The sequence below is a fragment of the Nansenia antarctica genome, assembly GCF_963989245.1.
Source record: "Nansenia antarctica genome assembly, chromosome: 3".
Lineage (NCBI taxonomy): Eukaryota > Metazoa > Chordata > Actinopteri > Argentiniformes > Microstomatidae > Nansenia > Nansenia antarctica.
This window is the reverse complement of record NC_137688.1, coordinates 24056726-24128814: the sequence shown is the minus strand read 5'-3', so window position 1 is coordinate 24128814 and position 72089 is coordinate 24056726. Positions and strand designations below refer to the sequence as shown.

At 45.8% G+C, this 72089-nt stretch overlaps 4 protein-coding genes across 4 annotated transcripts in view; 1 reads left to right on the top strand and 3 right to left on the bottom strand.

Moving 5' to 3' along the window:
• The window catches only part of LOC308153043 (storkhead-box protein 2-like), a gene marked incomplete at both ends in the record, with an annotated part of 54888 nt that extends 44465 nt beyond the window's left edge, over positions 1-10423 (bottom strand). The window contains one exon of the mRNA XM_080526131.1: positions 10096-10423. Coding sequence (XP_080382257.1) covers positions 10096-10423 — 328 coding nt within the window. The remainder of the gene's footprint in view (positions 1-10095) is intronic.
• Positions 10424-15136: 4713 nt separating this feature from the next.
• On the top strand, positions 15137-19477 carry LOC308152484 ((E3-independent) E2 ubiquitin-conjugating enzyme UBE2O-like; the record flags this gene model as incomplete). The annotated part of the gene is made up of 1 exon (XM_080525475.1): positions 15137-19477. One exon carries the CDS (start codon positions 15137-15139, stop codon positions 19475-19477), a length of 4341 nt encoding a protein of 1446 aa, XP_080381601.1.
• Positions 19478-33705: 14228 nt separating this feature from the next.
• On the bottom strand, positions 33706-53798 carry LOC308153915 (solute carrier family 22 member 4-like; the record flags this gene model as incomplete). Its single annotated transcript, XM_080527099.1, has 5 exons — positions 33706-33877; positions 34160-34298; positions 52433-52587; positions 52885-52988; positions 53427-53798. The coding sequence occupies 5 exons, from the start codon at positions 53796-53798 to the stop codon at positions 33706-33708; spliced, it is 942 nt and encodes a 313-aa protein (XP_080383225.1).
• A 3805-nt stretch (positions 53799-57603) lies between these two features.
• On the bottom strand, positions 57604-61994 carry LOC308153913 (solute carrier family 22 member 4-like; the record flags this gene model as incomplete). Its single annotated transcript, XM_080527097.1, has 10 exons — positions 57604-57655; positions 58031-58166; positions 58339-58521; positions 58701-58915; positions 59103-59200; positions 59484-59625; positions 60071-60242; positions 60688-60842; positions 61441-61544; positions 61635-61994. The coding sequence occupies 10 exons, from the start codon at positions 61992-61994 to the stop codon at positions 57604-57606; spliced, it is 1617 nt and encodes a 538-aa protein (XP_080383223.1).
• Positions 61995-72089: the final 10095 nt, after the last annotated feature.

The window sequence follows — 72089 nt, the reverse complement described above, 5'->3', positions numbered from 1 at the left end:
ACGATGGCCGTCTGTGTGTTTGGCTGTTGTAAGGATCAAAGTGATGACTGACTGTCTGATATTTCTACCAGCCTACCAAGCAGTCTACTCTTCACAGTTCATTGGCACTGGCCACTGGCCCAGAGACAAAACATTGCCATGATTTCAGACAAAAATATGTTTTCTTGCTGCAGACACACATCTTCATCAGATTTAGGAGTCCCTGACTGGCTGTAAGTCTCCCAGATGGTGGGGAAGTGGCCATGTTGGACAGAACAGTGAGGTTTGGAGCTCAACAACCATGCTATTTGGAGCATTGGGGTGACTTTTTTGGATAGAGGGTACAGTCACAGAGAATTTAAAATAACAGAACAGAGTTTTATGGAAATGTGGTATAGACATGTGCAAAAGCTTAAAATGAAGATTTATCGTTTTCTAATGAGGCCTGATTCTAGAAATGAGGCATGATATAGGAATACATTTGGTAATTAACCAGTTGACATATTGAAATGTTTAGAGTTGACAAAGTCCAAGGCAATCCACCACACACATGTGGAAATGTCTGAAACAGTCAATCCCTGCAAGCACATTGGCAACGAGTGTCCGGTACACTACGCAATTGCTCTCCAATCAACTAAAATAACACTTGAACCTATGCTATGAACCTGTGTATTGTGTGTGTGTGTGTGTGTGTGTGTGTGTATGTGTGTGTATGTGTGTGTGTGTATGTGTTCCCCCAAAATCAAAGTTGACCTAAACCAGATTTCATTCAAAGGCACACCCCACCTAAAGCACAAGGGTCAGCTGAAAGACCACCACCGTCATCGTCATCATTATCATCATCCTCATCACCACTACCATATGTGTGAGCGGTGGGATGGAGGCGTTTCAAGAACAAAAGCACTAAGTTAATGAAAACCTGATGATTCCTTCCTCACCCTAGTGTCAGTTGACGGAGACAGACGCTGTTCTGGTACCAGAGTTGAGCCCTGCCGAATGGCTTGAATTAAGAGCAGGCTGTGGCTTGATGGAGCACGATAACTATTGGCCATCTTCCAATAACAACTCAACGTGTTGCCAGAGATGTTAGAACTTGAGTCACAGACCACGGCCGTATGTATGGTTAAAACGTTTAGATTGGTTACATATAAACACTATAACATTTGGCGATTGAAAAGCAAAACCCCCCAAAAAACTGTATTCCATTTCAATTCCTCATCTGTAGGATTCTCTGGTCAGATCAGCTCAGCAGCGGGAGTGAGCTGTATACATCCCAGGATTATGCCATTTGAATCTGAAAGCTTTTTGTAGGGCAACAGTTGGACGGGGCTGTATTCTAATCTAAGTAAATGCAAGCAAATTTAGGATTCCCGGCTGCAAAAGACGGGAGAGAAAAAAAAGAGTGACATGGGAGCAAGTAACAATAAGACTGACACAACCGGCGGGACATCACACATCTCACACATCTCAATCTGGTGCGTCATCGTGGAAGCGTAACAGGAGACCAGTGTTTGGAGCCATTCACCATGGAGGTCACATGGGCCTGTCCAGTGTCCAAACGCAAACGACCAGTTGCCAAGACTCCGTCATCAGCTTCCTACTCTCAGACTGTCCCAGAGGTCCCGGAAGCATGGCACTGCTGTGTATTGTGAAGCATGGCACTGGTGTGTATTGTGAAGCATGGCACTGCTGCGTATTGTGAAGCATGGCACTGGTGCGTATTGTGAAGCATGGCACTGGTGCGTATTGTGAAGCATGGCACTGCTGTGTATTGTGAAGCATGGCACTGGTGCGTATTGTGAAGCATGGCACTGCTGTGTATTGTTAAGCATGGCACTGCTGCGTATTGTGAAGCATGGCACTGCTGTGTATTGTGAAGCATGGCACTGCTGTGTATTGTGAAGCATGGCACTGGTGTGTATTGTGAAGCATGGCACTGCTGTGTATTGTGAAGCATGGCACTGGTGTGTATTGTGAAGCATGGCACTGCTGCGTATTGTGAAGCATGGCACTGCTGTGTATTGTGAAGCATGGCACTGGTGTGTATTGTGAAGCATGGCACTGGTGTGTATTGTGAAGCATGGCACTGCTGTGTATTGTGAAGCATGGCACTGCTGCGTATTGTGAAGCATGGCACTGGTGTGTATTGTGAAGCATGGCACTGGTGTGTATTGTGAAGCATGGCACTGGTGCGTATTGTGAAGCATGGCACTGGTGCGTATTGTGAAGCATGGCACTGGTGTGTATTGTGAAGCATGGCACTGGTGTGTATTGTGAAGCATGGCACTGCTGTGTATTGTGAAGCATGGCACTGCTGCGTATTGTGAAGCATGGCACTGGTGCGTATTGTGAAGCATGGCACTGGTGTGTATTGTGAAGCATGGCACTGCTGTGTATTGTGAAGCATGGCACTGCTGTGTATTGTGAAGCATGGCACTGCTGCGTATTGTGAAGCATGGCACTGGTGTGTATTGTGAAGCATGGCACTGGTGCGTATTGTGAAGCATGGCACTGCTGTGTATTGTGAAGCATGGCACTGCTGTGTATTGTGAAGCATGGCACTGCTGTGTATTGTGAAGCATGGCACTGCTGTGTATTGTGAAGCATGGCACTGGTGCGTATTGTGAAGCATGGCACTGCTGCGTATTGTGAAGCATGGCACTGCTGTGTATTGTGAAGCATGGCACTGGTGTGTATTGTGAAGCATGGCACTGGTGTGTATTGTGAAGCATGGCACTGCTGTGTATTGTGAAGCATGGCACTGCTGTGTATTGTGAAGCATGGCACTGCTGTGTATTGTGAAGCATGGCACTGCTGTGTATTGTGAAGCATGGCACTGCTGTGTATTGTGAAGCATGGCACTGGTGCGTATTGTGAAGCATGGCACTGCTGCGTATTGTGAAGCATGGCACTGCTGTGTATTGTGAAGCATGGCACTGGTGTGTATTGTGAAGCATGGCACTGGTGTGTATTGTGAAGCATGGCACTGCTGTGTATTGTGAAGCATGGCACTGCTGTGTATTGTGAAGCATGGCACTGTTGTGTATTGTGAAGCATGGCACTGGTGTGTATTGTGAAGCATGGCACTGGTGCGTATTGTGAAGCATGGCACTGGTGCGTATTGTGAAGCATGGCACTGCTGCGTATTGTGTTGGTAGTACTATGTGGTCCGTAGTGATCTCTCTGTGTTCCCCTGATGGCATGTCCATTCACTCTGACAACCTTGATGGAATGTGACCGGAACATGAATGGAACTGTTCTTATTCAGTCTCATTGAATGTTTCTATGTGAAATGCTTTTTTGTGTGCAAAGCTTTCTATGTGCAAAGCTTGCTGGCTAAGGAATGAGGATTTAAGATTGAATATGTCAGGTCTGGTAACATACTTAAGTGCGTGGGCGTAAAAATGCATGAATTGTAATCTCTAATATTGAGGCAAAAGCATTGCAGACACTGGTTCTAACCCTTGTGAATAACCTCAGACTGTTGTATATTACAAAAGGCTCGGACAGTAAAAAAATGTTTACCTTAGTTTTAAACTGCTTAATGACCACTTATTTGACTTCAGTCAAACCCTCCCTTCAATTGCCCAGCTTTCGCTCCCCATAACAAGAGGGGATAACTGCCTTACACACTAATTCCCCCTGCAGCAACGATTGCACGATTGCAACCATTCAGTGACACCACATTATTAAATACACCCCTGCTTTCTACACCACAATGGTAAGCTCCAAACATGCCCCCCCTCTCAACATATCAGAGTGGTGCGATCCTGACTGGATACTACATTTTCCAGTGACAGTTTTTTGGAACTGGGTCACTTGTGGCTATAGCTTACTTCTTCTTTTTTTTTTTGGGTGGGGGGGGGGTATTATTTGACATTTCAGAGAAGATTACAGAACAAATCTTTCAAGGAAGAAGAAAATCCTAATAGACAATGCAGAGATGAAACAATATAATTGAAACAAAAATTAAACAATATTATTTATGTAAAGTTTGAAGTAGTTTTTGTAGCACTGAACCTCTGGGATGTTTAAACTAGTCATCTAACATGGTGTCAAACTTGGAGTCGTCTACCGTATCAAAATACCACACTATACCATACTACCTCTGAAAACAGTGACATCCAAGAGTTAAGTGTCAAAACAAGCAAAACTACCTTAAAGATACCTCATACTATTAACATCCACTAATGCAACTTATGCAATATAAACTACAATGGTTTAAAGACGTTCCTGCCAAGTTCATATTTCAAAGACTTATCCCAGGGCCTTGGAGTACCTTCCTTCCGTTTTCCCCCTCCCAGGCATGCTTGACACCTTAATGGTAAAGGTGCTGTCTCTACTTGAATCTCTCCCTGGCAGCTTCTGCTTAATTGCACTTAATTAACATTGGTTATAGACACCCCAACTGCCTCTCTACTCTCTACTGTAAAGAGCTAATCATCTTGGAACCCAGAATCTCTCTAGGGATTCTTAGAGCGAACAAGGTGACTGTCCCCCTGCCTCTCCTCTTGTGACTGTTCCCCTGCCTCTCCTCTTGTGACTGTTCCCCTGCCTCTCCAATGTGACTGTTCCCCTGCCTCTCCTCTTGTGACTGTCCCCCTGCCTCTCCTCTTGTGACTGTTCCCCTGCCTCTCCTCTTGTGACTGTTCCCCTGCCTCTCCTCTTGTGACTGTTCCCCTGCCTCTCCTCTTGTGACTGTTCCCCTGCCTCTCCTCTTGTGACTGTTCCCCTGCCTCTCCTCTTGTGACTGTCCCCCTGCCTCTCCAAGGTGACTGTTCCTCTGCCTCTCCTCTTGTGACTGTTCCCCTGCCTCTCCTCTTGTGACTGTTCCCCTGCCTCTCCTCTTGTGACTGTTCCCCTGCCTCTCCTCTTGTGACTGTTCCCCTGCCTCTCCAAGGTGACTGTTCCTCTGCCTCTCCTCTTGTGACTGTTCCCCTGCCTCTCCTCTTGTGACTGTTCCCCTGCCTCTCCAAGGTGACTGTTCCCCTGCCTCTCCTCTTGTGACTGTTCCTCTGCCTCTCCTCTTGTGACTGTTCCCCTGCCTCTCCTCTTGTGACTGTTCCCCTGCCTCTCCAAGGTGACTGTTCCCCTGCCTCTCCTCTTGTGACTGTTCCCCTGCCTCTCCAAGGTGACTGTTCCCCTGCCTCTCCTCTTGTGACTGTTCCCCTGCCTCTCCAATGTGACTGTTCCCCTGCCTCTCCTCTTGTGACTGTTCCCCTGCCTCTCCTCTTGTGACTGTTCCCCTGCCTCTCCTCTTGTGACTGTTCCCCTGCCTCTCCTCTTGTGACTGTTCCCCTGCCTCTCCAAGGTGACTGTTCCCCTGCCTCTCCTCTTGTGACTGTTCCCCTGCCTCTCCAAGGTGACTGTTCCCCTGCCTCTCCAAGGTGACTGTTCCCCTGCCTCTCCTCTTGTGACTGTTCCCCTGCCTCTCGTCTTGTGACTGTTCCCCTGCCTCTCCAGGGATAGACTAATCAAAGGCACAATATCTCAACAATAATCATACAAATACTTAAAAATACTGAAAACATCGATGGCACAAAACAATGAAGCAAATAGTGCATAACAACTCAAGATGATTGAGCACATGTTAGTAATTAATGTGCACAATGAGAAGCATTAAAATCTTGGTCCTAATGCAGTCGCTGTATTTATTCTTCTGGTGCTTTTAGCCAAGTGTTGATATGATTGGAGTTGTCAATAGCATTAGAAGGAACGCACCGAAAAGCTCGATGAAAATGTTCTCCTCACATGGGTGGGCAAATGGAACAACAGAAAACACAAGTGAAGAATCATAAACAAATTGAAATCATAGCAGATGTTATAAAGGCTAGTACCATGTTTCCCAATAAGCACTCAGAGGCTAAACATTAAAAACTGACGAAATCCATCAGTGTGTGACAAGACTTAACATGCTCTTTCTAAATTCAAAATGAAAAACGCATGATTGACAGATGTGTTGAAGAAGTGGTAACAAACACCCAACATGTTGGGAGGGGGGTTACATTATTTGTTTGTGTCTGTAAAGTGCTTCTTCATTCCCTTTACACATAAAAACACATCCAGAATCTGATTGGAGACTATTCAGCCTTTGTCCTCTAGAACTAAACCCATCAACTCTATGGGACTGGTTCTGTATGTCCTTTCTTTCTGGCTAGCTGGCAATATCACTTAGAAAATAGGAAAATATTCAGCCAGGTGCAGAATGATTCTCTGTCTTATCAGTAGAAATAGCTGCAGACAGATGTGCCTAGCAGAAAACTTCATTATAGGGTGAGGTAATGATATTCTTGAGTATGCAATGGTGACACCTAGTGGACAAAGTTGTACTCACAAGTTGAATATTTATAATGTTTTTTTAAATTTCTCAACATGATCTGAAGAGCATTCAGACAGGTCACAATCACACAATCCTACAATCAATGACAACTCATGCTATGCTATATTATAGGTAGACTCTGGGGATATGATGTCATAGCAGAACGAGCAGGGCAATGCTGCCACAGACTTTAAAAAAAATGAGATGGAAGAGACTAGAGAAAAGAGTGTGTTGCGACAGAGCGAAAAAAATCCAAAGTTAAAAATCTCAATCCTAACCAGACGTTTCAGAGAAGGGGGGATAATATCACACTGTCGACATGAACGCAATTAACGCTTGTGCTCTGCAATCCTATGTCGGAGTGCAGTAAAACAAGTAGTACAATATCTTTGATGAAAGTTGCTCTGTGTTCACGGGGCGGCGTCACATCCCTTTAAAGAAGAATAACCTATCAGATCATTTGACTTCATCAGCCCATTGCTGACTATTGGCCTTTGCTTAGTCAATGCTCTGCAGCTACATATTTTATCCATACAACCTCTCTCTGAAAGTGGTAGGGGTCTTTCAGAACTGCAGAGTCACTACCCATCTTCCGTCGTAGACTGAAGACCCATCTCTTCAGGTTACACCTTAACTGCTCCTCCTGAGACATCTACTGCCCCTCAGCACTGCGTCTCCTGAAGACACCCGCTTTTCCCCTCTACTGTGTCCCTAAAAACGTATATTGCCCCCCTTGTACTGTTTCTCTGTTTCCCCAGTGTCCCAAAAAAAAACTAGGTTTAGAAGAAGGTTTTTCCTTCTATCAATGGCCCCGGGCCTGAGCTGGATTACTCTTCCTGCTACGACTGGTGGATTGATGATTCACTTGCTTAGTATTCAAATGTATTGATTGTAAGTCGCTTTGGAATAAGGCGTCTGCTAAATGCCAAAAATGTTAAAAAAATAAAATAAAAAAAAGAAGGCTTTCCAGGATGTCAGTAACTATGAACCTGTAGAGAGCACCATTTCTGGAATCGGCCATCCAAAACCACCATCTTATTGGTGATCCTGCTTAAGTGGCTTTCAGCTCCTTCACCACTGGAAACACGTCGGAGATCAGAGGGGAACTCCCTGACCACCATCACCTGAGGAATCCTCAGGCATTGTTTTCAGGTGAATCCTATCTGGCTCACAGAGACACGACCCTAGCCTCCGAGGAGGACGTCCTGCCGCAATCCAAACACTAGGAGGCAGCACTGAACCTTGTTTAAAAAAAAGGGTATTCTTTGGAACTTCTTACTTCTTTGCCAACTCATACAGAATAAAAAAAAACGACTGATGAAGGGGGGAAATAATGTGTATGTGTGTGTGTGTGTGTGTGTGTGTGTGTGCGTGTGTGTGCATGTGTGAGTGTGTGTGTGTGTGTGTGTTTGTGTGTGTGAGTGTGTAAGTGTGAGTGTGAGTGTGAGAGAGAGAGAGAGCGCAAGGGAGAGGCCAGGAAACAACCTGCCTCAAGGTAGGAGCCCAGCTGGCAGGGAAACACTGTTCTTCTGATGACAGGAGAACAGGAGATTTATGAGGAGCTGTGACACGTACGGCCCACCTCCTGCCTGCACAGACAGAGTTCACACTGAACACACAGAAGAGAGGACAACCTTACCCCTGGAGCCCAGACCAACGCTCTGTTCTCAGCTGAGGAGGGTTGGGCTGTTGGTTCATCTTTGTGATGAAAGGGCATTTATATTCTCTTTCATGGGTTAAACTACCGGTAATTATGTTGAGAGAATAGGTGTTTGTGTGTGTGTGCGTGTGTGTGTGTGTGTGTGTGTGTGTCAGGGGGAGAGAGGCATTGGTAATGTGATAAGAGAGGTAATTTGATATTCCGACAAATTACAACTACAAAGCAACTAGACATTCCAGAGATCTTCAAGTTACCTTAGGGAGGAGATGAGAGGGTAGACAAAGGAGAAGTCTCAGAGAGGGGTTCAGGTGAAGGAGCTCCCATTGTAGCGTTTAAGGATTTTAGGGTACACACATACAAAAATGACGAACGAGTGCCCAACAGACAAGACAGACACACCATACAAATACAGCAATCAACAGGTTATTGTGAGGATTAAGGATTCTCACACTGTGGAGAGCAAACACGTTGGACTGGAGGAATGACCCTTGTGCTGCACTGGACTTTCAGTGGTTCCGCACTGGGAGGCAAACACAATACTGCCGTTGTGGATGGGAATCTGCAGCTCTAATTCACTCCCTCATACCTCCTCAACCCAACCGTCACATACACATCACCTCAGGACTCTGCCACATACATTCACCCTCTTAAAGAAAAAAAGATATAAGCAAAAAAAGATAAGCAGTCCACAGCATTTAATGTACAAACGTACAGGTATAGACTGCCTCCAGTAGTCCATCCATGATACACACACACACACACACACACACACCAATGAAAGCAAAGGGCTGTGCTTTTAACCACACAGTCTAGTATGCCTGAAGAGACAGAAAACACTAGACACTGCTAGACACTGCTATTTTCAGTCTCTGCCTTTTGGCCTGTCTGGAATAAAAGCAGTGTGTAAATGCATGTGTGAGATGTTTCTGCTCTGATTGAGGAGAAGAAAGGGGGAGGAATTGTCACGGTAAAAGCACTCACTCTCTACAGTAGCACACACAATGGGTCGTGTGGGTCTAGTGAAAAGTCCTTTTGATATATGGTACAGCAAAATATGGGTACAACATTTGGAGGAGACAAATAACAACCAAGAGTGCCGACAATTGCAATTGAGAAATTGTCACCATATAGCCTACATTTACGTTGAGTCAAATATCGGCCTACCTGGATTTGAAGAGAACCCAGCTAAGTGGGAACTCCTCTTTCCCTTGTTCTTTAGAAATGGTTTGGACCTATATTGTGTTTGATGACCCTGCACCTCCCACCTACCCCATTATGTATGAGTTATGCAATCATTACAAACAAGGTGACCATGCCCTATCGGTGTGCACATGTTATAGTTTTAGTAGAGTAGTAATGCATTTATAAATGCATAACAATGTAAAAATTAGCTCACTATTTGTCATGCCCCAAAAGACTATTTGATTGATATTATATCATAAGAGTATGATAACCATACAGTCACCGCTACCTACAAAATAGAAGTACATAAACAATTACCATTCAAATGTCCATAGTGTACCTTTAACATTACTAAATAAATGGTACCCATCCCCACATGACAATCAATAATTGATATAATAATAATAAATGCAATAAAAAATAAAAAAAGTAATCTACATGTAAGTAAGTATACTAGAGGCCTGCATGTGTGTAACCTGAGTGATCCTGTTAAAAAAAACTCGGACATGACTCTCTCCTCATCTGAGGTACATTCAAGGTCTTTGAACCGTTGACAGAGCAGAGCACCAACACGTTGCTTAGGAGCCTGTTCCAAAACACAGCTTGCCACTGTGGTTAGAGTAACTGGTTGTTTTTGGCCGGCATGTGTTTGAATAGCCCCAGTGCAACGACCAATAGTCAGATATTGACATGTGTTCATGGCGAGAGTGTCTAAATACATGTTTATTTAAAAAAAAGTGTTGCAAAACCAAATTGCCGGTTTTGAATGCATCCCAAAATATGGCCAACCGGCGATGAACATCAGTGGCCTCTGTGCATTGGTGAACGGATTGAGTGCCGCATTATAGCATCAATACAAAACAACAACAACATTGCACACTATGTCATTAGTAAACAACAATACACATGCAATGATGAATCTAGTGTAACTACGGACTGCTATTGTTTCACTTACCTAGATATTTGATATGGAACCCTCGCGGTGGGCTGAGAGACCTCCTCATCCAGCCCTCTCTCAGCACCTCCAGGTGATCCTCTTTACCCTGGATCAACAGCACGTGCTCGTCGATCCAGCCCAGGAAAAACGTCTCCGATACGGCCTCCGAGATTCTCTGACTCCACACGTGCTGCGTGTTCTCAGCTTTAAAATCCGCGAAGATCTCATAGCCGGTGTGATGGCGCGGCAGCTCCTCGCTCTCCGACACACCGGCCGATTCACCCGCGCCGATCCGAGTCAATACTATGGCCAGGGAGTGGGGTGCTATCTGCAGGAAAGACTCCATTGTCGAATAATTTGTCCGAGGTCGTGAATGTTAAGTCATGTCCAGTGTCAAGCATGACACCACTCCATTTCATGCACAACTCTGAATATGCAAGTCTACAAATCTGTTTTGCACCGACAACTGTCAATATACAAGTCTGCGTATTTGTGACATCGATATAACTCCATACTGGCTAGGCTACTTTGTTTCGCGATGAACCAAAATAGTAGCAGGACATTCCGGAGACCACAGTAACTTACAATACCTATTTTTGCCTCTCCAACCTAACCATGTCAAAACAACACTGTAGCCTACCTGGCAGAAAGGTATCATGTCGAACGTTCTCCCTCAGGAACTTGGAATGACCTAAACCCAGGTTAAATCCGTGAGCTGTAACGCAATGTATCGGATTCAACAGCAAATTGATAGCTAATGACTTCATCCATTCAGGCAATTACAAAGGCTGGCTTTGTGTGTCTCGTAGGACACCTGTCCTTACAGCATTGCCACTCGAGCTTAAGTGCTAACAACACCCATTGGCGATAAAGAATCTTGCCTTCGTTACATTTTTTTTTCAATTTCAAGGTACCTGGCCGGCCAGTGTCTCTTCTTTAGGCACAGTCAGATCTTTTCGATCCTCCAGAGATCTTCAGAGGTAGTTTTGTCACGCCACCTGCAGGCTGCTGTGTTTCAGAAATGTGAAGTTCATGGGACGATGTCATCAACTTGACACAGAAGACCGCACACCGCGCAGAAAGTAGGGCTGGGAGTTCCTGACCACGTCACCTCCTCCATGTTCTAGTCGAGTATTGATACTGATAGCTCCCCAGGGTGGACGGTTAATCCTTCTAATCCAATAGCTTTTATTTCTCACATGGCGCTATTTGGGTCACCTCTATATCTTGTAGATTATAGTTTAATTCTACAGAGTACATACTATTCTGTGAAATAATAGTATACCCACAGACCAACAGAAAAAGAGACCATGATTGATTTGTCTATCAATGTGTAACTGACTTATCCACACAACCCCCCCCCCCCCCCCTCCACCCCCGCCCCCCCAAAAAAGAAAAAAGAGAGAGAGAGACACACACTAGGTGCTATCTGTACTCACATGTCCTATGGTTGGAGGGTATAGTAGGAGTCGAACTGGTGGTGTCTGAACTTGAGTTATCTTACCTCTCTTGGGGAGGTGATCTACGTACTATAGTGTGTGAGTCACCAGTGGAGTGTGGTTGTCTATTGGAATAGTGTGCAACCTCAGCAATGGCTGCATTCAGACAGCAAGCACCAAAAGGGGTACTTGTAGAAATGAAGTATCTCCTTGGACAAGTTGAGGTAGCTACTATAGCCATCTGTTTGTAAACATTGCCCCCTCCCCCCCCTCCACTGCAGGCTAGTTCAATTTCAGGAGGCCCACTAGGGTTCATGTTCCTACTGTTGTTGCAGAAGGATTAACAGACAAAATATATGTACCGGTATTACCCCTGAAATGAATCGTGAGTGGGTGAAGATCTAGCTATGCCAGATTCTAAACAGACAGCAAAAGTACCTCCCAGATAACATTGGCATCATGCCAGGGCAACGTCTTCAAAGTGAAATGTATCTGCCATGTTAGGATACAATTTCCTTGGACAGTTTCCTGGATTTCATTCTCCATAGGGTATTGATAGAAAGAGGATGAGGAAATATGATATTTTGCAGCTGTGGCACAAGCCTGGGTTGAACTTCCTCAGTGATAGAAGTTGTTCATTTCCCTGCCATACGGAATGAGATCATTTTCCCTAAATCTGACAAACTATTGTGAAGTGTTGAATGTTTATTTCATATGAAATAGTTTACATTAGGGATGCAACCTGATGAATCTATATATTTGTATATGTATTTACTTGTTTAAATCTTATAGTAATTCTTATATTATTTAGTTGTTTGTTTTTTGTTCTATGCCCCTTGGATTGTATGGTTTATTCTTGTTTTATTATGTAGTTTACATTATTGCTATTGTGTTTTATTGATTACTATTGTTATATTATTGTTTTTATGCTGTGTGGATATGTTAAAGCACTTTGAGCTGCAACGTTTGCAGGAAAAGTGCTATACAACTAAAGGTTATTATTATTATTATTATTATTATTATTATTATTATTATTACAGTAACAGCAAAAGTTGAGCCACCGCTAACAAAAAAATCAATGCGTGTGAATGCGAACAAGAGGCAAAATTCCATTTGTGGCCAAATCACCTCAAAGTAACAACCAACAAAGTCATAAAGTTTATTTTAGTTGATTTGGTCATGCAACGCTACTTTTCTCACTTGATCCCATTCACACGGAGGGACCATCTGACCATCTGACTGTAAACTGTACACTTTACACTAATTATTAAACTATCCCCATAATCTTTATAATCTTCATGATATGATGTAGCTATGCTGAACAATAGTGCATACTGTAGGTTCTGTAAGAGTTTTTAAATGTGTTTTTATTATTATTATTATTATTATTATTATTATTATTGTGACCGGCTGTAAACTCTAGTCGCCTACATGAACGGCCACTAGAGGGCAGCACGACCATACGAATGGCCCTTTCTCAAGTGTTGTTGTGTTGTCCTGTTTTTTGATATGTGAAAAAAGTATAAACGCACTTGCTGTGGTGACGAAGCAAATTCCTATATGTGTAATGCATAGTGGCAATAAACGTTATCTCAATCTCTCAACACGCACAGACGTTTCTTTTTTTTACTTGCTTTGCATATTGAATGTGTGATGACACTATTGATCGTTTGAAATATGTTAATTACAAGGAATCACATTATTATCCTGTCGTCACCATGTTTTTTTCTACCTATGTTATAAACAGAAATGGTTGTGTACCTTGGGTTAGCGCTACTGCGTCAGACATCACAATCTATTCTGGCACAGTGGCTATCAACTCAGCTTAAATACTAGCTTAACTACTTTTACTCATCATCGTGAGCTTAGAATGATAAGGTTCTATCTCCGTTTAGGGTAGTTCAGAGATATTGAGCGTCAAAGTTTTTACATTCCATTATGTTTTAAGAGATGGAACCTTTGTATTTTATTAATTACTAACTCAAAAATGTCAACATTTTAAAAATAACACCACACAGGCATTAATAAACACCTAATGGATCAGATTATGTAAAAAAAAAAACTCAATTTCGACCAAAAATGGAGATAGAACCTTATAATTCTAACGTCACGACATGTAGCCTTTATTTATGTAAACCAGCTCTTTTCCCTTCTTGTTTTTAGTTTTTTTTCCTAGCACCAGGGGAGCCCCCCCTCCCAAATTTCGTTGTATGGTACCTGTACTCAGTGGCGAAGCTACCACGGTGGAAAAAGGTCCTGCCACCCCAGTTACACAGACCAACTGATATCATTTGTTGTATTATTATTATTATTGGATCTTTATTTTTTATTTTTAATCAGAATTCAGTGTAAAATCCTCAAATTCTCAAGTTTGAAAATAAACTCAGTGTTCCACCCCTCCGTCCCAAATGGTTGCACCCTGGGTCACGTGACAGATTTGAGTTTGCCCGCTGAGCTGTCAGTCTCGTGGAGCCTGTTCCGGTAATGTTAAATGTGCTTTTAACTAATTATGTTATTACGTTTAGAATTCATTACCTAATGGATATGTTTAGTAAATGAATGAATGTTTTGTTCATCAGTGTAACGTTTTTTGTCGAGTTATGAAGCGAAGACGTTTTTGCAGTTCAGCTGTTTACCACTTAGCTAAGTTCGCTAGCTATTTAGCTCGCTAGCTATCGTTAGCTAATAATAATAATAATAATAATGCATTTTATTTATAAAAGCACTTTACATATAAAATCTCAGAGTGCTTACAGATACAGCTTTTACTCACTGTTTAGCTAACGTTAGAGTTAGTATAGTTAACTATGAATTAATTCATTACAATAATCAAGTCTACTCGAAACAAATGCATGGATGAGTTCAAGGGCTTGCTTGGACATGAAACCTCTCATTCTTATTATGTTTGTTCTGACGATCAAGTTCAGCAGACGTTATTCATGTTCCTTGTTTATTGTCTCCGAATGAAAGAGATAATAAAATGTGGGTTAGGGTTAAAAAAAAAAAAAAAAAAACTCCTACAAACCTATGTCTTTGTAATAATTTACTGGATAAGAGAGAAACCCGTACACATGCACACTAGTTCTATATGTAGAACAGGCAATAAGGGATGATAAATATACATAAATATTAATCACATATTAAGATGGCCACAAATTATGGCCACGCTAAAATATCTGCTTGCCACCCCATGTATAAATCTCTAGAATCGCCACTGCCTGTACTATATTAATGACAATAAAGACCATTCATTCATTCGAGATGACGGCGCGAGCTGATCGTATTTCGCGGTAGCGCTCCTTGGGTGCGTTCGTAAATTTGCTCTGAGAGCGCCGGAACGCACACTGGGTTCAACGTCATAAAGGGACCAAGTAATTTGATTGGACAACAGGCATTCCATGAGTGCTGATCAGATTTCCAGAGCGTTTTTACGAACGCACCCCTTGTTGTTCAGCGAGTGTCCTCGCGAGGAAGCAGGAACTGTGCAGCACACAAGCTCAATAGCAGCTCGCTGGCTCAGGTAAAACTGTCGGTGACTTTAGTTTAGATATATTATGAGGTATAATAACATTGAGCTATAACATTATGTTGTTTGATTCCCTGACAACAGCGCAGCAGCGATGGCGGAACCCGTGGCATCGATGGACGCAGCAGCATCCCCGTCCCGGAGCCCGGCCCTCTCTCCGGCTGTGAGCCCGGGGTCGGAGCCTCCTTCCTCCGTGGCGCTCTCTCCCTCCGCGGGGGGTTACCAGCGGCTCCTCTTCTCCCACGACCTGGTGTCGGGTCGGTACCGTGGCTCGGGTCGGTACCGTGGCCTAGTCTGGATGATCCACGGCGAGGAGGAGTTCGACTCCGATTCGGACCTCGACGGTGATGGCGGCGGGGGTGGAGGAGGTGGAGGAAGAGGAAGAGGAGGAGGAGGAGGAGGAGGAGGAGGAGGAGGTGGTGGTTGCATCCCCTGTAGCTCGGACACCGAGAGCGGTGCCGCGGACGCCCGGTCCCGGCCTCTCGGAAGGGGGTTCGTGGTGGTGCAGTGGTACCCAGAAGGAGGAATGCAAGACATTCGGGAAACAAAGCTGAAACTTGAAGATCGATCTATCGTTATTAGAGACATGGTGCGGCGGATGAATTCCAATGACAACCAGTGTGGCATTGTGATCAACATCGACATAGAGTGTGCGGTGAAACTGGTGGGGACCAACTGCGTGCTTTTCCCCGTCAACAGTAAAGACCTGCAGCACGTCTGGTCTTTTCGCTATGGAGACTACATCGCCTACGACTTCTGGCTGGGAAAGGTGTACGACCTGACCAATCACATCATCCTCAAGCTGTCCATTGGAGCCAGGTGTTCCATGAGTGTGGAGGACGGTGCCAAGCTGTACGACGTCTGTCCCCACGTCAGCTACTCGGGTCTGTTCTTCTACCCGGGCCAGGTGCTGATCGGCCCGGCCAAGGTCTTCTCCAACGTACAGTGGCTGTCGGGGGTCAAACCGGTACTCAGCAAGAAGAGCATGTTCAGGGTGGTGGTGGAGGAGGTCCAGGTGGTGGAGCTGAAGGTGACGTGGATCACCAAGAGTTACTCCCCGAAGGGCTCCGACAGCGTCTACCCCCCCGCCTCCACCATCGCACAGGAGGACCTCTGCAGGGTGAAGCGTCTGGGGTACTACGACCACACCCAGAGGCAGCTGGGGGAGAGGGCGCTCTACGTGTTCCCCGCCAAAGGAGACGCCACGCGCATCACCTGTGAGGGGCCAGAGGGAGCCCCTGTGCTGCCTGAGGACCCTGTGGCCAGACGGTTGAAAAGATTGTTCAGGAAGGAGGCAGGGAAGAAGGCGACAGAGAACGTAGACACACAGGGTGAAGACCGGAAGCAGAACCCTGCGGAAAAGACCGGAAGTCCAGAAGACCACCACACCTCCATGGAGACCCCCGACAACACAGACGCCACCTCCCAGCCCCCCCACCAGCCCAACAACGGCCCCATGGGCCCCCCCGCCCCCCGGGCGGTCCAGCCCCACCCCCAGCGCCTGGAAGGCGGGTGGGCGGAGCCGGGGGAGCAGGACGCGGACGACGAGGGGGCGGAGGACACGGACGACACCAGCTCCATGACGTCGTCGGCCAGCTCCACGGCCTCGTCCCAGAGCGGGGGGGTGGGGGCCAACCGCAAGAAGAGCATCCCTCTGTCCATCCGCAACCTGAAGAAGAAACACAAGAAGAAGAGGACCAAGTTCTCGCGGGAGTTCAAGCCCGGCGACAGGGTGGCGGTGGAGGTGGTCTCTACGAAGACCTCTGCTGACGTGATGTGGAAGGACGGCCGGGTGGAGACGGGCATCAGGTCCAACAGCCTCATCCCCATCCAGCACCTGGACAACCACGAGTTCTGCCCCGGGGACTTTGTGGTGGACAAACGCCCCCAAGCGTCCCAGGACCCAGGTGTGTACGGAGTCATCCAATCGGGAGACCACAAGGGGAGGACGTGTGCCGTGAAGTGGATCAAACTCAACGCCTCCAGCGACAATGTGGAGGTGATCGGAGAGGAGGAGGACGTGAGCGTGTACGACATTGCCGACCATCCCGACTTCCACTTCCGCACCACGGACATCGTCATCCGCATCGGGAACTCTGAGAACGGCCAGACGGGCGACTGTGACAACGAGGTAACGGCAGAGAAAACGTCAGTGGGTCAGGTGTCCAGAGTGGACGTGAGCAGCAAGGTGGAGGTGGTGTGGGCCGACAACTCCATGACCGTCGTCCTGCCCCAGCACCTGTACAACGTGGAGTCAGAGATCGAGAAGACGGACTATGACTCTGTGGAGGAGACCAGCAGCGGCCTGTCCACGGAGGAGTGGGAGGACGAGAGCGACAGCTGGGAGACGGACAACGGCCTGAACGAGGACGACCAGCAGCACCCCGTCGCCCACGACAACAACAACGCCTCCACCCAGGCCCCCACCCCCACCGGGGGGCCCACCTCCCCCCTCATCCTCTTCCCAGATGAGGGGTCCACCATCCCGCTGAAACCCTCCTCGGCCGGGGAAGAACCGGAGGGGGGGGCGGTGGCGGCCAGCCCGGGAGGAGGAGGAGGAGGAGGAGGAGGGACCACCCCAGGCGGGGGGCCAGGCGAAGGCGGGGACAAGCCCAGAGAGAAGGGCGCGCCGCGGGCCTTCTGCGGGCTGAGGGAGGCCATCAATATCCTGGAGAGCCTGAAGAACATGACGGTGGTGCAGCTGTGGACGGGCGGCTCTCCCACCTCACCCACCGGCGCGGAGCCCACCGCTGCCACCAACCACGCGGCGAGCAGCGGCAGCGGTACCAGCACCGGCGCCGGGGGAGGGGCCAACAGCACGGCGGGGACCCCCCAGGCCGCCCCAGAGAAGCCCACCAAGGTGAAGCGCTTCCTGGACGACATCAAGAAGCTCCAGGAGAACCTGAGGAAGACCCTGGACAACGTGGCCATCGTGGACGAGATGGAGGCCGTTGTGGAGGCGGGAGGGGGAGGGGGGGGTGGAGGAGGAGGAGGAGGAGGAGGTGGAGGTGGCGGGGGGGGGAGCACGGAGGGAGGGGAGAAGGCAAGCGAGGAGAGACCCCAGCAGGAGGCGCAGACCCCCGGGTGTCCGGAGTGGCCCAGCGACACGCCCGTCCTGTGCCAGCAGAGCGGGGGCAAGCCCGGGGTCACCTTCACCAGCGCCAAGGGGGAGGTGTTTTCTGTGCTGGAGTGGTCACCAGAAACCCACTCTGGTAAGAAGCTGGAGTTCCAGCCTGCGGAGGCCAAGAAGTTCTTCAGCACGGTGAGGAAGGAGATGGCTCTGCTGGCCACCTCGCTGCCCGACGGCATCATGGTCAAGACCTTCGAGGACCGCATGGACCTGTTCTCTGCCCTGATCAAGGGTCCCACGCAGACCCCGTACGAGGACGGCCTGTTCCTGTTCGACATCCAGCTGCCCAACATCTACCCCTCGGTGCCGCCCTTCTTCCGCTACCTGTCCCAGTGCAGCGGCCGCCTCAACCCCAACCTGTACGACAACGGCAAGGTCTGCGTCAGCCTGCTGGGCACCTGGATGGGCAAGGGTACAGAGAGGTGGACCAGCAAGTCCAGTCTGCTGCAAGTCCTCATCTCTATCCAAGGCCTGATCCTGGTGAACGAGCCCTACTACAACGAGGCGGGCTTCGACAGCGACCGCGGCCTGCAGGAGGGCTACGAGAACAGCCGCTGCTACAACGAGATGGCCCTGATCAAGATGGTCCAGTCCATGACCCAGCTGCTCCAGAACCCCGTGGAGGTCTTCCAGCAGGAGATCCAGCAGCACTTCGCCTCCAACGGCTGGAAGCTGGTCCACCGCCTGGAGGTGTGGCTGGAGCTGCACGAGGCGGCCGAGCGGGGCCCCCCCCCCCGGGTGGTGAGGTCGCCCAGGGACCGGCTCCCCGCGGCGGAGGAGCCCCTGGACGAGCAGCTGGCCCTGGGGTCGGGCTCCCCGCCCGTGGCGGTGGCCCACAGCAGCCCCAGCAAGCCCGACGAGGCGGGCACGGGCACGGAGGAGGAGCTGGAGGACTCGGGGCTGAGCCCGTCCACGACGGCCGCCTCGCACGCCGAGCTGAGCCAGAACTCGGACTGTGACGGAGGTGGCGGAGGCGGCGGTGTGACGACGTCCTCGGAGCCCGAGACCGGTGTGTCGTCGTCCGTCGTCGTTACCATGGCGCGAGGCGCCGGCGGCGTTTCCTCCTCGGACTTGGCGGCAGGGGGGGCGGGGGTGGGCGGGGCCGGGAGCCAGCCGGCGGTGCGACCAAAGAAGAGGAGTAAGAGCTACTGGAGCTTCCTGCCGGAGCGCAGCGGCTACCCGGACATCGGCTTCCCGCTGTTCCCGCTGTCCAAGGGCTTTGTGAAGAGCGTGCGCGGCGTCCTGCTGCACTACCGCCACGCCCTGGCGAAAGCCGGCATCCCCGACTACGTAGAGGATAAGTAAGTGCCTCCCCTCCCCCCCAAAGGACCCCCCAAGCCCCCCCCCCCCACCTCCCCCACACACCTCATCTTCCTCTTCATCATCGACCTCCTTAAGAGCTGCACTGTGTCCTTTCAGTCCCCCGAACCGAACCGCCACTCTACCCAGCGACCCAACCGACCGCTGCCCGGTGCCCCAGAACCCCTGTGGAACCCCCCCAACCCCCCACACACCCTCTAACTACTCCTAGAGGAGGACAGCTGATGTGGTTGTTTCATAGGAAAAAGGAAAGAAAACGTGTCCAAATGTGATGAAGAGGAATAAAAGTATTTTGTACAAAAGCATTGTAGCCAATATTTTTTTTCTGTATAATTACCAGTCTGCTTGCATTTGTTTCCTGACGGCAGATAATTTTCCTGTTTATTTTAGTGTATTTGTATCCAGTGGCGGGCGGTGCATTTCACACCTAGGCCTTCAGTGATGTCCGACACATTCCTACCTGAATTATTCTACCTCTTAATACCATCGTTATGACGCCATGGCTCTAGAAACTAGACAGAAACACAGTATAACCGGGCGTTGCATCACCTTAACATAGTCAGACAAGTACAACAGAGTTATATTAATATTTCCGAAGCATTTTTAATCAATAACTCCGCATTTACAATGAAGAGTGTTAAACTAACATCTTTAAGATCGCTACATTACCCACGTCTGTCGTCTCGTCCACCATAATAGCGACAAAGGGTGCCTTTTTAATCTCCATTTTGATCTCTTCTCCCATCACTTAAGCAATAGCAAAAATCAGGTCGTTTTGTATTTTGCCTGACGTCCCAGTAAACACTTTGTTTGTGGACAGGTGGTAATGTAAATCTGGGTTGTTTTCAGCCAGAAAAGCAAGAAGCTCAAGGTAGTTTCCTCTGTTTGTGCTTTCATCGTGTCCCCTAAATGAAAGTTATTGTTTACCCAAAAACAGGACACAATCGATCAGTATTATCGATCAGTCAATGAAAGCTTTCGTTGTGATGCTCCGTTTCCCTGCGCACTTTCGAAAGTTTCACATCTACCGGCATATACGCATCTCAATAGTGAATATCAATAGTGCGTATCAATAGTGCGTATCAATAGTGCGTATCCAATCAAAAGACGTGCTGGGTGCTGACATCATTGAGCCTTCCAGCAGGCGCCGTTGTTGCTTTTGCTCGCATCTACGTAGGTTTACTAGGAACGCCACAGGTTTTCTCGTTCCAACGTTAAGTTACAGGTCCAGTGTTTCCTCCAGGAATTTTTACCATGGTGGCGGGTAGTGCTGACCGCGATTTTTTTCGCGTGCACGCGCATGAAACGCGCACGCGCGCTCAAAACAACGACGTCATTTCAGCCAAAACTCGAAAATAAAATGTTTTCCTGTAAATTAAAAACAAGGGTAGTCCGTCCGTCCGTCCCTCTCTGGAATGGAATGGAATGGACTTTATTTGTCATTGCTACAGTACAGGTACCAGACAACGAAATGGTCCATTAAATAAAATGACACGGTTCAAATGTTCACGCCGGCAGTCCGGCTCTCACACATACTGGCAGCGTCCCGGTCTGACTTAGCTCTCGTTTGTGCACGGCTTTCTTTCTTTCCTTCCTTCCTTCCTTCCTTTATGTGAAGTGGCCGGTCCCGGGCACAGCTGCCTCGCATCCGCTCAACGAGCCCGGCGGTTCGGTGCTGCGCTGATTAGCGGATGCGGGACAGCTGTGTGAGCGGATCGCTCCATCTCTCATCTTGATGAAGATGAATGATCTTTATTGTCATTGTAACAGGTACAACGTAATTTAAATGAGGAATCACAAAACAGTTTTGCAAGCGCGTCGCTTTGCGCTTGTGGGTGTGTCTAGCGCTGTGAAGGTCTGAAAAGCGGCCTAAATCATTTTTTTTTTTTTTGGGTTGAGAAATCTGCATGGTGGCGGAGGAAATTCCATCGTGGCGGACCGCCACGATGAAATGCATGTAGAGGAAACACTGGGTCGAATTCGCGGCACCGTTAAACGTGAAGGCAGGCAGATTTTTGAGCCCCCTAGCAACACATTTTGATTGGATAAAAGCTCTAACATAAAGGCCAGCCCTCCAAATCTCAATCGGAGACTGGAAGCTGCGCAACCAAGAGGAAAGCTATGAAATGAAGAGAATAGACTATGGGGAATCATTAATACATATTTGTGGAAAAAATATATTAAAATAAAATGTATATTCTGATGATGTTTAGGCCAGCAGAGAAGGCCTTGCTGGCCCTGACGGCACACCACTGTTTGTATCCATTTGCGCTCTATCATATGGAGCTAATGCCAAAACATTTCTTTATTGATTGTTTTAGTAATATTGCACTTACGCATGCAGCTGTTTTGTTCACTAGCTTTTTCACTCATTTTTCAGAAGATATAGGATCGTGGGTTAGTGTCTCAGGCTTACTGCATGTGGCTGATGCTACAGTATTTATCATTATTTAACTTACTCAAATACAGCAGACCATATATATGTTACTGCCTTAATAACTTAATGAGAAATAAATGCAACTGGAAGATACATTTTGAATGTAATTACATAGTATAATGACCCTTAGTCTCATAGTCCAAAGACAGGTGTTGTAGGACAACTTTTAGAGTGACCATTATTTAGCAGTCAGTTTGTGCTTTAATTTCACCTTTCTAATGATGTATGTGATGTTATTATTCTCCTCTTATATAACATCTCATGAGGGGTTGATTGTGGTACTATATTGTGGTCATGCTTGTTTTCTTCCTGGGCAAACGTGCCTTTGAACAATGGATCTCACCCTTAAGAGGTTGCCATGGAGCTGCAAAGTAAATATGTCTCATTCATTTTCATCTTGTATTCCGACAGTACATATAATTGCTTTTGTGCTTTGTGAACCAGCAACATCAGTAATTGTGTTTGTCAATTCTAATGACGTTGCTTTCAACATAGACTCTTCTTCAGCCTGGCTGTATTACTGTATGTGTTATTTTGTAATACTTTCAGGATGGAATAAATCCAATATTTCATATATTTATCATCTTTTTCTGTAGAACTTTTGTTTTACATACTGAACATGAAGAGATGGTTACATTATTCCTCACTCTCTTTTATTATCCATGTTGTATTCATTCCATCCCACACAATGTCAGTTGTGCTTCAAGTATAACCATGCTGGATTAATTTTGCACAGCGTTTCTCAAAGTCCCTCTGCAGGGAAGTCAGGATCAATTGAAACAGTTCACACTCTGATGAAGCGGAGCGGAAGGTGGTTGTTTTGTCAGCTCCTCAGACTCCATTAAGATTTAATTGCAGCATATTTCAACACAGTAATAAAGAGCAGGTCCCCGAGCTGTCTGCCCTGCCAGAGACCTCTTTCTGCCACCAGGAAGTGCACCAGTAGGTCGCAGACAGAACCACAGGGAGGCCACCTCTCTCTTGAGTCAATATTGACCATAGGCAAGCTTCTGATAAATGTAGGATAATCTTATTGTAGAGGGTGTGAGGTATGTACAGTATGTACCATAGGGATGATGTAGAGGGTGTGAGGTAAGTACAGTATGTACCATAGGGATGATGTAGATAGAAGGTGTGAGGTATGTACAGTATGTACCATAGGGATGATGTAGAAGATGTGAGGTATGTACAGTATGTACCACTGGGGATGATGTAGAGGGTGTGAGGTATGTACAGTATGTACCATAGGGATGATGTAGATAGAAGGTGTGAGGTATGTACAGTATGTACCATAGGGATGATGTAGATAGAAGGTGTGAGGTATGTACAGTATGTACCATAGGGTTGATGTAGCAGGTGTGAGGTATGTACAGTATGTACCACTGGGGATGATGATGACCAGGAACAGCACCAGCGCTCCAGCCAACAGAGAGGCGGAGACGATGGCACGGCGAGGAGCCACCTTAAGAACTAGCCACGCCCCCACATACGCCCCCAACTCCATCAGCGCAGACAGCAGGCAGTTGATGTAGGGATCCCCGTTCATGTTAGGGGTGTTGAGGGACAGGCCAAAGAAGCTGATGCTGATTGTAAACTTATACAAATCAAAACAGGACACCTGCTGATATTCACCTGCTGATATTAATTCAACAATGTCCCATCATTATTGTTGTTGTGTCACAGTTAGCAACAAGTTACATGATGCAATGCATTAGAGTTGATAAAATCAGATTTTATTTAAATGATGGGTTGCTCTACGCTGCTCAGGCCCTCTTGTCTCTCTGTTCCCAGAAGGACCATGCCATTAGCATACACTGCCAGTGTGCCAAACTTCAGTATCATAAACATGTTGCCCTCAGGGTAGGCCAAAGGATAGGTAGGCCAAAGGATAAGACAGAGAGAAAGATGGGGTTGAGCAAGATCATTAGATTTATTGTGTCTGATAGTTTTCCACTGCTTGCTGTTTATCAAATCAAATGTATTTATGTGTGTTTTATAAATAAACCTTTATTTATATAGCACATTTCATACACGGATGCAACACAATGCGTTTTACAGGGAAATTAATAAAAAAAACAATTAAAAGACAACAAGACAAAACATAAGAGGATAGAAGTATAACGGTCAGTTTAAAACAGTTTAAAGAGTTTAGCTTATAATCATGGAGCTAGGTTCCTCAATCTAGATCTATATACTACACCTCTCCCTTGTGGACATTGTATTAAATCTTAAAAAGATTCTGATATCATCTTTTCAGACTTCACTTCACACCTGAATCCAAGAATTCCTCACACCATCAACATATATTTATCTTACCAGATGAGAGCATTGAGGATAGTAATGTTCCTGATACTGCTGGTCCTTACTAGGTCCAAGTAGGTGTAAGAGGTATTGGTCGCTTGCACACAACTGTTCTGTAATAAAAAATAGAAGAGAATAAACAAATTAATGATCCATCAAATGTTGAGGACAACAAATGAATAGGGCAAGTATATTTCTCTGTTGTTGACATGCCATCACCTCAAGTGGGACCCTTTCCTCTGGTTGAAATATGACCACAGGGGGAGTGACACCGTTTCTTTTAGCTGCAGCTCTGAGAACCGCCTCAGCCTCCTCACGTCGACCCTGAGCCAGCGACTCTGGAATAAACCTGCAGCCAACCAAGACCATCAGCCAACCAAGACCATTAGACAGAAATAAACCTACAGCCAACCGATGAATGAATGAATGAATGAATGAATGAATGGTCTTTATTGTCATTGATATAGTATTAGACAGATATAGTGAAGACAAACAGGAAAGTGAGGAGAAGAAGGGAGAGAGGGCATGTCAGCAGGGCATGGGCTGGATTCGAACCCATGCCGACATGGGCATATGTGTGCACTGTAGACCGCGGTGCTAGACCACTGGACCACCCCAGGCCACGGGAAAAAGACACTTGACGGAACCGTCGTTCGGGATGTCGTTTCCGCCTGCGAGACATTTTTGACGCACGTATTACCTAAATCAGCCTGTAAACCTGCTCGCTACCAGGTTTGTTCAGAAGGATTGGTTGCATAGCAACCAAGCAGCAAATTATTTGAGCCACATTGATGGAACGGAACACAAGCTGAAATTAGCACCAGGATCTGATTTAAACCGGGATCAGATTTAATCACGGTACGTGGAATAGCCCCCAGGTCTTTGTTGTTCATTCCCAGCTTCAGCACAACCTTAATGTGGGGTTTGGGTTTAGACCTGGCTAGAACCACACTTCCCATCCTCCCACACGGCACAACACCAGAGCGACAAAATATAAAATGACCTGCAGTAAAGAAAAGTGCATGTGATCATTTCTAATGTTATGTATATCATGACTTGTCTGAGGCTCAAAACTTTAGCACTTGTACTAAGAGGTAAAATAAAGTAAAGGAGATCCTTTATCAGCGATCAGCAAGATGAAGGGACTCACGCTGTGGATCCCTCAAACAGAATGAATAACACCTATAACTTGTTGAATAGTATCAGATTCTCTTGTTTACCATTTTACTTTCTTTTAAGAGAAAGAGACAAGATGCAGTTCAGTAGACTATGATGGCAGTCTTATTATCTTTTAAGTCATTGGACCTTTGACAGATGCATTGCCATCAATAATGCCTGTTGACAACATGTACTGAACTTTATTGTCGACAGATGTTGTCAACAATAGTTTAACAGACATTGTATGCAAAGAAAGACATAGAATAACTGTATATTTTAAGTTTGATAAGGTAAGACAGCAGAACTGAAGTCATTATGCAATTGTTTTATTAGACAAATATAAATATCAGGAATTGAAATGATTATTGAACAGCATTATCTGAAGTCCCAGTTGGTGCCTTGAATATATAATCAATTTACAAGGAAGCACTCAAAAGCATCTTAAGTTAAACACATTTTAATGAAAGGGACACAATTGCAAGTAGACGTCATCCCTCTTCTTCGTCAACTCATCTTTCTTCTCTAACTCTCTGCAATAAATAACAAAAAAGGGACACATTTAACACAATATATTTAGGGGTACTTCAGGTTGTCATGTTCAAGCATCTGGTTTAATGAGTTTATGTTTGTTGTACTAGGGTGGACATATATCTATATGGTGAAAATATAAAACATTGAAACAACGCTGAGAACCTTTACTTAAGTAATTGCTTAATTTCAAATCTAAACTTTTGGAGTATGGCACTATAAGACAACAATCTGTCCTCTTTCCATAAACTTATGGAGGGCACTGTATCTGGCTCAACAAGTTCATGTTACCTGCAAGACTGCCAAATACTTCCACTTCACACAGAGTAAGGTATCCTGTCTTGTCAGGGATGATCACACTGACAAAGCGACCCTCCATGTTGTTACACGGGAAGGTCTGTGTGTGTTCTGCTGGGATGGGGGAGATGACAGTGCATCTGAGAGAGACCGAGGAGAAAGATCAATATGTCAGTTCAACAATGTACAAATCCATGAACAATACACTGCCATGGATAAGACCAAACGATGTATTCAAATAGTTGAGTTAAATGAAAGTGTGAAGTCTTCTGCACTCGGTAGGGAAATGCCGCATGCATCACCTGGGATTGTCGTTGCCGTTGTTCTCCAGTGAGTTACCAATACGAATCTCAGCCCCTTCAAGCCTCTCAGCACAGCAGTCTCCTCTATTGGTGATGGACACAGCACTGACTCTGTACACATCCAGCAGGTCCACTCTCCACCAGGGGTTGGCCTCAGACCGAGTGTGAGTGCAGGAGGATCCTCTGTGGAAGTGTGGGTCTGTGTTCCCATCAACGAACCTGAGAGCAGGAGCGCTAAAAGCCGTTGATGACTGAACAGCCACTCTTCCAAACGCCACGTTTACTGGAGTGAAAGACAGGAGAGATCATGAATTGTGCACGGAGAGTCCACGTTAAGTCCTAGAGGGGCTCTAGCTTCATATCACAACATGTAGATAAGACATACTGTATTCCCACTGTAGCAAAGATCGTTGGTTTAATCAACGCTGCTCGTTCTTATAATTAATTAATAATAACACATTAGACTTGTATAGTGCTTTTCTAGACACTCAAAGCTTTACAAACTGAAAAGATCGAGTAGTAATAATAAAAAGAAACAAAAAAGGTAAATAGAAGAAAGTATAGGGGCCTAATTAAGGTAGTGCTGTGGACACATGGGAAGGGGGAAGGTTGACTGGCGAATACAAGTACATGTAATAACATTTAGTGCCAAATACTTCCACTTCACACAGAGTAAGGAACTCTGTCTTGTCGGGGATAACCACACTGACATAGCGCCCCTCCATGCCATTACACAGGAAGGTGTAGACGCTTTCTCCTGTGATATCGGGTATGACAGCGCATCTGAGAGACAGGATGAATATCAATAACAGTTCAACAATCCTTTAAAAGAAAAAAATTCACTGGTATGGATAAGAACAAAAGATGTATTCTAATAGTTGAAGTCTTTTGCACTTAGCAGGAGGAAATGCTGCATGAGTCACCTGGGATTGTTGTTGTCCAGTGAGTTACCAATACGAATCTCAGCCCCTTTAAGCCTGTCAGCACAGCAGTCTTCTCTATTGGTGATGGTCAGAGTATCAACGTTGTACACTGTTATGTTTCTCAATAGGTTCTGTTATGTTTCTCAATAGGTTCTGGGTGTACACAATAATGTCGGATCCAGGTGCGGTGTAAGTAAAGAATGAGACGGAGATGTAATAAAATAAAGATTCTCTTTACTGAGACGTATGATTCATAGGTACAAACATAAACTCTTAGCCGGACAACAAAAAGGGGAGCAGTAGGGCTCAACACGTAGGTAATAATAACTCAGGCACTGCGGTCAATAATAAAGTGCACGAAAACTAAAGATTGAGCAAAGGGCTCCAAAGGCGGTACACGGTTGCAAACCAGCAAACAAAGTCAAAGTTCAAATTACGTTCCGGGTAACGGATACGTGAAGTGGTAATACATACACAGGGTTCTGAAGCATTCCATACGGTGTAACACAAGTGATCGACTGACAAGGGAACAAGGAAATGGGACACACCTAAATACACTGACAAACACTCACAGGTGACAACAATAATTCGATAATTAGTCCAGGGCTGGAGCACTGTCGCTCTTCGACCAGTAGGGGCGATGGGGAGTCCTCTTCGCTGACCCCCCTTGTAACAGTGCCCCCCCCTGACGAACGGCACCAGAAGTTCACCCGGGTGCCTCGGGATGGAGCCGGCGAAAGTCCGTGATGAGGCTCGGATCTAGAATATCCCGCCGAGGCACCCAGGTACGCTCCTCAGGCCCATAACCCTCCCAGTCCACCAGGAATTGGAGACCCCTCCCCACCCTCCGGCAGTCAATAATCCTGTTAACCGTGTAGGCAGGTTGTCCATCAATGAGACGGGGCAGGGGGGCGGGGCGGGGTGGAGGGGCCATGGGGGAGAAAACAACGGGTTTGAGGAGTGAAACATGGAAGGTGGGGTGAACTCGCATGGAGGGTGGGAGTAGCAGTCTGTAGGCCACGGCGTTGACCCGCCGCACCACCTTAAACGGCCCCACGAAGCGAGGAGCCAGCTTGCGTGACTCCACCCGGAGGGGGAGGTCCCGGGTAGACAGCCAGACCCTCTGACCAGGACGGAAGACCGGGGCCGGACGGCGCCTGCGGTTGGCCTGGCGTTGGGACCTGTCCGAAGCCCGCCCAAGCGCCGCCCTTACCCGCCTCCAGGTACGGCGACAGCGGCTGACATGGGCTTGGACCGATGGTACAGCTGCCTCCTCCTCCTGCTCCGGGAAAAGGGGGGGCTGATACCCGTACTGGCATTGGAAAGGGGAGAGGCCAGTGGAGGAGCAGAGGAGGGTGTTGTGGGCGTATTCAGCCCACGCCAGCCGCCGGTTCCAGGTCGCCGGATTGCTGGAGACGTAGCACCTCAAGACCCCCTCCAGATCCTGGTTGACGCGCTCCGTCTGCCCATTGGATTGGGGGTGGAACCCGGAGGACAGGCTGACGGAGGCGCCAAGGCTGGTGGCGAATGCCTTCCAGAACCTGGAGGCGAATTGAGGACCCCGGTCGGATACCATGTCCAGGGGTAGTCCGTGCACCCGGAAAACGTGCTGGACCACTAGCTCCGCCGTCTCTTGGGCCGTGGGGAGTTTGGGGAGGGGGATGAAGTGCGCCGCCTTGGAGAACCGGTCTACCACCACTAGTATGGCGGTGAACCCATCAGATGGGGGTAGACCCGATATGAAATCGAGGGCTATGTGCGACCAGGGACGTTTGGGGATGGACAGGGGGTGTAGGAGTCCCGGCGGCCGTTGCCGGGAGGCTTTACTGCGCGCGCATAGGGCACAGGCTGCCACAAACGCGCGCGTGTCCCCCTCCGCTGTGGGCCACCAGAACCTCCTTCGTATGAAGTCCAATGTCCTGGTGGCCCCTGGGTGACTGGTGAGGGAGGAGGCGTGCGCCCACTGCAGCAGTCGTGCGCGCGCAGTCTTCGGAACGTAGAGCCTCCCCGGCGGACCCCCGCCCGGGTCAGGCTCCCGCCTCAGCGCTGTCCTCACTACCCTGTCGATTCCCCAGGACACGGGGGCGACGACCAGGCCAGTGGGGACGATCGAATCCGTACTCTCCACCAGGTCCACAGGATCGAACTGCCTCGACAGTGCATCGGGCTTGGTGTTTTTAGAGCCCGGTCGATAGGAGATCGTGAACTGGAACCTGGTGAAGAATAACGCCCACCTGGCCTGTCGGGAGTTGAGGCGTTTGGCCCCCTGGATATAGGCCAGGTTCTTGTGGTCCGTCCACACTATAAAAGGGTGCGCGGCCCCCTCCAACCAGTGCCTCCATTCCTCCAGCGCGAGTTTGATTGCAAGCAGCTCGCGGTTCCCCACGTCGTAGTTGCGCTCCGGCGCGGACAGCCTGCGCGAAAAAAAGGCACAGGGGTGAGTCTTATTGTCCTTGGCGCAGCGCTGTGACAAAACCGCCCCTACCGCAATGTCCGAGGCATCCACCTCCACAACAAAGGGTAGGGACGGGTTCGGGTGCACCAGGATGGGTGCTGAGGTGAAGCGCTGTTTTAATGCCGTGAACGCGGTGTCCGCCTCCGGGGACCAAGAAAAGGAGCGTAGGCTAGTCTGGGTGAGGGCTGTCAACGGGGCCGCTAAGGCGCTAAACCCGCGAATGAACCTCCTATAAAAATTTGCGAAACCCAAAAAGCGTTGTAATTGTTTGAGAGAGGAGGGTCGGGGCCAGTCCAACACCGCACTGACCTTTCCGGGATCCATGAGTAGATTCCCCTTGTCCACCACGAAGCCCAGAAAGGAAACAGTGTCCACATGGAACTCGCACTTCTCCACTTTAACAAAAAGTTTGTGATGGAGAAGGCGTTCGAGCACCTGTCGCACATGGATTCGGTGTTGGGCTAGGTCCTTGGAGAAAATTAGAATGTCGTCGAGGTAGACGAAGACTGAGTGGTCGAGGAGGTCTCGTAGGACATCATTAACGAGCGCTTGAAATACCGCTGGCGCGTTGGCAAGGCCGAACGGCATTACTAAGTACTCGTAATGTCCTCTGGGGGTGTTAAAAGCTGTTTTCCACTCGTCCCCCTTCCGGATCCTCACTAAGTTGTACGCGTTTCGTAAGTCCAGCTTAGTGAAGACCCGGGCCCCCTGCAAGGACTCAAAGGCCGTCGTCATCAACGGAAGAGGGTATCTGTTTTTCACCGTGACGTTGTTCAACCCCCTATAGTCGATGCACGGCCGTTGCCCCCCGTCCTTCTTGGCCACAAAGAAAAACCCTGCACCCGCCGGGGAGGTGGAAGGGCGAATGTGGCCCGCGGCGAGTGCGTCGTCGATGTACTCCTTCATGGCCAGGGTCTCAGGACCGGAGAGGGAGAACAATCTCCCCCGAGGGGGCGTGGTGCCAGGCAGGAGGTCGATGGCACAGTCGTAAGTCCTGTGGGGGGGTAGTTCCCTAGCCCGCTGCTTGCTAAAAACCTCCCCCAGATCCCAATAGACCTGGGGAACGCCCACTACGGCCGGAGTCACTGGAATGTTTGTAGACCCCGCCGCTAGCGTGGAAAAGGGTCTAGGGGCTGTAGCTAGGGAGTGGGAAGGGACTGGGAATGGGGTTGGGGTTCTGGGAGGGTTGGTAATTCGCCCCGTGGACCAGTTAATGTTATGGTTGTGCACCGCCAGCCAGGGGTGCCCCAGGACCAGAGGACAGTCGGGAGACTCAATAATAAAAAACTGGATGAGCTCCCACTGTTCTTGCTCCACCTGGATGCGAATAGGTGGTGTGCACTGGGTAACGAAGCCGGTCCCCAGAGGCCGGCCGTCCAGGGCGCGGACCGGTAATGGAACGGGAAGGTCCTTTAGAGCTAGTCCCCACTCGTGGGCTAAGCCCGTGTGCATAAGGTTCCCCGCCGCCCCCGAGTCCACCAACGCCCACACCCGTCGTATGCGGCGTCCCCCCTCTATCGTTACCCCCAAAAAGGTCCGGTGATCGCCCATTGCGGAAGGTGACTCGTGGCTCACCAATGCCCCTCCCGACATTAGCGAGCCCTCCCGTTTCCCGGTTTCTCCGGGCACGTAGCGACTAGGTGTCCAGCCCGCCCGCAATACAGACAGCGCCCCTCTCTCTGACGCCGCTGTCGCTCGGTCTGAGACAGGCGTGCCGCTCCTAGCTGCATTGGCTCATCGTAGGTGGGTTCCTCCTCCATGAAGCCACTGGGTGGTCTCACACCCGGCGTTAGGTGGGAGGGCGCGCCCCTAGCCGAGCCTCTCTCGCGGTCCCGCTCCCGGCGTCTATTATCCACCCGCCGAGAGAGGTCGACTAAGTCGTCCAGCTGCTCAGGCAGCTCTCGGAAGGACAACTCGTCCTTCATGACCTCCGAGAGCCCCTGCGCATACAGGACGACCACAGCGCGCTCCTCCCACCCGGTCTCTCTGGCCAGGGTGCGGAACTCCACGGAATAGTCCGCCACCGTGCGATGACCCTGTCGACAGGCGGTGAGTCTCCTGCCTGCCTCGTAGGTAGAGAGTACCCGGGTGTGATCAAAGACTTTCCGCAGCTCTGCTATGAAGAGCTGGGAACTGGCACATATCGCCGTCCCCCTCTCCCACTCTGCCGTCGCCCAGGACAGGGCACGTCCCGTTAGCAGAGTGGTGATATAGGCCACCCGGGACTGCTCGGTGGGAAAGGAGGTCGGCTGTAGGTTGAAGACTAAGGTGCACTGTGTGGTGAACTCTCGGCAGCCCTCTGGACGTCCGTCGTACCTCTCTGGAGGTGGAAGGCGAGGCTCACGAGGTGTAGGCGGAGGTGTAGGGACCAGTAGTGGAGGTGGGACTGCTGCGGCGTTGGCTGCGGCGGCGACCCGTTCCGCGTTGTCCTGGCGGTCCACCAGGCTCGAGACGGTGAGGGACAGCTGGCTGAGATGTTCACTCATCTCCCGGAGGAGACGTTCATGCTGGGTCAGCATGGCACCTTGGGTGGCCAGTACGGTGCGAAGGTGTATTGCATCCGCTGGATCCATAGTGGTCAGTCGATCTGTTATGTTTCTCAATAGGTTCTGTTATGTTTCTCAATAGGTTCTGGGTGTACACAATAATGTCGGATCCAGGTGCGGTGTAAGTAAAGAATGAGACGGAGATGTAATAAAATAAAGATTCTCTTTACTGAGACGTATGATTCATAGGTACAAACATAAACTCTTAGCCGGACAACAAAAAGGGGAGCAGTAGGGCTCAACACGTAGGTAATAATAACTCAGGCACTGCGGTCAATAATAAAGTGCACGAAAACTAAAGATTGAGCAAAGGGCTCCAAAGGCGGTACACGGTTGCAAACCAGCAAACAAAGTCAAAGTTCAAATTACGTTCCGGGTAACGGATACGTGAAGTGGTAATACATACACAGGGTTCTGAAGCATTCCATACGGTGTAACACAAGTGATCGACTGACAAGGGAACAAGGAAATGGGACACACCTAAATACACTGACAAACACTCACAGGTGACAACAATCATTCGATAATTAGTCCAGGGCTGGAGCACTGTCGCTCTTCGACCAGTAGGGGCGATGGGGAGTCCTCTTCGCTGACCCCCCTTGTAACAGTACACATCCAGCAGGTCCAATCTCCACCAGGGGTTGGCCTCCTTCCGTGTGTGGGTGCAGGACTTTTGACGATAGTCTGTGTTTCTGTTCCCATCAATGGCCCTGAGAGGAGACCCACGATGACTCTGTGATGACTGAACAGCCAGTCCTTTCAAAGCCACGTTCACTGGAGTGAAAAACAGAAGAGAAATCATGAATTGTGAACCTTATGTGCACTACATGGTAAATGGACTGCACTTATACAGCACCTTTATCCAAAGCGCTTTACAACAGCCTCTCATTCACACACCAATGTCGGCAAGCTACCATGCAAGGCACCGGCCCGCTCACTGGGAGCAATTTGGGGTTCAATGTCTTGCCCAAGGACACTTCGACATGTGGCCGGCCGGGACTCGAACCGCCGATCTACCAACCTTGCGATCATTAGAAGGCAGCTCTACCTCCTGCGCCACAGCCTCCCCTGAGCTGTGCACTGAGAGTCCACATTAAGTCCTAGAGGGACTCTAGCATGATATTCACAACATGCTTGAAACGATTGGCAGATAAGAGAAATACATTCCCATTGTTCTGAAAATATTTGGTTTTAAAAAGCGCTTTGTATGAGGACCTTAGAAATAATTGCTGCTCTTTCTTTTGTAAGTAGAGTATGACTTAACATCTAGTTAATGTTACCTGGAGGACGAATTTCCAAAGTGCCAAATACTTCCACTTCACACAGAGTAAGGAATTCGGTCCTGTCAGGGATGACCACACTGACATAGCGACCAAACCGGTTGGCACAGTTGAAGGTGTAGGTGTTTTCTGCTGTGATGTCCTGGATGTGAGCACACCTGAGAGAGACCGAGAGGATAAAGGTCAATGTCAGTTCAACAACGTAGCAAACCCATAAAAATGCACTGGCATGGATAAGAACAAAAGACGTCTTCAGATAGGTGAAGTCTTCTGCATTTAGCCGGAGGAAATGCTGCATGACTCACCTGGGATTCTTGTTGTTGACCAGTGAGGTACCAATACGAATCTCAGCACCTTTAAGCCTGTCAGCACAGCAGTCTCCTCTATTGGTGATGGTCACAGTAGCGACGTTGTACACATCCAGCAGGTCCACTCTCCACCAGGGGTTGGCCTCCTCCAGAGAGTGGGTGCAGGATCCTTTGTGAAAGTCTTTGTTTTTGTTCCCATCAATGGCCTTGGCAGCAGCACCATTATGACGAGATGATGACTGAACAGCCAATCCTTTCAAAGCTACGTTTTCTGGAGTGAAACACAGAAGAGAAGTCATGAATTGTGATCCCTATGTGCACTGAGAGTCCACATTAAGTCCTAGAGGGGCTCTAGCATGATATCATTCACAATGTTCTTGAGTCAGTTGACAATTCAAAAAAAGACACATCTCAGAAGGTTACAATAGTCAGACATGCTTTATGTAATGTACAATCTAACTGAACATGCCAGTAACAGTCTTTAATGTTGTATTCTTACCCAGTTCCAGTGGGAGGCCTTGTGGTAGCACAACTCCTGTGGAAATGTCCATATCATGATGCTTTACAAGATGTTTGTCACTCCAGTTATACAAGTACAACCGTGAGAGTTACTTTCACACGGGAGGTCTCCATTTAGGGTGCGTATAAGACAGAATATAATATCAAAATATAAGAGGCAAAATAAAACAATAAAAAAATAGAATTAACAAATTACACATTTAAGGCAATTATACATCCAGCAGGATTTATTTGCAGAGGCAGTGAAAGCATACAGAACATAACCAAGGTGGTGGGGGACTGACTGGTGCAGCAGTAGTGGTGGAGGGGCGATAGATGGAAGACATGAGGTACAGCAACATTTTATTAGGATCAAATGCAGTTACTAGACACTTACCTGCTAAAGTGTAGAGAAGTAGACCCCATTGCATGGCTTGTTGTGGCATCATTGAATCACCTGTTTTCAATCTCCCATCCTGACATCCTGCCTTCTGTTGCTGAGGAAGTCAGTGATCCACTGACAGATGAAGGGGTGGATATTCAGCTGTATTATGTACACTATTTCATTTTTCTAACAAACATATTGATTAAATATCATCTGTTCTATAAATTAACATAATTAATGACCAATATTTAAAAAAAACGTACATGTTCCAATCATATCACTATATTATGTACAAAAAGGTAGAAAGTATAAATACAACTTTAACATCTTAAACTTTAACAACTTTAACATCCCAGGCCACCATCCCACCCTGCCTGAAAACCTCAACTATCATCCCAGTCCCGAAGAAAAGCACGGTGAGCTGCCTAAACGACTACCGCCCGGTGGCACTCACACCAATCATCATGAAGTGCTTCGAGAAACTAGTCCGGGCCCACATAGTCACACGCCTCCCGCCCAACCTGGATCCATACCAGTTCGCCTACAGAGCCCACAGGTCCACAGAGGACGCCATCGCGACGACTCTCCACTCCACTCTATCCCACCTGGAGAGGGGTAACAGCTACGCGAGACTGCTCTTTGTGGACTTCAGCTCTGCCTTCAACACCATCCTTCCAGACAGGCTAGTGACCAAACTACTAGACCTGGGACTATCACACTCTATATGTGCATGGATCAAGGACTTCCTGTCTGACCGCCCCCAGAGAGTGCGGGTGGGCTCCCACACCTCCACAGCCCTCAGACTCAGCACTGGGTCCCCCCAGGGCTGCGTGCTAAGCCCCATCCTCTACAACCTCTACACCTACGACTTCACCCCCGTCCACCCCAGCAACTCCATCGTAAAGTTTGCAGACGACACCACCGTGGTGGGCTGCATCTCGGGGGGGGACGAGGCGGCGTACAGGGATGAGGTAGAGCAGCTGAGCAAGCTGTACAAGGTTAACAACCTGCTGCTGAACCAGTCAAAGACCCAGGAAATCATCGTGGACTTCAGGAGGAAAAAATCTGAGGTCCAGCCCCTGCTCGTCGATGGGGGGAGCGTGGAGAGAGTCTCAACCCTCCGATTCCTGGGGGTGCACATACAGGATGACCTGTCCTGGAAGAACAACACAGCAGCCATCATCAAGAAGGCACAACAGCGGCTCTTCTTCCTGAGAGTCCTCAGGAAAGACCACATCGGACAGGAGATGCTGGTGGCCTTCTACCGCTGCGCAGTGGAGAGCATCCTCACCTACTGCATCTGCATCTGGTTCTCCAGCTGCACAGCCGCAGAGAGGAATGCGCTACAGAGAGCCGTGAGATCGGCCCAGAAGATCACCGGCGCCCCCCTCCCCTCTCTGGAAGAGCTGTACAACACACGCTGCCTCAGGAAGGCCTCCAAGATCTCCAGAGACCCATCCCACCCTGGGTACGAACACTTTGCTCGGCTGCCCTCGAACAGGCGGTTCAGGACCATGTTCGCAAGGACAAACAGACTGAAGCTCAGCTTCTACCCCAGGGCCATTCAGGCCCTGAACACAGCAAAGACCTAGGTTCTAGGCCCTGGACAATCTAGACAAATTGATGGCAGCTACTAGATTGAAATCAAGTGTAATACTGAAACACAACTGTGTACATTTCAAACCTGCAAACTGCGACACTTTAAATGAATGTGCAATAACACTATGTGCAATATGACAACCCTCTGGTACATAAGGTTCAGAGATAGGAAATGTTAGAATAGGTATAGCATAGCATAGAGTACAGCACAGTGTTTTATTTGTATAGTATAGTATAGTGGATAGTGTACATAGCCTTTATTTATGTAAACCAGCTCTTTTCCCTTCTTGTTTTTAGTTTTTTTTTTTCCTAGCACCAGGGGAGCCCCCCCTCCCAAATGTCGTTGTTTGGTACCTGTACTATATCAATGACAATAAAGACCATTCAATTCAATTCAATTAAATCAATTCATTCAATTAGGACATGCCAGCTTGTATTGATATTCATTGTATTTTCTCTGCAATATGTGCAGCTGTTGTGCTATGGTGGAAGAAAGACACAACATTTATGACCGCCTAGCACCCTGGACACCTGGTTGATTCCTGTTGCTTTTTGTGCTGCTAAATTTATTTTGTGTGCAAACATCCAATTTGGGGGCCCAGTCCAGCTTCACTGATTTCATTGACAATATTTCTAGCATTGTCTGTTGTGTCTGGAATTGTGCTTCCTGGCCTCTCCAACTTCCATTCTGACACTACCTCCTTCAGTACCTCTGCCAGATGTGTGTGTGCTGTTCATAAATGGCTCTTATAGTAGGATCCAGTGGCGCCGGCAGGATTAGATTTCATAGTACGCACGGAAACGTAGCAAAACTTAGCAGACTAGCCTACAATATAGGTTGGATGGTTGTATCACCTATAACGCGCTCTACACAGAGCGCAGCAACACAAACATTAACTATAATACATATGGGACATGCATTGTTGACACATGTAAGACAAAATCTTCCCAAAATGTATTTTTAAATGGTGATTAAGTCGAGCAACCCTGGCAGAAGCCCGTTTTCGCACGTTCTATTACCAGTGGGTGGGCAGGCACCCTACATTATGGTGACGGCGCACCCGAAAATCCATTGCTTGTAAATGTCTTTAGTGAGCCACACATCCTGAAATGTACATTTGCCAGGCATAGCTCCAGCTGCTTGCTGCCGCTTAACCTGCACCGGAATTTTCTTGAGGCAAGTGCGTGCTGCGACTCAGATAGCGGGAGAAACATGCAGACAGCGTAACGTAGCATATTTACTAACATTTCAAATGACACTTTAAATGAATGTGCAATAATACTGTGTGTGACAACCCTCGTGCACATAAGGTTCAGAGATAGGAAATGTTAGGATATTTATAGCATAGCATAGAGTACAGCACAGTGTTTTATTTGTATAGTATAGTATAGTGGATAGTGGATATAGCCTTTATTTATGTAAACCAGCTCTTTTCCCTTCTTGTTTTTAGTAGGCCTATACATTTTTTTTCCTAGCACCAGGGGAGCCCCCCCTCCCAAATGTCGTTGTATGGTACCTGTACTGTGTTAATGACAATAAAGACCATTCATTCATTCATTCATATGTACTTTTTTTTATAATAAAAAATGTTTTGTTGGAAAATAATGTTTATCTGGCAGTGATTTTAGAGTAAGACTCGGTGCTTACTGGGTAATGTGAAAGTTGTGACAACAAAGTAATGACATTCTCTTCAGCTAGGACCAGAAATGGTGCATGGGTAGGCTGATTGGTGATTTGGTGACAAATGAATAATATAGGCACTTCCTACTCTTGTATATTGCTCTTGAATGGCTGGAAATTCACCATGACTTTCAACTTATCAACTAAATTGGTGCGCGTGACTCATTATTACGCACGGCATCAGCACGGCGGCTCCATGGAAACAGTTGATCTATGACGTTTTTTTGACAGAACGTTAAAACAACAATTGAATAATTGTACAAATCCTCAGTTACTTTACTGCTGGAAAGCGGTGAGACCTATGGTTAAGACGGTCAACTAAAACGGAACAGTGAGATTTGGTGAAAGTCCCCTGTGATATCAAGTAATTACAGCCGGACAATGGCAATCTGGACATCTGGCTCGCAGACAGAGTCGTCTTCATTCGGTAAGTTAAAAAAAGATAGTCTGGCGACTCCGTCCAGTTTAAATCATTTGTAGCCAAACTCAAGACCATGAATTGCAGCTATTTCCATTATTCTGAGTAATAAACATTATTTAATTAGGCAAATTATCAATGTGGTACTTTTACATGTTTTACAACATATCCTAATCAATGTTGTCATTATTCTATTGGTTTGAATGTTTATTTATCTATTTGTTTTTCTATTATATTCATTTTATCCTGTAAAATTACAATTTTGAGCTATGGAGCACTGTATGGGCATTATTCCTCACTGGTCTGCACCAGAATGGCATTTAATACATTTTCTTCCACATGTTTTTAGTCGGAGAAGCAGAGACAGTAATCTGCTGAATGAATAAGAAGGGAGAATCTTCACTGATCTTCTCAACTGAACTGATTGAGGTAGAGGTATAGAACACTGCACTGATTTAGCCGATCACTGTGATCAGGTAAGAACTTGGCAAGTACCAAGAACAGTACAGTAAGTGCCAATTAAATGTAATGCTGCCAGTCTGGTGAACAGGATGGTTAGGTAGCATACTGTACTCATGGTTAAATAGCATGTTGGGTAGGCCTATATGTGGGGTGTTTTTCTGTTGTTTATTTGTTATATTTGTAAATTGTTTATTTACCGCATTATAACATGTACGTACAGTGTAACAAATACTGTTATTAATAGGCTAGTTGTTGCTACCCTGCTGTAAGTAAAGTTTAACAAATGAGTAATGACAATAGTATTATTTCTCACTGTTAAACTGTTGTAAGTATAGTGTAGTAAAAGAGTAATAATAATGTGTTACATTGCACTTACAATAAATTGATTTTGCGAGACTTATCAAAAATAAGTCTGGATTTTTCTTTAGTGACATTGATGGAATGAGTCGAAAGCGAGGTCTAATTTTGAATCTAAAGCGGCGTCTTAGCCAATGTTGCTTGCTCTTTACTGGCACCATACAACGTGCACTATCTGAACTCCATAGGACACATATAATTAAACAAACAGAAATATTTTATATTAAATTAAAATGTGACATTTTGAGTCGCATGATGTCGCCGCCACTAATTAGCTTTACAACTTTCAGTTGTATCACCAACTGTGAACTCAATGGCTGTAACTGTAACACTGTAACTGTAAACTCACTAGCTGTAACTGTAACACTGTAAATGTAAACTCACTGACTGTAAAGGGCTCTGCACACAGCGTGCGATTTCTGTTGTGCGTCAACGTTCCATTTTGAAGTTTGAATGGAAGTCTATGAGAACATCGCATTTACCCACACACGGCCCCGATTTTAATCGCACGGCGAACATTCGATTCCATTCATTTGACAGTGCGACAAAACTCGCACGCCGTGTGCTTTGTCCCATTCAAAATGAATGGAATCGAATGTTCGCCGTGCGATTAAAATCGGGGCCGTGTGTGGGTAAATGCGATGTTCTCATAGACTTCCATTCAAACTTCAAAATGGAACGTTGACGCGCAACAGAAATCGCACGCTGTGTGCAGAGCCCTTAACAGTTACACTGTAACTGTAAACTCAGTGTCTGTAACTGTAACTAACTGTAAACTCACTGGCTGTAGCTGTAACACTGCAACTGTAAACTCACTGGCTGTAACTGTAAACTCACTGGCTGTAACTGTAACACAGTAACTGTAAACTCACTGGCTGTAACTGTAAACTCACTGGCTGTAACTGTAAAACTGTAATTACTCATTGTTACACTGTTGTAAGTATAGTGTAGTAAAAGAGTAATGATAACGTGTTACATTGCACTTACAATAGTAATTACAGTACACGGTCATTCAACCACTGTAATATAGTGTTACCCCAACTTAGAAAGGTCACGAGTCAAATTCTGACTTTGGGATTTAGTTCAAAAACAGCAGTTTGGTTTGACATGTGTTTATTTACCGCATTATAACATCTAAGTACAGTGTAACAAATACCGTTATTACTTGTTGCTACACTGCTGTAAGTACAGTGTAGCAAAGGAGTAATGACAATAGTATTATTACTCATGGTTACACCGTTGTAAGTATAGTGTAAAGAGTAATGATAACATGTTACATTGCACTTACAATAGTTATTACACAGTCATTCAAACTCTGTAATATAGTGTTACCCAAAGGTCACGGTTCAAATTCTGACTTTGGGATTTAGTTCAAAAACAACAGTTTTTATTGTGTTTATTTACCACGTTATAACATCTAAGTACAGTGTAACAAATACTGTTATTACTTGTTGTTACACTGCTGTAATTACAATGTGGCAAAGGAGTAATGACAATATGTTTTACATTGTACTTACAACCGTAATAAAACAGTCAAACACATTAATATAGTGTTTAACCATAGTTAGAAAGGTCATAGTCATGTCGGAGGAAAAGAGGTCTGAACCATTTGGTTTTTCGTCTGGATCTCACTAAGCTGTTGGATCTTTTTAGACTATGTCAAAGTCACTACTGAACCATCTCATGTTGAAGACCAGGACAACTGGATGTGCAGACCTACAAAACCTTTTTGGAACTGTCTAAGATAAAGAGTACAATTAATGGCGCCACAACTATGCCTTTCCATCTGGACTGTTGACACAATGGAGAAATAACCATGTGTAATACCAACGAATCATTGCTTGACAGCCAACCCATCTGCATCAAAAGCATATTGTGAGAAGGCTATTATGTGAGTGGAAACAAAATGTTGATTTGTGTCAAACCTCTTCAAGTTTGCCCTCAAGACCAAGAACAAGAGCAAGACCCTATGACTAGTCCAAGCAAATTACTTGGTCGCTCTATGACGTTGAACCACTCTGAGCAAATTTACGAACACAGCATTCTTTACTTAAAAATAAAAATAAAACGCACCTAGAATTGTCTTATTTGAAGTATTGAGTTGGGAGTGAACAATTTTGGTCGTCTCTTGGTGCAAAATTCTGCTTGACTACATGGAAGGGGCAAGCCATCAAGTCACACTTGATGTAGAGGCATTAGCAAGGTATGCAAATCCTTGTGTACTAATGTTCTCTGTCCCCCCATCCACTCTCTCTCCCTCTCTCTCTCTCTCTCTCTCTCTCTCTCTCTCTCTCTCTCTCTCTCTCTCTCTCTCTCTCTTTAGATACAATAAGAGGAGAACAGGTGCGCATAAGGCAGCTTCCCCAGCACCTGCTACTGTTCTGGCCCCAGCCCCGGCCGTGCCCCCCAGGGTGAGTCTGGCCCCAGCCGTGCCCCCCAGGGTGAGTATTCCTCCCCCAAGCCTGCACACGTCCAGTGAGGGCCTCTCCAGTCAGGTAAGCCAGAGTAGCACTGACACCTCTGGGGACTCTTCCTCTGATGGCTCCCAGAGTGCCAGGACTACCACTGCCAGCTGTGGTAAGTACAGTGACACATTGAATTTAGTTTAAATTAGTTTAGACTGAATTGTGCATACTTTCAGAACTTTCTTATTCCTGCATACACAAAATGCCTACTTAATGGTAGGCAGTATGAGTATTCGTACACAGGACATTGGCCCACAGTTTTTTGTACTTCCTTATCTCAGGCAGCAACACAGAGGGGCACAATGGATGTGATCCGCTCTTATGGTAAATGATGGATGGATGGATGGATGGATGGATGGATAGATGGATGGATCTTTTTTCATTTGTATGCCTCTTTCTGACCTGAACATGCCATTGCTGAATACACCCAAAATATATTTTTTAAAAATTATAATAATTAAACAAATGTACAATGTCTGTTTTTACCAACAATCTTACAATTAGCACAAAATCTTGCTTCCGCAAACCATTTCACAAACACTTCCGCAAACGTTGATCCCATTGTTTGTGTGTGCGTGTGTGTGTACGTGTACGTGTGTGTGTGTGTGTGTGTGTGTGTGTGTGTGTGTGTGTGTGTGTGTGTGTACGTGCGTGTTTATTGCAGTGTGCATGTGCATGTTGTGGTGTGTATGCAGATGTGTTGCGTTGCGGTGTGTATGCGCATGTTGGTCGTGTGTGTGTATGTGTGTCTGTGCATGTGTGTGTGTGTGTGTGTGTTTGCGTGCGTGCGTGCATGTGTTTAATCAAGTAATGTATACTTAACAATTCGCATTATCTCTCTCCTGTAGATCATTTGTTAGCATTACTTGTTTGTTTGTTGACATTAGCCTTTTTCTCTCTCCCTGTGTAGCTGGTGCATTGTTCAACATTGATGTGAGGAAGGCCATCCTGCTTCTTCTCCTCTTGACTTTCGGTGAGTGTCACTTCACATCCATTTCATTCTAGATTCATAAGTCCTACTTGTGTGGTGTTACTAGCCCACCAGCAAGCTATTCACAGTGATATATATGATGTGACCTCTTTGGCCCTATTAGTACATTTTCCACAAAAGATTTTTTGTGCCTTTTGAAGTACATATGTTCTGACCACCTGACCTACCACATCATTAACATGTAGGGTTAGGTTATCCTAAAGACATTTCCAAGACATAAATAGACTTGACAAACAAATGAATAAAAAATGTGTTTAAACTGCAGACCCGCGATTGTGCTGCTAGCAACAGATTTCCACGTTGTTTAATTTCAATTTGCATATCTGATTGCCCTCTTTCCATGGACGTTATTAAAAGAGAAGTTTCTATAAATCACGGTTATAGTATTGTGATTATTACAGAGTTTGACGTCATGACTCATTAGTTTTTGCAACGCAAAACTGTAAGAAAAATATGGCAGCATCAATAAAAGGAATCGATATCCTTGGAGGCGTACGATTCCGATTGATCGAACAATTTGAAACCGGTTCTCAACTGGAACCAGTTCTCGATTCCCATCCCTACCAATAATTTATTTCACCAGTTAACATGGCAAGCTAATATCATGAATTTCAGAGACAGACATTGTAGCTTTGTCACTAGCAGCTTGGGTGTTGTTTCAATCAACCGACAGCATGGAGCATGTTGCAGATTTGTTGAGGATAGTGGAGCATACCACTTGATAACGTATTCAGTCCTATTTTCGATTCTCTGATTCTCCCTTCTCCCTCTGGCTCTCAGGCGTTTGGTACTTGTACCCCAGCACGTTTGTCGTCACCCTGCCTTCCAAGGAAACGGTAAAGCAAACTTCATTCATTGTTTAACAGATTTAATTGTCAGAAAAGTGAGGCGAGCGAGGGAAGAAAAAAATAAAGAAAAAACTATCAGAATGTAGAGTGTACGAAGATCCAGCTTAGATGGAAAAGTATGAGAAATATTATGCTACACGATTATTAAACACATTAACATTAATGCATTTGGTGTCTGTAGGCTTGATCTTATCTTAAGTTATTGGTGTTTTGGTTATAGAAAGGTGAAACAGTTGTAATTAAGTCAAGTAATATTTATCCAAATCCAGGGGGAGTGGTATACAGTATACATTATTTGTAATGTTTGAGCTTTATTGAGAATGTTGTGATTATTGGCCATGTTTGACCTAAAACCTATAAAGCATATTCAATTGTAGCCTAATGAATGAATGATGAAATAACAGCTGTTTTAAGACCTCAGTCAGACCTCAGCCAGCCAGTGTGTCTATCTTGCATTGAATAGCACTAAACACAGCTGTAATATGAAATCTGTAGTAGAAATCTTCTCGTTTTGTTAATCAGGTCTTGCCTAAAGCCTGGTACACACATAAAGATTTTCTAAATCTGAGAGAGACCCCACGAAGATAAAAAATCATGGATTGAACAGTTTTGATCGTATTGTGTGTGGTGTGTTCCGATATTCTCAAATTCAATACAGCACACAACATACATAAAGATCTGTCCTACGACAGTAGAGTCTCGTCACTCAAGCCAGAAATCTCGAAAATCTCGAAAGAAGTCAGCTCGCTTCTTGATTGGCTACATTCCATCCACGTCACAATCGGACTCGGGAGCAGGGTTGCCAGATGGGATTGACACTTTCCAGCCTAACCACAGTCTAAAAACCGCTAATTCCACCAAAAAAACTGCCCATCTGGCAACCCTGCTCGAGAGTTGTTGGGACTCGGGAGTTGCCCACACACAAGAGGACTTTTGATCGTAAATATTGAACACGTTTAATATTTAAGATCGTCGGCCCGACCATTTTCCGAGCAGATTGTCAGGAGAAATTGACTCTTAACACACCTCACACAACAGGATAATCTTGTAGGATAATCTTTAGAGCCATCCGATAATCAGGCGTTTGCTGTCCTTGGTCAGAAGGGGAGAAATCGGGCCAAAATCGTCCAGATTACCTTTATGTGTGTACCAGGCTTTATATACAAATCTGAAGTAACTGAGAATCCTAACTTGGAGTTCTCTCTCTTGCTCCGCTGTCAGCTTTAATGTTTCAGCTGCTGTGCTGCTAATTGCACCTACTGCTTGCGCTGAACCTAGAAAATACATAATTTAATTTGGGGGCCATATGCTATCGTCTACTTCATCCCATGCATTGTGCCATTTTTCTAAGTGACGCAGGGCATCTGTTAAACCATTACTTAAGTTTGTACAGCATAAGGCATAATTGTAGTGTATCGCTGGGCCCTCCAGGTTTTCCTGGTTCATGTGGTAGAGAAAATAGATGAGGGTAGAACATTCCTCCCTTTGCCATCTACCTCTTAACTTTTTGTCTTCATTTGTGTGATATATTGGTTCTCTGCCATAAAGGTGTGTCAAAAGAGCTACACATAAAATGTTCATTGTATGTTACATACAACATATAAAGGTACGGCCACTTTGTTGTCAAATCGTAACTCTTTACAGAAAGTAGGCAAATAAAAACTATTGTTGTGTCCAAGCAAATATTTATTATGACCTGTTCACTTGACATGTCGGGATCTTATCTCAGTGGTCTGGGTACTTGATTTCGAGATGCAAGTTAGCTATTGTAGTACTCGAAGACTTGTACACAAACCACTGATGTGTAGTCTCAAAACCACACAAACCACTCCTTTAAATCTCCAATCTCTTTCTACAGGATGTTACTGCTGTCATAAATGCAGCTCTGGAAGACAACATCAATAACATACTGAGAGAGATTGACATTCTGAAGGATAAGCAGATACCTGTCTCAGAGGTGAGAAGTCTGACCCTTCCCACTTCCTGTCACTGCTTGAAACGCAAAATGTGGCTGAATCTCAAAAGTCGATTCCTATACACTCTCTCTACTAACCTCTACACAGTAGTTGAAATGTGTCTCTCAAAACTGTAACAGCAAGAAGGCGAATACATTTCCTTGACATGTGAAGATGCGTGCAACTGGACAAGGACTGTCTTATATCTGACCACTGTGTCTAGGAAAGACCATTGGGTTACCCTTTATAGAGCTTTGTTCAGCCAGTATTTACTACGAATTTACGTGGTAACAATGTTGTAACAAAGGGTACTTTCTGGTCATTACCTCAATAAATTTGACACAGTTGTGAGTGTCATTAATATAGAATATCATATAATATCAAGAGTAACTATGCTACACTATCTAAAGTCGTTGATGTACACTAATGTCTCCAGTCAGGTAGAAACAGCAGAGGTATGCCACCAAAGGATGTATGTTGTGGTTGTTTATATTATATTTTATTTTGCATATGTACAGATAACGTGACCAGTCGCAAAAATAGCCTAAAACCGATTTTTTTAATGCTTTTTATGAGTGTCTCCATTTTTAGGATTGTGGAGAAGATGAGAGCAGGTTTGGCAGCCAAATATCAACATGATCATGTCAGTGTGACAGAGCTGCAAACCTTGTTGTAGGTTGTTAGGGTTGCGCCAGATGGTGATGGACTGGTGATGGTGATGGCCAATTAAATCTCCTCCTGCCATAGGCTTCAAGTCGAGTCCAATTCTGAGTTGTTTTGAAAACAGACAGCTCGACAGAGAGAGAGAGAGAGAGAGAGAGAGAGAGAGAGAGAGAGAGAGAGAGAGAGAGAGAGAGAGAGAGAGAGAGAGAGAGAGAGCTGTGGGCAATATTAGTGCCTGCTTTATACCGGGTGGTAAAATAACTTATACCGACTTTTGAGATTCAGCCATCAGTCTCAGACCCATCGGGAATAAGGCTGTGATTTCCTCCTGAGACATCTACTACCCCCCTGTACTGTCCCTCCTGAGACATCTACTACCCCCCTGTACTGTTTCTCCTGAGACATCTACTACCCCCCTGTACTGTCCCTCCTGAGACATCTACTACCCCCCTGTACTGTCCCTCCTGAGACATCTACCCCCCTGTACTGTTTCTCCTGAGACATCTACTACCCCCCTGTACTGTCCCTCCTGAGACATCTACTACCCCCCTGTACTGTCTTTCCTGAGACATCTACTACCCCCCTGTACTGTCCCTCCTGAGACATCTACTACCGCCCTGTACTGTCCCTCCTGAGACATCTACTACCCCCCTGTACTGTTTCTCCTGAGACATCTACTGTCCGTTCTACGTTCTAATGCTTTGACCAGAGCTGCCAAGTCTCATGCAATCACCGTGAGACTCACGCATTTCAACCAGTTCTCACGCTCTCACGCCGCATCTCTATTTCTCACGGCGAGAAATAACAATTGTTTTACGGGACTTTTATTTTTGAAATTCCTTGAAAGAAAGCTACCGGACATGAGTTTCGTGGCATCTTTCTGCACGCGCGTTAACTTGAGTCTGCAATCGAAGCGGCAGGCGAGCGCTGATGGAAGAACCTGTGTTCACGCGAGCTGCAAGAACGTAGCAAGCAGTGTTGCCAGATTGGGCTACTTTTGGTCACACTAGACGGGTGGATTCGGCAGCTTTTAGACCGGTTGGGCTTGACATTGTCAATTCCGTCTGGCAACCGTGGTAGCAAAATATGTGCATACATTACAACATCGTATCTGGTAGCCTACTGGACTGGGTTGCACCAATATGGCGTAAGTCATTACTACTGCATTTAGTAGTTACTAAACCCCTAGTTGTTACTAGTTAGTTTCAAACTAGTTGTTTACTAATTTCGGTTGCACCACGCCAATCTTTTGCCAATCTTAGCTAGTAAATACTCAGTTTTGGTAACTGTTTTTTGTTTCTCTACTGTAACATAACCAGGTACATTAATAATAATAATTATTATTAATAATTACAATTTACAATACAAATACAACAATTGGGGGTCCCTCAAAAAAAAAAATGCACGCGTAGTGCGCGCACAAAATCACCCACCAAGCCCTCATTCTGACCCAGGAAAAACCCTGGTATGTACTGTATAACATGATAGCCATCTATAAGCAATGCACTGTATATAAGATGATGACCACGGGTCTTTCTGCTGCTGACCAAGGGGCTGAGTCCTGTTGATGGGGCCAATTTTTCTTTTAGAGTCTGTAGGCTACTGTATTTGTTTATTAAGATTTCATAAATATGATATATTGTCTGATTTTTTTTCTTGTTTTATAAATTGTTATTATTTATTATTTATTATTTTCAATAAAATTATTTCCAAGCAAATATTTATTATGACCTGTTCACTTGACATGTCGGGATCTTATCTCAGTGGTCTGGGTACTTGATTTCGAGATGCAAGTTAGCTATTGTAGTACTCGAAGACTTGTACACAAACCACTCATGTGTAGTCTCAAAACCACACAAACCACTCCTTTAAATCTCCAATCTCTTTCTACAGGATGTTACTGCTGTCATAAATGCAGCTCTGGAAGACAACACCAATAACATACTGAGAGAGATTGACATTCTGAAGGATAAGCAGATACCTGTCTCAGAGGTGAGAAGTCTGACCCTTCCCACTTCCTGTCACTGCTTGAAACGCAAAATGTGGCTGAATCTCAAAAGTCGATTCCTATACACTCTCTCTACTAACCTCTACACAGTAGTTGAAATGTGTCTCTCAAAACTGTAACAGCAAGAAGGCGAATACATTTCCTTGACATGTGAAGATGCGTGCAACTGGACAAGGACTGTCTTATATCTGACCACTGTGTCTAGGAAAGACCATTGGGTTACCCTTTATAGAGCTTTGTTCAGCCAGTATTTACTACGAATTTATGTGGTAACAATGTTGTAACAAGGGGTACTTTCTGGTCATTACCTCAATAAATTTGACACAGTTGTGAGTGTCATTAATATAGAATATCATATAATATCAAGAGTAACTATGCTACACTATCTAAAGTCGTTGATGTACACTAATGTCTCCAGTCAGGTAGAAACAGCAGAGGTATGCCACCAAAGGATGTATGTTGTGGTTGTTTATATTATATTTTATTTTGCATATGTACAGATAACGTGACCAGTCGCAAAAATAGCCTAAGCTCCTAGGTCTGTTACAACAGCTCCCAATAGGTCTGCTACAACAGCTCCTCGGTCTGCTACAACAGCTCCTAGGTCTGTTACAACAGCTCCTAATAGGTCTGCTACAACAGCTCCTCGGTCTGCTACAACAGCTCCCCGGTCTGCTACAACAGCTCCTAGGTCTGCTACAACAGCTCCTCGGTCTGCTACAACAGCTCCTCGGTCTGCTACAACAGCGCCTACAACAGCTCCTAGGTCTGCTACAACAGCTCCGAGGTCTGCTCCTAGGTCTGCTACAACAGCTCCTAGGTCTGCTACAACAGCTCCTAGGTCTGCTACAACAGCTCCTAGGTCTGCTACAACAGCTCCTAGGTCTGTTACAACAGCACCTAGGTCTGCTACAACAGCTCCTAGGTCTGCTACAACAGCTCCTAGGTCTGCTACAACAGCTCCTAGGTCTGCTACAACAGCTCCTAGGTCTGCTACAACAGCTCCTAGGTCTGCTACAACAGCTCCTAGGTCTGCTACAACAGCTCCTAGGTCTGTTACAACAGCTCCTAGGTCTGCTACAACAACTCCTAGGTCTGTTACAACAACTCCTAGGTCTGCTACAACCGACCTACGTATGAAGTACAACAGACCTACGTATGAAGTACAACAAAGATGTACTTTTCACTCAAAGCAATAAATGGTTTTCTTTCAAAGAAGTAGCTGTGTGACAGTGTGATTGATTCTATCACTTCCACCCAGGATACTGTGACACATGAACATCAGATAGATAGATTTTATTAACCCCGGTAAGAGTCACACTACGGGAAGTATAACACTGGCTATGAAGGGAGTAGAAACACAAGACTATGCTGAATAAGTTCATTAGGTCTACACGGTAACAGAAGAGAGAGAGAACAGAAGAGAGAGAGAGAACAGAAGAGAGAGAGAGAACAGAAGAGAGAGAGAACAGAAGAGAGAGAGAGAGAGAGAGAGAGAGAGAGAGAGAGAGAGAGAGAGAGAGAGAGAGAGAGAGAGAGAGAGAGAGAGAGAGAGAGAGAGCTGTGGGCAAGATTAGTGCCTGCTTTATACCGGGTGGTAAAATAACTTATACCGACTTTTGAGATTCAGCCATCAGTCTCAGACCCATCGGGAATAAGGCAGTGATTTCCTCCTGAGACATCTACTACCCCCCTGTACTGTCCCTCCTGAGACATCTACTACCCCCCTGTACTGTCCCTCCTGAGACATCTACTACCCCCCTGTACTGTTTCTCCTGAGACATCTACTACCCCCCTGTACTGTCCCTCCTGAGACATCTACTACCCCCCTGTACTGTCCCTCCTGAGACATCTACCCCCCTGTACTGTTTCTCCTGAGACATCTACTACCCCCTGTACTGTCCCTCCTGAGACATCTACTACCCCCCTGTACTGTCCCTCCTGAGACATCTACTACCCCCCTGTACTGTCCCTCCTGACCGATTAAATGCGTAGGTCATACTAGCCCCAGTTATTGTTATATGTTCATATTTTAATAAATTAATATTTACTACTGTGGTGATATCAGCAGCAGGCTACATACAGTCATATTGTCACGATGGCATATTGGTATTGACCGCTGCCATAGTATTAATTCGTCATTTTAAGACGTTGGTTCAAATCCCTCTTCTGACACACTTTTTACTGCATTTCGTTGTCTGAATCTAATCTAAAATCTCATCTAAAAAAGTATGTAGGCTATAAAATGATGGTGTCTGCTAATTTACAAGAACTGACACGATTACAATGGTGTTTGAAGCCTTTCTGAGTAGTAAATTATGTTCTTCTAACTGGACCCTGGATTTGGCATAGATTATTTTTTCTTATGATTACTGATGGATAGATGATTCACTTAGACAGATATATATATATATATATATATATATATATATATATATATATATATATATATTGTAAATCGATTTGCATGAAGGCTTCGGTTAAATGTAAAAAAAATAAAAAAATAAATTAAATCAAGTATCGAAGCGGGACCTCTAGCTGGCTGCTTTCTTATCGATGCTATTTTTCAGGTTTTCTGCTCGAAATCACATGCCCACAGTGAATATAGAATATCTCCACAATCACAAGGGCCTTCATAATGATCTTGGTATCAAATGATACCTGTGGGGTGACTGTAGAAGTGTCAGAATCCAAATATATGTTACTGTGTCAGAGTAAATAGAGCTAGAACATTGTGAAAAATCTCAAATTCAATCTCAAATTCAATCTCCGCCTAAAACAGCTTTTAGAGTGAATATCAGCTTGGAAACCTGACCTTATAGCCCAAATCATCTAGGAATCCGTACTCCAGGGTCTGATGAGTCAGACATCAGTGTATCAGACTTTCCCATGTATCAAGACTGTAAAATGTATTATATTTCATTGACATATCACTATTGGTATAAATTGCATCCAAATCCAACTGTTTAGACTGTTTCCGTCCAGCAGGGCTCCCCTGCGCGCTCCTATTGCGCAACTGCCTCCTTTTCACACCAGCTTCGTGACGCGTCGTTTAACCACTGGATTTTCTCCCAAACCCATTGGTCAAATTTCATGATTGACCACTCATTTGAAGCGTCAGAGCCAATAGAATCGAGCAGAGGCGGGAAAAATGACTTTCGAGGACCAATTATATGGAAATTCGGGGGTTGAAACCAAGCATGCTCGGTTTTGCTATGTGACGTGGCTGTAAACAAGGGCTTCTGACTCGCACTGTATTTACTGGGCAAGGAAAAAAACGATATGGTCGTTTAGAATGGAATCAAATTAATCGTTTGCGATATCGATGAACATTATTGATAAAGGTAAGCTCTTTATATCTGTTATATTAAACATAGACCCGACTCTAGCCCCAAATGTGGGGCCGTGGATAAGATAACCCCTGCGCCAAACACACCACTGTGATATTGGCAATGCAAGTTGATAGACATACCTTTTTTATTTATCTCACACTTTCTAAATATCAAGTTATCACACAATAAACCATCGATCACACTTTCAAAATATCAAATTATCTATCTCGTAAAAAGTGGGGAAAAAAATAAAATAAAAATGTCCCTGAGTGAGGCAGTCCCACTCCTATTTTTCATTGTATTAGTACAGGTACCAAACAACGAAATTTGGGAGGGGTGGCTCCCCTGGTGCTAGGAAAGAAAACTAAAAAACAAGAAGGGAAAGGAGCTGGTTTACATAAATAAAGGCTATGTACACTATCCACTATACTATACTATACAAATAAAACACTGTGCTGTACTCTATGCTATGCTATACCTATTCTAACATTTCCTATCTCTGAACCTTATGTACCCGAGGGTTGTCATATTGCACATAGTGTTATTGCACATTAAAGTGACGCAGTTTGCAGGTTTGAAATGTTCACAGTTGTGTTTCAGTATTGCACTTGATTACAATCTAGTAGCTGCCATCAAATTGTCTAGATTGTCCAGGGCCTAGAACCTAGGTCTTTGCTGTGTTCAGGGCCTGAATGGCCCTGGGGTAGAAGCTAAGCTTCAGTCTATTTCTATTTCTGTCCTACCCAGAAGGTAGGCGGCAACGTAGTTGGAGATCTGTCCATTGCCGACTATGAAGAAGAGAATACAAAACATCCCCCAGCTGACGGAGAACACCTGAACGAGGCTGAAGAGGGTCTGTATCGCCATTGTGATGAAGAGGGTGACCTTCCTCCCAAACCTGCCAAGGAAGAGGAGCAACAGATCACAAAGTCTAACATTTACATTTAAGTCATTAGTCAAAGCAGACGCTGTTTCTGCAGAGCGACTTACAATAATACAATTATACGATTTCCTGGACATGGATTAGGCTAGTCCTGGACCAAATCAAACTACTTTCACGAGATAATTTCTGTTGTGGATGGTTCAAGTATAGGAGTATAGGTTGTCTGTGTCCAGGAAACCACAGCCCATGTAGGCTACAGTAGTTTTCTGGGAGTATTTGGACGGTCCTCATACCCCTACAGGTGTAGCCTACCTGTCTGATATCTGACCGGATAAAAAAGAGCCAGTCAAAACACCAAAGAAATACACTGATAGGCTGAATGGGACCTTCCGGGAGTCTTCACACACCAGGTCCCACTATAGGAGAAGCATACAGGAGCAACACACACACAGAAATTACATGTCATTTCTTTAAGTGCTCTTTTGCACAGCCTCTCTCTCTATGGTTGTTTCAAAAATACTTTTGAATATCAGGCATTAGTGGCCATTTTCTGTGAATCTTCGTTGAATATCTCCATTTCCTAACTGCTTTCGGGAGCAGACTACATGCAGGATGGCAGTGGGAGAATTTAAAATCAGCATGTGATGTTGTCAGGTTAGACCAGAAAAACTGGACTATCGACAGTATCCGTTTTCTGTGATGATATGTAACAACATTGGCTCCCGGGCTAAACCGGCACTATTGAATAATATAGTCCTTTAATACTAGCTGCGCTTCTTAGCAGGCTTCAGTCCTGACATCTATCACATTTATCTCCTTATTTAAGTTACTGAGATGCAACCCTGCACTCTTACCTCTGTCACTAGAGTGGAGATATACTGCTCTGTGCTGTAGTCCCAGCCATCAAGACATCTCTCGGTCTGGTTCTCAAACCTCCCCTCCCCAGCCCCAGTCCCGTTGTGCCACCTGTAGCGGGCACACCTGCTCTGCCTGAGGACTCCCTGGGCGAGCTCGCTGGGCAGTGCTAAGCTGGCATTGCCACCTGTGTGGTTGAGGTAGGGCAGGGAGCAGTGGTGAGGCGGGGTGTCTGACAGGAAGACCATGGCCATCCCTGCGTAGCCATTGGGCACAGTGCTCAGACTGAGGAGCAGGAACACACTGCGCTGAAATGGCCCCCACTCTCCCAGGAAAGAAGTCAGCTCCTCATAGTCTCCCTCCACTGCCATGGCTGTCTGGGTCTAACCAGTCTTAAGAAGCAATAGGGGCTTAAGAAGCAATCAGATAGGGGGTGGAGTAAATGAGGGAATGCAAAACATTTGCGAAATGTTTTGCATTCAAACATTCAAAAGTGAATGTGTGGAAAAGAGAATGTATGAATGTAAGTATGTGTGTGTGTGTGTGTGTGTGTGTGTGTGAGAGAGAGAGAGAGAGAGAGAGAGAGAGAGAGAGAGAGAGAGAGAGAGAGAGAGAGAGCAAGAGAGAGAGATGGCCTGCATACTCACAGACCCACAACAGGAATAAAAAGAGAGAAAGAACTGCTCTTAACACTCTGTTTTTTAACCAATTTGACAGATTTGGTTTGTCTGCCTTCAGTCATTATTATTGGTGGTAAAAGAAAACTGTAAATAGGACATAGACACCCATACAAATCATGAGAAACACGAAATAAATAACAGAGGTGGAAATAAAAGCATGTAAAACAAACAGAGTGGATGTAAAGCAAGAAATAATATCCAATAACTTGTACATGGGGTTATGGTAATATGAGGCTTGTACAATAGGTGTGTTATTTATAGGAAGGGAAACAGTTCTGAATCTTAATTTGGTCCATGAGAGATAACCCTAACCCTAACCCTTTAGTGTGAAGATCCAATACGTATGATTAGAACGTTTCAGGAATTATGCACAATTGAAAAATATATGGCACAAGGAAACCAAGAGATGGTAGTATACTGAGAGAGGTGGGATGGGCTGAGAGCAGCTGAGGGGTAGGATTAAATACAATTTCAATAAATAGGGTGCGGGTGGGCTCCCACACCTCCACAGCCCTCAGACTCAGCACTGGGTCCCCCCAGGGCTGCGTGCTAAGCCCCATCCTCTACAACCTCTACACCTACGACTTCACCCCCGTCCACCCCAGCAACTCCATCGTAAAGTTTGCAGACGACACCACCGTGGTGGGCTGCATCTCGGGGGGGGACGAGGCGGCGTACAGGGATGAGGTAGAGCAGCTGAGCAAGCTGTGCAAGGTTAACAACCTGCTGCTGAACAAGTCAAAGACCCAGGAAATCATCGTGGACTTCAGGAGGAAAAAATCTGAGATCCAGCCCCTGCTCATCGACGGAGAGAGCGTGGAGAGAGTCTCAACCCTCCGATTCCTGGGGGTGCACATACAGGATGACCTGTCCTGGAAGAACAACACAGTAGCCACCACCAAGAAGGCACAACAGCGGCTCTACTTCCTGAGAGTCCTCAGGAAGGAACACAACAAGCAGGAGATACTGGTGGCCTTCTACCGCGGCGCAGTGGAGAGCATCCTCACCTACGGCATCTGCAACTGGTTCTCCAGCTGCACAACCGCGGAGAGAAATGCGCTACAGAGAGTCGTGAGAACAGCCCAGAAGATCACCGGCGCCCCCCTCCCCTCTCTGGAAGAGCTGTACAAAAACACGCTGTCTCAGGAAGGCCTCCAAGATCTCCAGAGACCCAACCCACCCTGGGTACGAACACTTTGCCCGGCTGCCCTCGAAAAGGCGGTACAGGACCATGGCCGCAAGGACAAACAGACTGAAGCACAGTGTGTCGCACTTTGTGTCGTGTCTCACTTTAGACTCGACCAGATTAAAAGACCCGAACTACCCACTGTACATACTTTGTATTTTGTCCCCCGCCCCCACCTGTGGTGTATGTCCCCACCTGTCCTACCCGCTGTACATACCTTATGTTTTGTTGTATTGTTCTTCCCATGATGGATGTATGTTTATCTTGTAGATAGTACTAGTTATTTGTCTGTATTATCTTGTAGATAGTACTAGTTTTTTTTGTCTGTCTTACATGTAACGATGAATTGAGAATCAAGGACCCCAATTGAAATAAGCCAGTGGCTTTCTTGGGTTTTTATCCTGTTAGTTGACCTTGTATGTAATATGTACTTTCATGTACCTACTTCTGCAAATCTTCTAATAAAGTTTTCAATCAATCAATCAATCAATCAATCAAACCAGCTGTCCTAGCCTCCAGGTGGCGCTCATGCTCCGTTTGAGCAGTCTGCTGCTTTTATCCACATTTGAGACCACATGGACAGGTGAGAATCAGAATGTACTGTAGATATTGGGGGAAGTGCATGTGATCTCTTGTTTAATTTGATAACTTTTTCCTTCATGTGGGTGGGAGAAGTGGTCAGTCTTGGTCATACAGGAGCACCTCATTGAGCACAGTTGAGGCATGGAAAGCATCCAGGTGTGGGGAGAGAACAAAGGAGGATGGGACCTGAAAAGTTCAGTTATTTACACTCTCACAAAATCCAAAAGAACCAACAGACACCCCCAGATTGACTTATTGTTAACTCTCATCCATTTGGATGAGACTGAGCCTATTTCACAGTACATTAATTATTTTCTCAGACCAATAGTACAAAAGATGCCTGTTTACATCCGAGATACCCCAGATTTCTTTCCTGAAGTTTCCCTGAAACTGTGCCCAATATTGCAGATACTGACGTGGAGGCCAGAGGAAATCAGAGGACGGGCTCATTGTTTGTTACTATTCCTCATCTCATTCCATGCATCACAATGAGCCCGTCCTCGGATGTCTGCCTCCACCACACTCCCCTGCCTCGATGTCACCTCCTTATTTACCCTGCTCCCCCACTCAGGTGAGCGCTCTGCTGTCAGGTTCTACCTGGATCAGAGACAAGAAAAACTAACTACTTGCAACAAAAGTGACCATCTGCCATTTGTGATACATTTTTTATTATTATTTCAGGAATAAAACAAGGGAGTGGTAACATACAAATAAACAAAGGAGAAAATAGAGTAACAGAAATACGGTTTACCAGTACAAATACAAAATTCACATAAACCTTTCACCCCCCTCTCCCCTTCCCAATCTCCCTTTACCCCAATAGTCTCCCACCTCCCCCTCCTCCCACAAATGTCCCTCCCGCCAGATACCTCCCACCCACCCGCCCAATCACAACCCCCCCCGCCACCCACCCCCACCCCACAGGACTTCATCTTACTTTTCCCCCTGAAATTCCTCTGAAGAATGTTTGACCCTGGTTTACAAATCACTCATTGAATCAATTCTCACCTTCAATAACACATCCTGGTACAACTCCCTCACTGTCAAACACAAAACCAAACTCTCCCGTATAGTCAATCAGGCAAGTAAAATCATCGGCTCACCTCAAACCCCCCTGTCTGAAAAGCCACACAAATCACACAGGACCCCTCTCACCCCCTCCACCAATCATTTCAGCCACTTCCATCAGGCCGCCGTTATAGAACTCCACTGGCCCGGAAAAACACATAAAAAATCATTCATTCCCACTGCAACCACCGCCCTGAACATTTTAAAATAGGAAGCACACTGCATTTTAGCATTTTAGCTTTTTAAATCATAATACTGTTTTTATTACTATTATTTTTAAATGACTAGACTTTTTAAATAGGCACTACATAAACACTGTTATATCTGTCTGTTTTTATTGTACCGGTATGTATTAATGTATGTGACCTATGTGTGTTTTAATGTGGAAACTGTATTCTTGAGCTGCACTTCTGCCTGTCAAAGGAGAATTTCTGTCACTCTGTGACAGACAATAAATTCTTGAATCTTGAATCTTGAATCTTGAGCACAATCTGTCCTCTATCATGAAAATGACCAGTATTTATGTACCATTACATAAAAATGTATATATCATATACATCATTCAAAACAGGTATAATCAACAAAAGTGCCTCGACCTCCACTAGATCAACTAATACAAAAACCATGTGCATAAATCTTCATGGACTTGTCTGAAGGGGGTCACATAGTCATTGACATCTTCTCAACTCCGTTCTCCACCTGCGTGTGTTTGCTGCGTTTCACACACGTGCTGGGGCAGAGGACAAAATACAGTATTTGAAGTGTGTTTGATTCAGCTTGAAGTCCAATATTTCTTAGTCACACTAGTGAGTAAAAAAATATAACCATAACCCTAAAAACCAAAACAATAAAACAATGAACTACAAAAAAACTATAATTTAATTTAATTTAATTTAATTTAAAAACTTTTTGCGGAGGGTTTGTTGCTTTAAAATTAGAATGTAATGTAAAGTGTGAGAACAACACATTTTAAGAGGAAGAAGTAATGATACATAAGAAGTGAAGTAGACAGGAAAATGTTAAAACACCAGCGTGTTATTTAGCTACTCTGAAAAACTGTCATCTGTCAGTCAGCCATTGTACTTACCTGGTGAGAGGTTTGACTTGGCTGATGAACTCAGGTAGTTCCTCGTCTTTAGTTTCTGGCAGGAATATGCTCAACACACCAATTATGATTGTAGCAACCCCCATCACAATGTATGGTAGTATCTTATTGTATGTGCCTTCAATAAAGCAAATACTATGTTAGTTAGATTATTTTGATTTTGGGATTCACAAACAATATATTTTTTTTTTTTTATTTGCTAATCCTGCCATTGAAACGCTGTGCGTGGGTTCACAGACAGACAGACAGACAGACAGACAGACAGACAGACACCTTGCTTTGAGACTCACCAATGTAGGCAATGTAGGGAGACACAGTGCTGCCTATCCTGGAGGCCATGGACGTGGCACCCAGGGCCATGTTACGCACCACTGTGGGGAACAGCTCCGTGCAATACAGGTAGAGGAACCCAAACGCCCCTGTGACGCCCGTCTTCCCCACCATCACCAGGGTCAGAGTCAGGCCATCCATATCTGGGGAACCCAACAACAGGGTCATTGTTACACCTTGACCAAGGTTTTGCGGTCAAAACATTGTGCTAGAGATACAATTCCTCATTCCGTTCCACCATGCATTACAATGAGCTCATCCTCCGATCTCTCCCTCCACCAGCCTCTACTGGTGATTCCAAGTTAAGATCCAGTACACGTACCATCAGGGATGAACTTGATGAGTAGAAGCAACGCTCCTGATAACAGCAGGGTAAAAGGCAGAATGAATCGGCGTGGAGTGTAACGGATGAAGAACCAGATAAAGCCATAACCCAAAAACTCTGAGCCTGCAGCAACCAGACAGTTGATGTAAGGGTCTCCGTCCATATTTGGTGTATTCAGGGACATCCCATAATAAGTCATGGAGATGACAGTCCTGGTAAAAGCATTGGATGCAGATATGAATACATAACCAGGAAGCAAAGGCTCTTTAACAATAATGTCTCTCTTTCTAATGAAAATCAATATTGTGGATTTCTTCTCTGCGATTAAAGCCAAACTACAATTTATAATGTATAGTTATATATCTATAAATAGTAAGCATTTTACAGGAATGGGTTTACCATATGATCATGTTTAGGACAGTGATGTTCCTTATGTTGGTTGTTTTTACAAGATCCAGCCATGAGTACTGTCGCTGACTGCCAATAGTTTTCTTTTCCTGAAAGCAAAACAGAAAAATTCAAACATTTGCTGATGTTACTCCCTGTCACACAGTTATATAGAAATATTACTTGAATCGATTATTAAGCAATAATAATAAAAAATAATGTATTCATATGGCACTTTTAATTGCAGTTCAAAGTGCTTTACCAGAAGGATAGTTGCAATTTCACAGGAAAATGTAACTTACATGACAAATAAAAGAACAAACAGAATACTTAACAGCATGCAGTATCCCCAAAAAACACCCTTAAAAATAAATAAATGAAGATGTATTAAACCATGAGTTCTGCACACTCCTCCTGTTTGAATATTAACTCTGGAGGAGTGACGCCGTTCATCCTGGCTGCATTTCGGATGATGGCCTCAGCCTCCTCCACCCTCCCCTGGGACAGCAGCCACCGAGGGGACTCTGGAACATACCTGACAGACCAGACAGGGGACACCATAGGATTTACAACACATGATACAATACTCTCTAAACATTAACAAACATGTATTTTGTGAGGCTAGTGAAACAGTAAGATACAATACAGTAAAGTACACATTTGTTAACAGCTTCCAACATGCAGAAGAAGATACTTACTTAACAGGTATTGTTCATAAAATACACAATCAATACTAGAACGCTCCCTCGTCACCAATATCGATGACTTAAAGACATGGGTTATGCTTGTGTTTGTATTGTTTGTCTTACTATGTACAGTACAACCCTTCGGGGATTGTACCATCAGACGGGCTTTCTTTGCCCCTTTTGGGCTTGGAGCTCTAATAACAAAGTAATACGAACACTGCCATGTAAAATGTTACTGATTATCATAAGGAGGCAACACATAGACTTCCTGTTATCAGAATCCCTGCCACTCACCACCACAGAGGAATGTAAAGGAACCCAGGTAGGGCCAGAGCCACCAGCAGGAGCCTCCAGCTCCGGATGAAGTAAGCAAACAGGGGCAGGATGGCGTATCCTAGAGCATAGCATAGCGATACCCCCAGGGCAGCGAAGTTGATGCGCGCTGATTTTGTAAGAACCTCACAGCCTAATGGTCGAGAGCATAGACACATAAAAGACATAAAACATTCTCTACATTACTACATATTATTATTAAACCTGTTATTTATACAAGAGACCACCAAAAAGTGTGTAAAGTTGGCAATCTTAACCATAATATATCGAAAAAAAGACAATGAGACATAATCTAAATGGGAGTTTTAAATACAGCAGCAGGTGTTTGCATGACGACATGCCATGCATTTTAAGTCTGTTTACTTAAACACTGTAAATCATGGCAGTTTTTGAGTTTTTGCATTGACTATGCATTTAATTAGCTAAAGACTTAAGGCAGACGTCCTCAAAACAAACAACAATCGTAGATGGCTGCAGTACAGGCTTCGCAGAGCATCACCAGGTAAGATACACAAGGTCTGGTGGCATCAATGGGTCGCAGACTTCAGACAGTTATTGCATAGTATGGACAGACTCACCAAGGATGAAAGCAGCACAGTAGTTGGCGATCTGTCCCATTCCAACAACAAAATATAAGACACAGAACATCTCCCAGCTGGTTGAAATAGCCTGGAGTAAACTGAAGATGGTCTGGACTGCCATAGTAGCAAAGAAGATGAACCTTCGTCCATACCTAAAGAAAAGATAGGGTGCACTTGCTTGCTGTGATTCTATCATATTACAGTCATTATTAATTAAAGATTCTCATCGATATTTGAGTTGCAACTTAGAGCGACATAGATCAATCAATGCTGTCGTTTTAATGATGTTATAGTAGCCACACCTATAGCAGCAGACCGTTCAGGGAGGAAGGGGAGGATGGCACTCGTAACATTTGAGGACAAGTTGCAATGAATACAAAACATGTTTTTAAATCCCCATTGTAAATGGAACTACAATCACATACCATCAAACCCCCAACCCACAACAACCTAATCCCACAACTCAAAACCCTCATCATCCTCAAACATTTTATTCACCAGTATTCAATGAAAGTATGGCTGTGCAGGTCACAGAACATTGCACTAGAAGACTGTTGACTTCTACAAATTGGACAATTATACAACACTGACACTCACAGTGTTAGCACTATTGAGCTTTGCATTCATTAGGCTATGTCCAACTTGCTCTGCATGTCTAACTGGTATAACGTCACTGACCTCCTCATGTGCCTGAAGTGAATACTAGCTAGTTCAGACAAGAACACTGCTATTTTACATGTAGTACTGTACCTGTCGGAGATGAGTCCCGAGAAGAAAGATCCCATTAGCACCCCCAGAAAGAATACTGTGACTGTAAACGGTGCTTTCCAAGCATGATCACACACCAGATCCCACTGCAGGAGAACAACATGATTAGGCAGACATTCCCAGAAATGTGAGAAATAATCTCAACTAAAACTGCAGAGGTTCCGGTGGAGTTTCACCTCTGTCACGATGGTGGAGGTGTATCTCTCTTTGTTGAACACCCAGCCGTCGAGGCATCCCTCCGTCTCGTTTCCGAAGCCTGTGGCAGAATCCGCTTGTTCTTTAAAGCGGGTACAGCGACTTGAAATGATCTCTCCCTTCACCTCCTCCAGTGGGACAGACTGATTGAGGTGCAGCCCGAACCCACTGGAGTTCAGATGGGGAGGTCTACAGTGGTGCAGAGGGATGTCCGCCAGGAAAACCATTGCCATCCCAACATAGCCGTTTGGAATACTGCTCAAACTTAGCAATATGAAGACCATTCTTTGAAACGGTCCCCATTCTCCCAAAAACGAAGTGATTTCTTCATAATCCCTCATTTTCAGGTGAGATAAAGATCTGCAGACTAAGCGTGTGATTTAGTCCTTTTTGAAATACTATGCCAATAAAGTGACTCCAAACCAAACAAAAAACGTGTTGAAATTATAATTCTGATATTTCTCTCCTAATGCAACATGCAATACTGTTAAGTGAGGTGAGCTACTTGACTGAATAGTTTCCTGGATTCTTGTGGCATAACAGAAGACCAAGTGGGTGTAGCCTTCTGCAGGTTGAGCATCAAACCTAGAGTCGAAGTCAACCTGTTAATTATTTCATTGCAGTAAAAGTAAGCCAGGCATGAAAAGACATGAAATAGTCGAACAACCTGTGTTGGTGTAGGAAATACCTAAACCTGTTGTAGCCCCTTAGATGCATTATCCATATTGTGATGTAACCCGTAAAGATAAAGATGTAACCCGTCTAAACATGTTTTCAAGTCTACTTTAACTTTGAGGCATCACTTTGAATTCATGGGCAGACCTGCTAAAAAAACATCTTTCGATTTGTTTAAAGTTGCAAATAAGGTATTGAGAGGCTCTGCACATTTGAAAACCGTTAATACTATGTATGTAGCCTGCGTTATTTGATTAACATAACTCACAGTAGTTATATTCGTTACATGTCACAGCCACACACTTAAATCAAAACATTCAGAATCAGAATCAGAATTACTTTTACTGCCAAGTCTATTCGCACATACAGGAAATGTACTTGGTGTGGTTGGTGCATTAGACATAAAGACACAGACAGCAATATAATAATAAATAAAATAAAATAAAATTTAATAAACAAAACTATAAGTAAAAACAGTTTTAAAAAGACAATGACAGAAATAGTCAGTAGAGCAATAATACTGTAACAATGTAAAACTAATATAGATCGACATTGTCAGTTGTCAGATGGGAGACTCTGGAAGAGATGGTGACCGGGGTGGGAGGGATCAGCGACGATCCCTTGTCAGAGATGTCTCAAGTTTTGAGGGAGCGTGCAATTGGCATGCTGACTCCAGAAATGTCCACCAGAGCTGTTAATTGAGTGTTCATTTCTCTACCATAAGCCGTCTCCAACTTCGTTTCCAATTCCAATTCCAATTCCAATTCTCGGAAACGCCTTTGGGCGGCTTATGGTAGAGAAATGAAGATTCAATTCACGGGCAACAGCTCTGGTGGACATTCCAATGTGCTGTGTGATAAAACTGCACATTTTATAGTGGCCTTTTATTGTGACCAGCCTAAGTCACATCTGTGCAATAATCATGCTGTCTAATCAGCATCTGGATATGCCACACCTGTCAGGGGGATGGATTATCTCGTCAAGTGCTCACTAACACAGATTTAAACACATTGTGAACACAATTTGAGAGAAATAGGCCTTTTGTGTACATAGAAAAAGTATTTGATGCAATTAGGATGCAATTACACCCCAGTCATGACCACAGTGAAGGCCACATCTATGGGCTTTTATGGGTATATTCTACTTATTCATGTATAGGACTATTGTTTCTGTCATAGTCTTTCAGCAGTTCTAATTTGAATCTAGTCTATGTGCAGAGACTGTGTGATGGGCAGTGGCTGAAAAGGGCCACTTTCATTACACCGATTTTTTATTTCTTTTTACATGGAATGGCTCAATTGTCCTTGCCATGCTGCTACAGGTGCCATGCTGCTACAGGTGCCATGCTGCTACAGGACAGGTAATGAATTGAACATGCAAAGACAACTCATGGTCAAGGTCGGCATTGGCATTCAATTTAACTGGACTTGTTGACTTTTATTGAGTAACACATAACGCCTACCTCAGAGAAGGACTAACATAGCAAACTGTCCAGGAAGTGTGTTCACACCTCAAAGACACAACTTTATTTTCTCTGGACATTGATTGAGGCAAAATTAGCACAAACATTTAGAGGGGGGGAGTTCTTTTTTTTTTTTTTAAGTAAGTTGCCATCCAGGAGGGCACTTTGCGACTGGCGGGGCAAAAAGGCAGGGGCAAGAGAAGTGTCAAGTCAACGTCTGGTGCAGAGTGCTGACACAACACTCACTCTGGGGGGGGGGGGGGGGCATTGGACTAAAACCAGTCGGATTGCATTCTCTTACAACAGGTTTCTTCATTCTACTATGACCCGCGTCACCTGAACAAACCTGTTGTGAGTTATCAGTGCGCACCTGTTTAAGGCCAGAGAACATGAAGGCATCGCTGGGTTCCACTGACATCTCTACATCCTGGACCAGCCCGGTCCGGTTCTGGATGTCTTATGGCGCTTTTCCACTACTGACCCGAACCGGGCCGCATTTGTATCCGAGCCGTGCCGTGCCGTACTTTGAGAAACGCTTCTCCATTATACTGAACGACCCGGGACAAGGAGGAGTTACGTGTCATAAGATTCCCTCATTCGCTCATTCAATCTCCGCGTTCGTTATAGATACGCTTGCAGCAGCGGGTGAACTCCCGGTTCATTGAGTTTACGGTTAAAAGCATAACTTCTCGGGGTGTCAGCGCGGTGGTTCAGGGCTCAAAATGACCGTATACCGATGGTGAAGTTAGCAAAGTAGTATTGTGTTTGTACCACTGTTATGTTCAATAACGGAGCCTGAACTCAGAGCTTCTAGTCGGAGCGGGTACTCCATTTATTCAACAACGTGTGTCACACATAACGTAATACGGCACTGTAGTAAAGTCCAAACTGTCGTAAAACTACAGACGTAACATTTCCCCCCCCCTCACACAACCTAGGTGTGATACTCAGTCATGTAGTCACGCAAGTGATCGGGCCTGTTGCGTGCTCGAACCAGACGTGGCTCTGGTGCAGCCACAGCCAGTGGTGGCGGCTCCACGCCTTGGGGCTGAGCCTGGTAGGCCGGGGTTGCTGCTTCATCCAACCGTGCGGCTGGCAAGACTGTGGAAGAGGCCACACTCAGCGCTGGGCCAGGGGGAGGCTGCACCTTACGCAGGCGGGTAGCATGCCAGCGAGTGCCGTCGGCGAGCCTAAACGAGGCCGGGCCAAGCTGTTTGCTGACCTGGACAGGGTCAGACCAAAACGACTGGAGTTTGTTGTCCCGATGAGGTCGTCGGATCCTGACCCAGTCCGACACAGCAATGACAGGTGGCCTAGCACGTCTGGCCCTGTCGAAACGATCCTTCATCAAGCGCTGGTGTTTGGTGACTGTGGCTTGAACTGGATGGACCGGGGGCTGAGCTAGTGTAGGGCGGAGCCTATCGAGAGGCAGCTGGAGCTCCCGCCCCAGCATGAGGGAGGCTGGGGAGACTCCTGTAGTGGCGTGTCGCGTGGCCCGATAATGCAACAGCGTCTGGAGGAGGCTGGTGGTGAGCGTGCACCCTTGTGCCAGGTGGGCCCTGATGCCATTTTTCAGTGTTTGGTTCAGCCGTTCCACCCCCCCGTTCGCAGCAGGGTGGTAGAACGCTGTGCGGATGTGGTGGATCCCTTTACCCACTAGATAGGAGGACAGTTCATGGGAAATCATTTGAGGACCGTTGTCAGTCGTGATCCTCTTGGGCATGCCCCAATGTGCAAACAGAGCGTCGAGAATGTCGATCAGCACCTTTGCTGTGACCGAGCCCACAGGTGTCACCTCTGGCCACTTAGAGTGGAGGTCGTAGGTCACGACGAGAAAACGCTGGTGATGTGGTACCCCATGCAGCTCACCGCAGATATCCAGTTGCAGGTGCTCCCAGGGTTGAGATGGCCAGTCCAACGGCTGCATGGGCGGGGGTGGAGCTGGAGCCCTGGTCTTACCACTAAGGAGACAGGCAGTGCAATCCTTGACCAGGGTTTCGAGTTCCCTGTCGATGCCTGGCCACCACACAACATCACGACAGCGCTGTTTGAGCCTGACTATGCCCAGGTGACCCTCGTGCGCCATAGCAAGGATACACGCCCGAAGGACACCTGGGACCACAGTGCAGAACCCGCGAGCGACAAAGGTGTCATTCCAAACCGACAACTCCTCCCTGATCCTGGAGTAAGTGAGTAGCTCGTCAGGTACTCTTGCCGGCCACCCCTGCGTGATGTAGGTTGAGAGTGTAGAGAGGGTGGGGTCATCGGCTGAGGCATCCCGGAGCTCTTTCAGCGACACCGTCTCCTGAAGGGGTGTGTGGAGGAGCTGGACGAGGTCATGCTCAGCCTGGTCCAGTCCGGGGGTCAAGGTTGGGGCTGTGGGTGGGCTGGGGATTGAGCGTGATAGCAAGTCGGCTACCACGTTGTCTCGTCCTGGCGTGAACTGTAGCCGATAGTTGTACTGCTGCAGGCGGTCGGCCCAGCGGTGGAGGCGGAGTGGCTTGTGACCGGTGCCAGACGTGGCCAGGAGGGTGATGAGGGCCTGGTGGTCTGTCCTCAGTGTGAATAGACGTCCATAGAGGTACATGTGCCAGCGCTCACATGCCCAGAGGCATGCTAGGGCCTCCCGCTCCCCCACCGAGTACTTCTGTTCCGTGGGGCTGAGAGCACGGGAGGCGAAGGCGATCGGTCTCTCCACCCCCCCTTGCAGCTGGGACATCACCGCACCAATGGCTGTGGCAGAGGCGTCGCACGTGACAAGAGTGGGGCTGGCCAGGTCGAAATGCGCCAGGACCGGTGTCGAGGTGAGTTGGGCCTTCAGGAGGCGTACGGCGTCTGAGCAGGCAGACGTCCAGAGCCAGGGCTCGTCATGCTTCAACAGCTTCCGCAGTGGTGTGGTTGTGGCCGAGTACTGTGGCAGGAAACGGAGGTAGTACGCCGTCATGCCTAGAAAGGAGGCCACCTGAGCGGCTGTGGTGGGCTCCAGGACATGATGGATGGCCTCAAAAGGCTGGTGGGCAAAAGTGTCGAGGCAGCCTACACCGCTGAACAGCGCAGGCCACTGTTGCTGCCAGGGGATGGAAACGGTGTGAATCTCTGAGCCAGCTGTGTCTAGCAGGGTGAAACCGAGGGCGTTGAACAGGTCGAGGCCTAACAGGTTGGTCCCGTGGCGTGCAACATTGAACCTGAAAGCCGGCAGTGTCCTCTCCCCGTACTTCACAGGCAGCTGAAAAGAGCCCACAATGTCAATCTCAGAGTTGGCATAGCCACGCAGGGTGGTGGAGGGCAACCCCAGGGGCACATGGGAGAAGAACTGTGTATAGGTCGTCAAGTTCACAAGGGACACTGTGGCTCCAGTGTCTAGGAGGAGCGGCAGAGTGACATCACCAACCATCAACGAGCATGTTTTGAATGGCGCTCGTCCTGAGCTGACATTATGGATGACTGTGGTAGGTGACTGGGAAGCTCTAGCTGGGGCAGACCTGCAGACCTTGTGAAAGTGGTTTAGTCTCCCGCAGTTGGAGCAGGTTTTACCACGGGCTGGGCATGTCTGAGCTCTTGAATTGTGTGCAGAAGAGCCGCAATTCCCACACGGCTGGTGTGGCTGGTCGTGTGACCGAGAGGCCAGTAAAACGCTCTCCCCGCCGCTGGCTGCACTCACGTGGAGGAGGGGCACCTGTAGGCTGTGCGCGCCCGCTGCCGGTGAGCTGGGAGAGGCTGAAAAACTGCACATTCCAAGGCTGTTTCAACCTGGACCGATGTTCAGAGCTGCTGATAATGTAAGTTCATCATTTTCCAGTAACAGTTTTTCCCTAATCTTGTCACAGTTCGTGTGTAAGATGAGTTGGTCTCTTATCATTTCGTTCTGTAATGTCCCGAACTTGCATAAGCTCGCCAAACCCCGCAGATCAGCCACATACTGTGTCACTGTCTCACCTGTACGTTGGTATCTTCGTTTGAATATGACGCGGCGGAGAAGAGCGCTTTGTGGAGGGGCAAAGTGTTGCTTCAGTAGTTCCACAGCGTCTGTGTATCTCGCCGCGGTGCCGAGAGTTCCATACACGCGCTGACCCTCCGCTCCCAGGCAGTGCCGCAGCAGCGCACATTTCCTCTTGTCAGATATGTCCTCCAAGCCGGCAGCTAGGATATATGTCTCGAAGGAGGAAATCCAGCGGTTCCACGGAATCGGTGGTTCTGCCGGGACTGCTAGGAAAGGAGAGGGTGGAGGTAGAGAACAATCAGCCATCCTCGTCGCCAATGTTATGTTCAATAACGGAGCCTGAACTCAGAGCTTCTAGTCGGAGCTGGTACTCCATTTATTCAACAACGTGTGTAACACATAACGTAATACGGCACTGTAGTAAAGTCCAAACTGTTGTAAAACTACAGACGTAACAACCACCTCCATAGCCGGTGTTATTCACGGACAAACACGGTGCCCTTTGCGGGTTAATAACTGTGGTTTACCGTGGGTTAGGATAACAATTCAAACGTGTCCGGATAGGGGAGAGGACAGGGAATCTGAAACCATTTGAATGGTGTCGATACTACACTCCTATCACGGTCGACACCGACATTATTTATATATACAGCATATGGATGTTACCTGCCTGTTACCTGCCGCTTTCAGTTCTACAGGACATCGCCATAATAGCGATTTTTTTGTTATGCTTGTTGTAAATAAAAGTTCTTTGATGCATTGAAATGACATTAAACTAAGATAATACGATGGTTATCATATTTTTAAAAATCTTTATTAATACGTTATTACAGAAACAGTAAGTGACATTTTCCTAGAGCGAAATCTGTTGTGGTATTTAAAAATGGCGGTTAGTGATGAAATCTATGAACATGGGATGACGATTTCCATTGACCAATCAACGGGGTGCAGCGTCACACGTCACACGCAGCCTGGCAAAAAGGTTCCGGCTCTCAAAAAGGTTCCTGCCCTCGAAGGGTAGCTAAAGAAGCGTGCTGTACCGCGCCGTGCTGATCCAGGCCGACAAATGGAAAAGCGCCAAAGAAGCAGGCCAGCCTGGGCTGACCCGGGTCAGCACCGTAGTAGAAAAGCACCATTAGACATCTACTACCCCCAGCACTGTGTCTCGTGAGACACCCGCTTTTCCCCTTTACTGTGTCCCCCAACACTTCTACTGCCCCCCCTGTACTGTTTCTCTGTTTCTCCAGTGTCTATACACAAAGAAGAAAAAAACGTTTTTCCTTCTATCACGGAGACTGCCATGGGCAGTGAGTTAGATTACTCCTCCTGCTGGGCCTGAGTTAGATTACTCCTCCTGCTACGACTGGTGGATTGATGATTCACTTGCTTAGTCAAATGTATTGGTTGTAAGTCGCTTTGGAATAAGGCGTCTGCTAAATGCCAAAAATGTGAAATGTAATGTAAAATGGATGTGGTATCTCACCGGCAGAGACTCCCGCACACGGCCAAACGAGGGTAGCTCTGGAACCAAACAGAACACAGAAACATTGACTATGCCTGTGTGGGCTGAACTCAGTCGCTCGAAGGGTCTGGTACAGTCATGGACAAAAATGTGACGGCAGCTGGTGAAAGGGGGAACAAGTCGACAACCAATCCAAATGTTCAGACTTTTATTCTGAAAAATATTCAGATATTTCAACGTTGTTGAAAATCAATGACACACATTCGCTAGTCAACCCAAAATATTGCAATGCAATGGATTCGGTGAGTAATCCCTACTACTCTACACTAACTAGGTAGTAGTGGGGATTACCATAGCATTGCAATGTCTAGTATGACTTTTCATCACGTTACAGCAGTAAATTGTAATCAAAAGCAGGCTATTTGAATTATATGTTTAATGGACCTAATATTATCTATCAATCAATCAAATGTATTTGTATAGAAAACATAGGGCACAATGGCAAAAAACTCCTCCTTATCCTCAATATGCACCTGCGAGGTCAATTCAAGGTCCCAGTGGGCAGTGCGTGCGCCCACATGACATTGGGGGAGGGGCAAACTATCTAAATTAATATTATGTTCTATCATCATGATCATTATTTGTTGATTACACATCTCCCGAGATTATAATAATCAAGCTACATTTAAACATGTTTAAAAGAGAACCTTAAACAATTCATGTAGTATAATTCAAACTAGCTATATTAATATTATGTTCTATCATCATGATCATTATTTGTTGATTACACATCTCCCGAGATTATAATAATCAAGCTACATTTAAACATGTTTAAAGGAGAACCTTAAACAATTCATGTAGTATAATTTAAATTATTATTTGTAGATTGAACAGACTGCCAGTTCCCTTATTTTCAGTGTAGAAACATGAACATAATTCTGATTGTCATGATTGTAATAGGCTAATATTCATTGTATTAGCCTATTTATATTCATAATAATGTCAAAACATCCACGAACGCTTTATATCAAAACAAAGCAAACATAGCCTATTTCACCCATAGTTAAGCATAGGTTGACTTTCCAGACACCATATTTTGTTGTTCTAAACACAGAACAAAACTAAATGAAAAGCATGACAGAAATACAAATGAACTCCCCGACTGAGATTCACGCATTGAATCGTATATAGTTGTAAATACATGTATATCTTTTGCTTAATCAACGGCATCGCCTATAAATCAATGCATGTTTCGTAGGCTATTTGATTTATTTTGTAGTCTTTAGCCTATTTGATCAAGTGCAAATGTCGCCTAAGGGGTTACAGTCATTTAGCAGACGATTTGTCCAGGACCATTGTAACCCATTTGCGACCCATAAGCTTGATATTGTGCATCTATGTAGGCCGATATCTTTGCATCTTTTAATTTGAGTCCCAGGGGGGTCAGTGAGGGATTGAAGGGATATCACGTCATATGAAGATCATGAGGGGGCATTTCAGGGGTCTGATAAGTGATAAGGGATAGCACTTAGACGGCGTGGGCGGGGTGAGTGCGTATCACCCGAGAGCTATAGCCTATAAATTAGTTCACAGGTAGGCTAGCCTATGTAGGTATTATTTCTCTCAAGAATAGGGAATTACTCATGGTCTTATATATTATGCGACTTATTTACCGCTGGTAAACTCTGCTGACGTTAATGCTAGCCCGGCTATTATTCATTAGGCTAACGATCAGTGTGACCATTTTTATGACTATGACCGTATCAGGACTATAGCTCTAACTCCTAGCGTCAGTTAGTAACTATGTACGCAATTTTTAGGGCATTTCTGCTTTAATGGGATAGAGGCAGTAGATATTGACAGGAAAGATGGGTGAGAGAGAGCAGGGATGACAGGCAGTACTACATGTCCGCGGCTGGGATCGAAACCGGCGACCTTGAGATGACATGGCTGACGCCTTGAAATTGGCTATGGACAACACACAATAAAGTGTGTTATATCAAAAAGTGTGGTTGATCTGGCTTTATTGTTATGGATCAAGGGTCGGACAAGTCCAGATCAAGGTTCTGACATACAGGTCGCACTCGAGTTCATAGTGCCGTCTCGTACCTGCGACCTTGAAATAGGCCAGAACCGCTATTGTTCTTGGACGTAACCACAAGACCACCGAGAAGCTAACGGAATTATGACGGAATTAGGATATTTAAACCTTTCGAACGTTCAACGGAGCGAGAGCGTCTCCCATAGTAACTTCCCAGAGTGCAGAACTGAGAAAAATGACTAAAGTTTTCTTGTTGTCCAGCCAAAATAGTTCCAGGCAGATGACTGGATATGTGGCAGTTTTATGTCTTTATAAGATGCAGTAATGCAGTGTCATTTATAGCAACACAATGGGTAGAGGGGCTAGTTCCCATCGATGCAGAGCCTGTTAACCCCACATGATTACCAGCCCTAAGCCTAAACCTAATCCAAACATTACTTGACACTTCTCTCACTTGCTCCTGATGCTCGCGCGACAGCCTTAATCGTGTGAAACACTGATAGTAGCCTATAAATGAACGAGCCTCAAGGCGAAGAATCTGAATCTAGCATTGTTTTGTATTCGAGTTAGGCTAGCCTACTTTTAATTCTCATTGATTTATCTTCCTAAATATGAACTACAGGTTCACAGCCCCCCAAAATGAACTAGTTCACGTTCACCAGATTCAAATGGCTGTGTTCAGTTCAACATTCTTGGAAGAAAAAAAATCTCATTTGAACGCATTCATGCACAACATTTTTCCAAACCAACGTTCATATTCCAAGTAATGTAACTTGACAATCTTTTTCTCCATACTGCAGACGAAGCCACCATCCAGGATGGGATCGAGGCGACCACAGTGGGGATCTTCAATATA